General features: G+C 40.6%; 1 protein-coding gene across 9 annotated transcripts; it reads right to left on the minus strand.

Moving 5' to 3' along the window:
- Positions 1-19880: 19880 nt before the first annotated feature.
- Positions 19881-44142, minus strand: ampd2b (adenosine monophosphate deaminase 2b). 9 transcript variants are annotated; one of them, XM_039657837.2, is made up of 19 exons: positions 43800-44142; positions 30012-30133; positions 29786-29916; positions 29507-29575; positions 29312-29420; positions 28340-28529; positions 27574-27700; positions 27372-27461; positions 26893-27022; positions 26609-26803; positions 24373-24504; positions 24097-24260; positions 23252-23378; positions 22682-22845; positions 22379-22499; positions 21965-22138; positions 21743-21853; positions 20598-20860; positions 19881-20418 (listed from the first exon to the last, which is right to left on the minus strand). In XM_039657837.2, the coding sequence occupies exons 1-18, from the start codon at positions 43876-43878 to the stop codon at positions 20648-20650; spliced, it is 2448 nt and encodes an 815-aa protein (XP_039513771.2). In that variant the 5' UTR covers positions 43879-44142; the 3' UTR covers positions 19881-20418; positions 20598-20647. The 9 variants fall into 9 exon arrangements, with proteins under 9 accessions (XP_039513771.2, XP_039513770.2, XP_039513773.2 ...); XM_039657836.2 differs by having other exon boundaries at positions 30012-30136; positions 43800-44140; XM_039657839.2 differs by lacking the exon at positions 43800-44142 and adding an exon at positions 40387-40515 and having other exon boundaries at positions 30012-30136.
- Between the last annotated feature and the right edge of the window lie 7819 nt (positions 44143-51961).

The raw sequence follows: 51961 nt of genomic DNA on the forward strand, positions 1-51961 counted from the left end.
TGTGGGTTAAAAGCCTAGCAGCAGAATTTCAGCTCAGCTCAGCTCTGGAAGGGTCTAGAGCCTCCATTTTTGCACTCAGGTTTAAGTCTCATGGCCCTCTATCAGAATCCAGAGTTTTGAGAAGATTGGAGACACTTCATTTTTCACCCAAAAAAAAAACCGTAAGGGGGACCACTGTCGGTTTTTTTTCAGGTTGAAATTTTGAGATTCGATATCTCAGCTCTGGAAGGGTCTAGAGCCTCCATTTTTGCACTCAGGTTTAAGTCTCATGGCCCTCTATCAGAATCCAGAGTTTTGAGAAGATTGGAGACACTTCATTTTTCGCCCCCAAAAAAAAACATAAGGGGTACCACTGTCGTTTTTTTTTCGGGTCGAAATTTTGAGATTCGATATCTCTGCTCTGGAAGGGTCTAGAGCCTCCATTTTTGCACTCAGGTTTAAGTCTCATGGCCCTCTATCAAAATCCAGAGTTTTGAGAAGATTGGAGACACTTCATTTTTCGCCCCCAAAAAAAAAAAACGTAAGGGGTACCACTGTCGGTTTTTTCGGGTCGAAATTTTGAGATTCGATATCTCAGCTCTGGAAGGGTCTAGAGCCTCCATTTTTGCACTCAGGTTTAAGTCTCATGGCCCTCTATCAGAATCCAGAGTTTTGAGAAGATTGAGAAACTTCATTTTTCGCCCAAAAAAAAAAAACGAAAGGGGTACCACTGTCGTTTTTTTTTTTCGGGTCGAAATTTTGAGATTCGATATCTCAGCTCTGGAAGGGTCTAGAACCTCCATTTTTGCACTCAGGTTTAAGTCTCATGGCCCTCTATCAGAATCCAGAGTTTTGAGAAGATTGGAGACACTTCATTTTTCGCCCCCCCAAAAAAACATAAGGGGTACCACTGTCGTTTTTTTTTCGGGTCGAAATTTTGAGATTCGATATCTCAGCTCTGGAAGGGTCTAGAGCCTCCATTTTTGCACTCAGGTTTAAGTCTCATGGCCCTCTATCAGAATCCAGAGTTTTGAGAAGATTGGAGAACCTTCATTTTTCGCCCAAAAAAAAAACCGTAAGGGGTACCACTGTCGTTTTTTTTTTCGGGTCGAAATTTTGAGATTCCATATCTCAGCTCTGGAAGGGTCTAGAGCCTCCATTTTTGCACTCAGTTTTAAGTCTCATGGCCCTCTATCAGAATTCAGAGTTTTGAGAAGATTGGAGACACTTCATTTTTCGCCCAAAAAAAAACAAAAAAAAAAACGTAAGGGGTACCACTGTCATTTTTTTTTCGGGTCGAAATTTTGAGATTCCATATCTCAGCTCTGGAAGGGTCTAGAGCCTCCATTCTTGCACTCAGGTCTAAGTCTCATGGCCCTCTATAAGAATCCAGAGTTTTGAGAAGATTGGAGAAACTTTATTTTTCGCCCGAAAACGAAAAAAAACGAAAGGGGTAACACTGTCGTTTTTTTTTCGGGTCGAAATTTTGAATTTTGATATCTCAGCTCTGGAAGGGTCTAGAGTCTCCATTTTTGCACTCAGGTCAAAGTCTCACAGCCCTCTGTTAGAATTCAGAGTTTTGAGAAGATTGGAGACACTTCATTTTTCGCCCCCCCAAAAAAAACATAAGGGGTACCACTGTCGGGTTTTTTTTCGGCTCGAAATTTTGAGATTTGATATCTCAGCTCTGGAAGGGTCTAGAGCCTCAATTTTTGCACTCAGGTTTAAGTCTCATGGCCCTCTATCAGAATCCAGAGTTTTGAGAAGATTGGAGAAACTTCATTTTTCGCCCAAAAAAAAAAAAACGAAAGGGGTACCACTGTCGTTTTTTTTTTCGGGTCGAAATTTTGAGATTCGATATCTCAGCTCTGGAAGGGTCTAGAGCCTCCATTTTTGCACTCAGGTTTAAGTCTCATGGCCCTCTATCAGAATCCAGAGTTTTGAGAAGATTGGAGACACTTCATTTTTCGCCCCAAAAAAAAACATAAGGGGTACCACTGTCGTTTTTTTTTTCGGCTCGAAATTTTGAGATTCGATATCTCAGCTCTGGAAGGGTCTAGAGCCTCCATTTTTGCACTCAGGTTTAAGTCTCATGGCCCTCTATCAGAATCCAGAGTTTTGAGAAGATTGGAGAAACTTAATTTTTCGCCCAAAAAAAAAAAAACGAAAGGGGTACCACTGTCGGTTTTTTTTTCGGGTCGAAATTTTGAGATTCGATATCTAGTAAGTAAGTAAGTAAGTAAAATTTATTTGTATAGCACTTTTCTCAGATGAAGATCACAAAGTGCTTCACAACAAAAGAAAGCATACAACTCTCATAAATACATTGCATCACAAAAACAAAATAAAATACATAAAATAAATAAAATAAACAATACGTACACATTAGACCAGCCTAACCACCCTACAATCTAGTTAAAAGCCTCTTTAAAAAACAGAGTTTTCAGATGTTTTTTAAATTGTTCCACACAATTTAAGCCGCGTATGGAAGGAGGCAAAGCGTTCCACAACCTGGGTGCAACAACTTGGAATGAACGGTCCCCCCTAGTTTTAAAATGTGAAAGGGGGACAACTAATAGTCTCTGGCCTGTTGATCTCAGACTACGTGAGGATGTACGCAGCTGTATCAGGTCAGAGATGTATGGGGGTGCCTGTCCTTGTAGGGCTCTAAAAGTTAGGACCAAAATTTTGAAGTTTATTCTTAGTTTCACTGGTAACCAATGAAGTGAAGCTAAAACTGGAGTAATATGTGCCCTTTTACTCGTGTGGGTTAAAAGCCTAGCAGCAGAATTTCAGCTCAGCTCAGCTCTGGAAGGGTCTAGAGCCTCCATTTTTGCACTCAGGTTTAAGTCTCATGGCCCTCTATCAGAATCCAGAGTTTTGAGAAGATTGGAGACACTTCATTTTTCACCCAAAAAAAAAACCGTAAGGGGGACCACTGTCGGTTTTTTTTCAGGTTGAAATTTTGAGATTCGATATCTCAGCTCTGGAAGGGTCTAGAGCCTCCATTTTTGCACTCAGGTTTAAGTCTCATGGCCCTCTATCAGAATCCAGAGTTTTGAGAAGATTGGAGACACTTCATTTTTCGCCCAAAAAAAAAACGTAAGGGGTACCACTGTCGTTTTTTTTTTCGGGTCTAAATTTTGAGATTCGATATCTCAGCTCTGGAAGGGTCTAGAGCCTCCATTTTTGCACTCAGGTTTAAGTCTCATGGCCCTCTATCAGAATCCAGAGTTTTGAGAAGATTGAGAAACTTCATTTTTCGCCCAAAAAAAAAAAAAACGAAAGGGGTACCACTGTCGTTTTTTTTTTCGGGTCGAAATTTTGAGATTCGATATCTCAGCTCTGGAAGGGTCTAGAACCTCCATTTTTGCACTCAGGTTTAAGTCTCATGGCCCTCTATCAGAATCCAGAGTTTTGAGAAGATTGGAGACACTTCATTTTTCGCCCCCCCAAAAAAACATAAGGGGTACCACTGTCGTTTTTTTTTCGGGTCGAAATTTTGAGATTCGATATCTCAGCTCTGGAAGGGTCTAGAGCCTCCATTTTTGCACTCAGGTTTAAGTCTCATGGCCCTCTATCAGAATCCAGAGTTTTGAGAAGATTGGAGAACCTTCATTTTTCGCCCAAAAAAAAAAACGTAAGGGGTACCACTGTCGTTTTTTTTTCGGGTCGAAATTTTGAGATTCGATATCTCAGCTCTGGAAGGATCTAGAGCCTCCATTTTTGCACTCAGGTTTAAGTCGCATGGCCCTCTATCAGAATCCAGAGTTTTGAGAAGATTGGAGAAACTTCATTTTTCGCCCCCAAAAAAAAAAAAACGAAAGGGGTACCACTGTCGTTTTTTTTTTCGGGTCGAAATTTTGAGATTCGATATCTCAGCTCTGGAAGGGTCTAGAGCCTCCATTTTTGCACTCAGGTTTAAGTCTCATGGCCCTCTATCAGAATCCAGAGTTTTGAGAAGATTGGAGACACTTAATTTTTCGCCCCCCCCAAAAAAAAAAACGTAAGGGGTACAACCGTCGTTTTTTTTTTCGGGTCGAAATTTTGAGATTCCATATCTCAGCTCTGGAAGGGTCTAGAGCCTCCATTTTTGCACTCAGGTTTAAGTCTCATGGCCCTCTATCAGAATCCAGAGTTTTGAGAAGATTGGAGAAACTTTATTTTTCGCCCGAAAACGAAAAAAAACGAAAGGGGTAACACTGTCTTTTTTTTTTCGGGTTCGAAATTTTGAGTTTCGATATCTCAGCTCTGGAAGGGTCTAGAGCCTCCATTTTTGCACTCAGGTCTAAGTCTCATGGCCCTCTATCAGAATCCAGAGTTTTGAGAAGATTGGAGAAACTTTATTTTTCGCCCGAAAACGAAAAAAAACGAAAGGGGTAACACTGTCGTTTTTTTTTCGGGTCGAAATTTTGAATTTTGATATCAGCTCTGGAAGGGTCTAGAGCCTCCATTTTTGCACTCAGGTCAAAGTCTCACAGCCCTCTGTCAGAATCCAGAGTTTTGAGAAGATTGGAGAAACTTAATTTTTCGCCCGAAAACGAAAAAAAACGAAAGGGGTAACACTGTCGTTTTTTTTTTCAGGTCGAAATTTTTAATTTTGATATCTCAGCTCTGGAAGGGTCTAGATCCTCCACTTTTACACTCAGGTCTAAGTCTCGTGGCCCTCTATCAGAATCCAGAGTTTTGAGAAGATTGGAGACACTTCATTTTTCGCCCCCCAAAAAAAACATAAGGGGTACCACTGTCGTTTTTCTTTCGGGTCGAAATTTTGAGATTCGATATCTCTGCTCTGGAAGGGTCTAGAGCCTCCATTTTTGCACTCAGGTTTAAGTCTCATGGCCCTCTATCAAAATCCAGAGTTTTGAGAAGATTGGAGACACTTCATTTTTCGCCCCAAAAAAAAAAAACGTAAGGGGTACCACTGTCGTTTTTTTCGGGTCGAAATTTTGAGATTCGATATCTCAGCTCTGGAAGGGTCTAGAGCCTCCATTTTTGCACTCAGGTTTAAGTCTCATGGCCCTCTATCAGAATCCAGAGTTTTGAGAAGATTGGAGAAACTTCATTTTTCGCCCAAAAAAAAAAAAAAAAACGAAAGGGGTACCACTGTCGTTTTTTTTTTCGGGTCGAAATTTTGAGATTCGATATCTCAGCTCTGGAAGGGTCTAGAGCCTCCATTTTTGCACTCAGGTTTAAGTCTCATGGCCCTCTATCAGAATCCAGAGTTTTGAGAAGATTGGAGACACTTCATTTTTCGCCCCCAAAAAAAAACATAAGGGGTACCACTGTCGTTTTTTTTTCGGGTCGAAATTTTGAGATTCGATATCTCAGCTCTGGAAGGATCTAGAGCCTCCATTTTTGCACTCAGGTTTAAGTCTCATGGCCCTCTATCAGAATCCAGAGTTTTGAGAAGATTGGAGACACTTCATTTTTCGCCCCCAAAAAAAAACATAAGGGGTACCACTGTCGTTTTTTTTTTCGGGTCGAAATTTTGAGATTCGATATCTCAGCTCTGGAAGGGTCTAGAGCCTCCATTTTTGCACTCAGGTTTAAGTCTCATGGCCCTCTATCAGAATCCAGAGTTTTGAGAAGATTGGAGACACTTCATTTTTCGCCCCCAAAAAAAAACATAAGGGGTACCACTGTCGTTTTTTTTTCGGGTCGAAATTTTGAGATTCGATATCTCAGCTCTGGAAGGATCTAGAGCCTCCATTTTTGCACTCAGGTTTAAGTCTCATGGCCCTCTATCAGAATCCAGAGTTTTGAGAAGATTGGAGACACTTCATTTTTCGCCCCCAAAAAAAAACATAAGGGGTAACACTGTCTTTTTTTTTTCGGGTTCGAAATTTTGAGTTTCGATATCTCAGCTCTGGAAGGGTCTAGAGCCTCCATTTTTGCACTCAGGTTTAAGTCTCATGGCCCTCTATCAGAATCCAGAGTTTTGAGAAGATTGGAGACACTTCATTTTTCGCCCCCAAAAAAAAACATAAGGGGTACCACTGTCGTTTTTTTTTCGGGTCGAAATTTTGAGATTCGATATCTCAGCTCTGGAAGGATCTAGAGCCTCCATTTTTGCACTCAGGTTTAAGTCTCATGGCCCTCTATCAGAATCCAGAGTTTTGAGAAGATTGGAGAAACTTCATTTTTCGCCCCAAAAAAAAAACGTAAGGGGTACCACTGTCGTTTTTTTTTTCGGGTCGAAATTTTGAGATTCGATATCTCAGCTCTGGAAGGATCTAGAGCCTCCATTTTTGCACTCAGGTTTAAGTCGCATGGCCCTCTATCAGAATCCAGAGTTTTGAGAAGATTGGAGAAACTTCATTTTTCGCCCCCAAAAAAAAAAAAACGAAAGGGGTACCACTGTCGTTTTTTTTTTCGGGTCGAAATTTTGAGATTCGATATCTCAGCTCTGGAAGGGTCTAGAGCCTCCATTTTTGCACTCAGGTTTAAGTCTCATGGCCCTCTATCAGAATCCAGAGTTTTGAGAAGATTGGAGACACTTAATTTTTCGCCCCCCCAAAAAAAAAAAACGTAAGGGGTACCACCGTCGTTTTTTTTTTCGGGTCGAAATTTTGAGATTCCATATCTCAGCTCTGGAAGGGTCTAGAGCCTCCATTTTTGCACTCAGGTTTAAGTCTCATGGCCCTCTATCAGAATCCAGAGTTTTGAGAAGATTGGAGAAACTTTATTTTTCGCCCGAAAACGAAAAAAAACGAAAGCGGTAACACTGTCTTTTTTTTTTCGGGTTCGAAATTTTGAGTTTCGATATCTCAGCTCTGGAAGGGTCTAGAGCCTCCATTTTTGCACTCAGGTCTAAGTCTCATGGCCCTCTATCAGAATCCAGAGTTTTGAGAAGATTGGAGAAACTTTATTTTTCGCCCGAAAACGAAAAAAAACGAAAGGGGTAACACTGTCGTTTTTTTTTCGGGTCGAAATTTTGAATTTTGATATCAGCTCTGGAAGGGTCTAGAGCCTCCATTTTTGCACTCAGGTCAAAGTCTCACAGCCCTCTGTCAGAATCCAGAGTTTTGAGAAGATTGGAGAAACTTAATTTTTCGCCCGAAAACGAAAAAAAACGAAAGGGGTAACACTGTCGTTTTTTTTTTTCAGGTCGAAATTTTTAATTTTGATATCTCAGCTCTGGAAGGGTCTAGATCCTCCACTTTTGCACTCAGGTCTAAGTCTCGTGGCCCTCTATCAGAATCCAGAGTTTTGAGAAGATTGGAGACACTTCATTTTTCGCCCCCCAAAAAAAACATAAGGGGTACCACTGTCGTTTTTCTTTCGGGTCGAAATTTTGAGATTCGATATCTCTGCTCTGGAAGGGTCTAGAGCCTCCATTTTTGCACTCAGGTTTAAGTCTCATGGCCCTCTATCAAAATCCAGAGTTTTGAGAAGATTGGAGACACTTCATTTTTCGCCCCAAAAAAAAAAAACGTAAGGGGTACCACTGTCGTTTTTTTCGGGTCGAAATTTTGAGATTCGATATCTCAGCTCTGGAAGGGTCTAGAGCCTCCATTTTTGCACTCAGGTTTAAGTCTCATGGCCCTCTATCAGAATCCAGAGTTTTGAGAAGATTGGAGAAACTTCATTTTTCGCCCAAAAAAAAAAAACCGAAAGGGGTACCACTGTCGTTTTTTTTTTTCGGGTCGAAATTTTGAGATTCGATATCTCAGCTCTGGAAGGGTCTAGAGCCTCCATTTTTGCACTCAGGTTTAAGTCTCATGGCCCTCTATCAGAATCCAGAGTTTTGAGAAGATTGGAGACACTTCATTTTTCGCCCCCCAAAAAAAACATAAGGGGTACCACTGTCGTTTTTTTTTTCGGGTCGAAATTTTGAGATTCGATATCTCAGCTCTGGAAGGGTCTAGAGCCTCCATTTTTGCACTCAGGTTTAAGTCTCATGGCCCTCTATCAGAATCCAGAGTTTTGAGAAGATTGGAGAAACTTCATTTTTCGCCCCAAAAAAAAAAACGTAAGGGGTACCACTGTCGTTTTTTTTCGGGTCGAAATTTTGAGATTCCATATCTCAGCTCTGGAAGGGTCTAGAGCCTCCATTTTTGCACTCAGGTCTAAGTCTCATGGCCCTCTATCTGAATCCAGAGTTTTGAGAAGATTGGAGAAACTTTATTTTTCGCCCGAAAACGGAAAAAAACGAAAGGGGTAACACTGTCGTTTTTTTTTCGGGTTCGAAAATTTGAGTTTCGATATCTCAGCTCTGGAAGGGTCTAGAGCCTCCATTTTTGCACTCAGGTCTAAGTCTCATGGCCCTCTATCAGAATCCAGAGTTTTGAGAAGATTGGAGAAACTTTATTTTTCGCCCGAAAACGAAAAAAAACGAAAGGGGTAACACTGTCGTTTTTTTTCGGGTCGAAACTTTGAATTTTGATATCTCAGCTCTGGAAGGGTCTAGAGCCTCCATTTTTGCACTCAGGTCAAAGTCTCACAGCCCTCTGTCAGAATCCAGAGTTTTGAGAAGATTGGAGACACTTCATTTTTCGCCCCCCCAAAAAAAACATAAGGGGTACCACTGTCGTTTTTTTTTCGGCTTGAAATTTTGAGATTTGATATCTCAGCTCTGGAAGGGTCTAGAGCCTCCATTTTTGCACTCAGGTTTAAGTCTCATGGCCCTCTATCAGAATTCAGAGTTTTGAGAAGATTGGAGACACTTCATTTTTCGCCCCCAAAAAAAAAAAATGTAAGGGGTACCACTGTCGTTTTTTTTCGGGTCGAAATTTTGAGATTCGATATCTCAGCTCTGGAAGGGTCTAGAGCCTCCATTTTTGCACTCAGGTTTAAGTCTCATGGCCCTCTAGCAGAATCCAGAGTTTTGAGAAGATTGGAGAAACTTCATTTTTCGCCCAAAAAAAAAACGTAAGGGGTACCACTGTCGTTTTTTTTTCGGGTCGAAATTTTGAGATTCGATATCTCAGCTCTGGAAGGATCTATAGCCTCCATTTTTGCACTCAGGTCAAAGTCTCACAGCCCTCTGTCAGAATCCAGAGCTTTGAGAAGATTGGAGAAACTTAATTTTTCGCCCAAAAACGAAAAAAAACGAAAGGGGTAACACTGTCGTTTTTTTTTTCGGGTCGAAATTTTGAATTTCGATATCTCAGCTCTGGACGGGTCTAGAGCCTCCATTTTTGCACTCAAGTCTAAGTCTCATGGCCCTCTATCAGAATCCAGAGTTTTGAGAAGATTGGAGAAACTTTATTTTTCGCCCGAAAACGAAAAAAAAAAACGAAAGGGGTAACACTGTCGTTTTTTTTTCGGGTCGAAATTTTTAATTTTGATATCTCAGCTCTGGAAGGGTCTAGAGCCTCCATTTTTGCACTCAGGTCAAAGTCTCACAGCCCTCTGTCAGAATCCAGAGTTTTGAGAAGATTGGAGAAACTTCATTTTTCGCCCGAAAACGAAAAAAAACGAAAGGGGTAACACTGTCGTTTTTTTTTTGGGTCGAAATTTTTAATTTTGATATCTCAGCTCTGGAAGGGTCTAGAGCCTCCATTTTTGCACTCAGGTCAAAGTCTCATGTCCCTCAATCAGAATCCAGAGTTTTGAGAAGATTGGAGAAACTTAATTTTTCACCCGAAAAAAAAGAAAAGAAAGGGGTAACACTGTCGTTTTTTTTCTGGTCGAAATTTTGAATTTCGATATCTCAGCTCTGGAAGGATCTAGAGCCTCCATTTTTGCACTCAGTTTTAAGTCTCATGGCCCTCTATCAGAATCCGGAGTTTTGAGAAGATTGGAGACACTTCATTTTTCGCCCAAAAAAAAAAAACATAAGGGGTACCACTGTCGTTTTTTTTTTCGGGTCGAAATTTTGAGATTCCCTATCTCAGCTCTGGAAGGGTCTAGAGCCTCCATTTTTGCACTCAGGTCAAAGTCTAGTGGCCCTCTATCAGAATCCAGAGTTTTGAGAAGATTGGAGAAACTTAATTTTTCGCCCGAAAACGGAAAAAAACGGAAGGGGTAACACTGTCGTTTTTTTTTCGGGTCGAAATTTTGAATTTCGATATCTCAGCTCTGGAAGGGTCTAGAGACTCCATTTTTGCACTCAGGTCAAAGTCTCATGCCCCTCAATCAGAATCCAGAGTTTTGAGAAGATTGGAGAAACTTAATTTTTCACCCGAAAAAAAAAAAGAAAGGGGTAACACTGTCGTTTTTTTTTTTCGGGTCGAAATTTTGAATTTCGATATCTCAGCTCTGGAAGGGTCTAGAGCCTCCATTTTTTCACTCAGGTCAACGTCTCTTGCCCCTCTATCAGAATCCAGAGTTTTGAGAAGATTGGAGAAACTTCATTTTTCGCCTGAAAACGAAAAAAAACGAAAGGGGTAACACTGTCGTTTTTTTTTTCGGGTCGAAATTTTGAATTTTGATATCTCAGCTCTTGAAGGGTCTAGAGCCTCCATTTTTGCACTCAGGTCAACGTCTCACAGCCCTCTATCAGAATCCTGAGTTTTGAGAGGATTGGAGAAACTTAATTTTTCGCCGAAAAAAAAAAACGAAAGGGGTACCACTGTCGTTTTTTTTTCGGGTCGAAATTTTGAATTTCGATATCTCAGCTCTGGAAGGGTCTAGAGCCTCCATTTTTGCACTCAGGTCAACGTCTCTTGCCCCTCTATCAGAATCCAGAGTTTTGAGAAGATTGGAGAAACTTCATTTTTCGCCTGAAAACGAAAAAAAACGAAAGTGGTAACACTGTCGTTTTTTTTCGGGTCGAAATTTTTAATTTTGATATCTAAGCTCTGGAAGGGTCTAGAGCCTCCATTTTTGCACTCAGGTCAAAGTCTCACAGCCCTCTGTCAGAATCCAGAGTTTTGAGAAGATTGGAGAAACTTAATTTTTCGCCCGAAAACGAAAAAAAACGAAAGGGGTAACACTGTCGTTTTTTTTTTTCAGGTCGAAATTTTTAATTTTGATATCTCAGCTCTGGAAGGGTCTAGATCCTCCACTTTTGCACTCAGGTCTAAGTCTCGTGGCCCTCTATCAGAATCCAGAGTTTTGAGAAGATTGGAGACACTTCATTTTTCGCCCCCCAAAAAAAACATAAGGGGTACCACTGTCGTTTTTCTTTCGGGTCGAAATTTTGAGATTCGATATCTCTGCTCTGGAAGGGTCTAGAGCCTCCATTTTTGCACTCAGGTTTAAGTCTCATGGCCCTCTATCAAAATCCAGAGTTTTGAGAAGATTGGAGACACTTCATTTTTCGCCCCAAAAAAAAAAAACGTAAGGGGTACCACTGTCGTTTTTTTCGGGTCGAAATTTTGAGATTCGATATCTCAGCTCTGGAAGGGTCTAGAGCCTCCATTTTTGCACTCAGGTTTAAGTCTCATGGCCCTCTATCAGAATCCAGAGTTTTGAGAAGATTGGAGAAACTTCATTTTTCGCCCAAAAAAAAAAAAAACCGAAAGGGGTACCACTGTCGTTTTTTTTTTTCGGGTCGAAATTTTGAGATTCGATATCTCAGCTCTGGAAGGGTCTAGAGCCTCCATTTTTGCACTCAGGTTTAAGTCTCATGGCCCTCTATCAGAATCCAGAGTTTTGAGAAGATTGGAGACACTTCATTTTTCGCCCCCAAAAAAAAACATAAGGGGTACCACTGTCGTTTTTTTTTTCGGGTCGAAATTTTGAGATTCGATATCTCAGCTCTGGAAGGGTCTAGAGCCTCCATTTTTGCACTCAGGTTTAAGTCTCATGGCCCTCTATCAGAATCCAGAGTTTTGAGAAGATTGGAGAAACTTCATTTTTCGCCCCAAAAAAAAAAACGTAAGGGGTACCACTGTCGTTTTTTTTCGGGTCGAAATTTTGAGATTCCATATCTCAGCTCTGGAAGGGTCTAGAGCCTCCATTTTTGCACTCAGGTCTAAGTCTCATGGCCCTCTATCAGAATCCAGAGTTTTGAGAAGATTGGAGAAACTTTATTTTTCGCCCGAAAACGGAAAAAAACGAAAGGGGTAACACTGTCGTTTTTTTTTCGGGTTCGAAAATTTGAGTTTCGATATCTCAGCTCTGGAAGGGTCTAGAGCCTCCATTTTTGCACTCAGGTCTAAGTCTCATGGCCCTCTATCAGAATCCAGAGTTTTGAGAAGATTGGAGAAACTTTATTTTTCGCCCGAAAACGAAAAAAAACGAAAGGGGTAACACTGTCGTTTTTTTTCGGGTCGAAACTTTGAATTTTGATATCTCAGCTCTGGAAGGGTCTAGAGCCTCCATTTTTGCACTCAGGTCAAAGTCTCACAGCCCTCTGTCAGAATCCAGAGTTTTGAGAAGATTGGAGACACTTCATTTTTCGCCCCCCCAAAAAAAACATAAGGGGTACCACTGTCGTTTTTTTTTCGGCTTGAAATTTTGAGATTTGATATCTCAGCTCTGGAAGGGTCTAGAGCCTCCATTTTTGCACTCAGGTTTAAGTCTCATGGCCCTCTATCAGAATCCAGAGTTTTGAGAAGATTGGAGACACTTCATTTTTCGCCCCCCAAAAAAAAAAAAATGTAAGGGGTACCACTGTCGTTTTTTTTCGGGTCGAAATTTTGAGATTCGATATATCAGCTCTGGAAGGGTCTAGAGCCTCCATTTTTGCACTCAGTTTTAAGTCTCATGGCCCTCTAGCAGAATCCAGAGTTTTGAGAAGATTGGAGAAACTTCATTTTTCGCCCAAAAAAAAAACGTAAGGGGTACCACTGTCGTTTTTTTTTCGGGTCGAAATTTTGAGATTCGATATCTCAGCTCTGGAAGGATCTATAGCCTCCATTTTTGCACTCAGGTCAAAGTCTCACAGCCCTCTGTCAGAATCCAGAGTTTTGAGAAGATTGGAGAAACTTAATTTTTCGCCCAAAAACGAAAAAAAACGAAAGGGGTAACACTGTCGTTTTTTTTTTCGGGTCGAAATTTTGAATTTCGATATCTCAGCTCTGGACGGGTCTAGAGCCTCCATTTTTGCACTCAAGTCTAAGTCTCATGGCCCTCTATCAGAATCCAGAGTTTTGAGAAGATTGGAGAAACTTTATTTTTCGCCCGAAAACGAAAAAAAAAAACGAAAGGGGTAACACTGTCGTTTTTTTTTCGGGTCGAAATTTTTAATTTTGATATCTCAGCTCTGGAAGGGTCTAGAGCCTCCATTTTTGCACTCAGGTCAAAGTCTCACAGCCCTCTGTCAGAATCCAGAGTTTTGAGAAGATTGGAGAAACTTCATTTTTCGCCCGAAAACGAAAAAAAACGAAAGGGGTAACACTGTCGTTTTTTTTTTTGGGTCGAAATTTTTAATTTTGATATCTCAGCTCTGGAAGGGTCTAGAGCCTCCATTTTTGCACTCAGGTCAAAGTCTCATGTCCCTCAATCAGAATCCAGAGTTTTGAGAAGATTGGAGAAACTTAATTTTTCACCCGAAAAAAAAGAAAAGAAAGGGGTAACACTGTCGTTTTTTTTCTGGTCGAAATTTTGAATTTCGATATCTCAGCTCTGGAAGGATCTAGAGCCTCCATTTTTGCACTCAGTTTTAAGTCTCATGGCCCTCTATCAGAATCCGGAGTTTTGAGAAGATTGGAGACACTTCATTTTTCGCCCAAAAAAAAAAACATAAGGGGTACCACTGTCGTTTTTTTTTTCGGGTCGAAATTTTGAGATTCCCTATCTCAGCTCTGGAAGGGTCTAGAGCCTCCATTTTTGCACTCAGGTCAAAGTCTAGTGGCCCTCTATCAGAATCCAGAGTTTTGAGAAGATTGGAGAAACTTAATTTTTCGCCCGAAAACGGAAAAAAACGGAAGGGGTAACACTGTCGGTTTTTTTTCGGGTCGAAATTTTGAATTTCGATATCTCAGCTCTGGAAGGGTCTAGAGACTCCATTTTTGCACTCAGGTCAAAGTCTCATGCCCCTCAATCAGAATCCAGAGTTTTGAGAAGATTGGAGAAACTTAATTTTTCACCCGAAAAAAAAAAAGAAAGGGGTAACACTGTCGTTTTTTTTTTCGGGTCGAAATTTTGAATTTCGATATCTCAGCTCTGGAAGGGTCTAGAGCCTCCATTTTTTCACTCAGGTCAACGTCTCTTGCCCCTCTATCAGAATCCAGAGTTTTGAGAAGATTGGAGAAACTTCATTTTTCGCCTGAAAACGAAAAAAAACGAAAGGGGTAACACTGTCGTTTTTTTTTTTCGGGTCGAAATTTTGAATTTTGATATCTCAGCTCTTGAAGGGTCTAGAGCCTCCATTTTTGCACTCAGGTCAACGTCTCACAGCCCTCTATCAGAATCCTGAGTTTTGAGAGGATTGGAGAAACTTCATTTTTCGCCCCCAAAAAAAAACATAAGGGGTACCACTGTCGTTTTTTTTTTCGGGTCGAAATTTTGAGATTCGATATCTCAGCTCTGGAAGGGTCTAGAGCCTCCATTTTTGCACTCAGGTTTAAGTCTCATGGCCCTCTATCAGAATCCAGAGTTTTGAGAAGATTGGAGAAACTTCATTTTTCGCCCCAAAAAAAAAAACGTAAGGGGTACCACTGTCGTTTTTTTTCGGGTCGAAATTTTGAGATTCCATATCTCAGCTCTGGAAGGGTCTAGAGCCTCCATTTTTGCACTCAGGTCTAAGTCTCATGGCCCTCTATCAGAATCCAGAGTTTTGAGAAGATTGGAGAAACTTTATTTTTCGCCCGAAAACGGAAAAAAACGAAAGGGGTAACACTGTCGTTTTTTTTTCGGGTTCGAAAATTTGAGTTTCGATATCTCAGCTCTGGAAGGGTCTAGAGCCTCCATTTTTGCACTCAGGTCTAAGTCTCATGGCCCTCTATCAGAATCCAGAGTTTTGAGAAGATTGGAGAAACTTTATTTTTCGCCCGAAAACGAAAAAAAACGAAAGGGGTAACACTGTCGTTTTTTTTCGGGTCGAAACTTTGAATTTTGATATCTCAGCTCTGGAAGGGTCTAGAGCTTCCATTTCTGCACTCAGGTCAAAGTCTCACAGCCCTCTGTCAGAATCCAGAGTTTTGAGAAGATTGGAGAAACTTCATTTTTCGCCCAAAAAAAAAACGTAAGGGGTACCACTGTCGTTTTTTTTTCGGGTCGAAATTTTGAGATTCGATATCTCAGCTCTGGAAGGATCTATAGCCTCCATTTTTGCACTCAGGTCAAAGTCTCACAGCCCTCTGTCAGAATCCAGAGTTTTGAGAAGATTGGAGAAACTTAATTTTTCGCCCAAAAACGAAAAAAAACGAAAGGGGTAACACTGTCGTTTTTTTTTTCGGGTCGAAATTTTGAATTTCGATATCTCAGCTCTGGACGGGTCTAGAGCCTCCATTTTTGCACTCAAGTCTAAGTCTCATGGCCCTCTATCAGAATCCAGAGTTTTGAGAAGATTGGAGAAACTTTATTTTTCGCCCGAAAACGAAAAAAAAAAACGAAAGGGGTAACACTGTCGTTTTTTTTTCGGGTCGAAATTTTTAATTTTGATATCTCAGCTCTGGAAGGGTCTAGAGCCTCCATTTTTGCACTCAGGTCAAAGTCTCACAGCCCTCTGTCAGAATCCAGAGTTTTGAGAAGATTGGAGAAACTTCATTTTTCGCCCGAAAACGAAAAAAAACGAAAGGGGTAACACTGTCGTTTTTTTTTTGGGTCGAAATTTTTAATTTTGATATCTCAGCTCTGGAAGGGTCTAGAGCCTCCATTTTTGCACTCAGGTCAAAGTCTCATGTCCCTCAATCAGAATCCAGAGTTTTGAGAAGATTGGAGAAACTTAATTTTTCACCCGAAAAAAAAGAAAAGAAAGGGGTAACACTGTCGTTTTTTTTCTGGTCGAAATTTTGAATTTCGATATCTCAGCTCTGGAAGGATCTAGAGCCTCCATTTTTGCACTCAGTTTTAAGTCTCATGGCCCTCTATCAGAATCCGGAGTTTTGAGAAGATTGGAGACACTTCATTTTTCGCCCCAAAAAAAAAAACATAAGGGGTACCACTGTCGTTTTTTTTTTCGGGTCGAAATTTTGAGATTCCCTATCTCAGCTCTGGAAGGGTCTAGAGCCTCCATTTTTGCACTCAGGTCAAAGTCTAGTGGCCCTCTATCAGAATCCAGAGTTTTGAGAAGATTGGAGAAACTTAATTTTTCGCCCGAAAACGGAAAAAAACGGAAGGGGTAACACTGTCGTTTTTTTTTCGGGTCGAAATTTTGAATTTCGATATCTCAGCTCTGGAAGGGTCTAGAGACTCCATTTTTGCACTCAGGTCAAAGTCTCATGCCCCTCAATCAGAATCCAGAGTTTTGAGAAGATTGGAGAAACTTAATTTTTCACCCGAAAAAAAAAAACGGAAGGGGTAACACTGTCGTTTTTTTTTTCGGGTCGAAATTTTGAATTTCGATATCTCAGCTCTGGAAGGGTCTAGAGCCTCCATTTTTTCACTCAGGTCAACGTCTCTTGCCCCTCTATCAGAATCCAGAGTTTTGAGAAGATTGGAGAAACTTCATTTTTCGCCTGAAAACGAAAAAAAACGAAAGGGGTAACACTGTCGTTTTTTTTTTCGGGTCGAAATTTTGAATTTTGATATCTCAGCTCTTGAAGGGTCTAGAGCCTCCATTTTTGCACTCAGGTCAACGTCTCACAGCCCTCTATCAGAATCCTGAGTTTTGAGAGGATTGGAGAAACTTAATTTTTCGCCGAAAAAAAAAACGAAAGGGGTACCACTGTCGTTTTTTTTTCGGGTCGAAATTTTGAATTTCGATATCTCAGCTCTGGAAGGGTCTAGAGCCTCCATTTTTGCACTCAGGTCAACGTCTCTTGCCCCTCTATCAGAATCCAGAGTTTTGAGAAGATTGGAGAAACTTCATTTTTCGCCTGAAAACGAAAAAAAACGAAAGGGGTAACACTGTCGTTTTTTTTCGGGTCGAAATTTTTAATTTTGATATCTAAGCTCTTGAAGGGTCTAGAGCCTCCATTTTTGCACTCAGGTCAACGTCTCACAGCCCTCTATCAGAATCCTGAGTTTTGAGAAGATTGGAGAAACTTAATTTTTCGCCTGAAAAAAAAAACGAAAGGGGTACCACTGTCGTTTTTTTTTTCGGGTAGAATTTTTGAGTTTCGATATCTCAGCTTTGGAAGGGTCTAGAGCCTCCATTTTTGCACTCAGGTCTAAGTCTCATGGCCCTCTATCAGAATCCAGAGTTTTGAAAAGATTGGAGAAACTTAATTTTTCGCACCAAATCCCCCCCCCCCCCCCCCCCCCCCAAAAAAAAAACGAAAGGGGTACCACTTTTTTTTGGGTACCACTGTCGTTTTTTTGGGGGGGGGTCGAAATTTTTAGTTTCTCTGATCTTCTTGAAACTCTGGATTCAGATAGAGAGCCATGAGACTTAAAACTGAGTGCAAAAATCTCTAGATTCTCTAAGAGTCTCTAGATCCTTCCTGAGCTGAGATATTGAGATCCCACGTAGCATTTATCCCATTATAAAAATAGTGGGTTCGCGGACGGTGGATTTTCGGGACGGCCCTTGGTGCCACAGACTCAGGGGGCCTCCCTGAGTGCAGTAAAATAGTTTTCATCCCAAAATTTTGAAAGCTAAGCTTAAAAACCACGTGTCCATTTTTATAATGGCTTAAATGCTACGTGGGATCTCAATATCTCGGCTCAGGAAGGGTCTAGAGACTCCATTTTTGCACTCAGGTCTAAGTCCCATGGCCTTCTAACAGAATCCAGAGTTTCAAGAAGATTGGAGAAACTTATTTTTTCACACCAAAAAAAAAAAAACGACAGGGAATTTTGGGACAGCGCTTGTTGCTCTGGACCCCGGGGGGGCTGCTGATTGCAGTAAAATAGTTTTTATCACGACAGGAACTTCAGTTAAAATTTCTATCAAATATACTACCCGAAACCCCATTCAATAGATTGCAGGCAGGACGGTGTCCAACACAAAAATGGTATGAAACTCATACAGGTTTGGAACAACATGAGGGTGAGTAAGTGATGACAAATATAATTTGTGGTTGAACTATACCTTTAAAGGCATACAGTAGTTCACCCAAAAATTTAAATTAGCCCATGATTTAATCACCCTGGCCTCTAGCCATCCTTGGTGTATATGACATTCTTCTCTCAGGCGAAAACAATCAGAGTTATATTAAACAATGTCCTGGCCCTTCCAACCTTTATATTGGCTGTGGTTGTTTCTGTTATGAAAGTCCACAAAAGTGCATCTATCCATGATACAAGTGCATCTATCCATCATAAAAGTGCATCTATCCATGATAAAAGTGCATCTATCCATCATAAAAGTGCATCTATCCATAAAAAATATATATTAATATAAAATATTTAAAATATTCATATTTAAGTTGCGCTTTAGATAAGTCAAATCCATATGTTCTTTTCCATGAAGTTATTTTACTTTATAGTTTTAAATATGGATATTATTCTTACATCTCCATCTTCCTCATTACTCCACATAAAGTCAACATCTGAGATGTTTTCATCAGCTATATGTTCAAGCACTTCAGAACTGTATATTCTGCACATAAAAAATTTTCAAAAATGTGTCGGTACTGTGATATATATTTTTTTTTTATAAAAGAAATTTCAATCAGCATCACTGAAAATGTGTCTTCAGTAACAGGCTTTCAAACCTACTGTCCATTCTAATGGACAGACATATTTAAAAAAAATCCTGATTCAAAACATGCAATTCTACAGTCGATTTTTAACTTTAATTAATAAGTTCAATCTCTCTATTTTACATACAAACTATGAAATACTGGCAAAAATATATACAAAATGTATATACACCTTAGAAAATGTTGCTTGCTTCTCTGTTTGGAGTGAAGTGCTGCCATGCTTCTCTTCAATGTAGAGGTTTATATATATATATATATATACACACACACACACACACACACGCTCACCGGCCACTTTATTAGGTACACCTGTCCAACTGCTCGTTAACACTTAATTTCTAAGCAGCCAATCACATGGCGGCAACTCAGTGCATTTAGGCATGTAGACATGGTCAAGACAATCTCCTGCAGTTCAAACCGAGCATTAGTATGGGGAAGAAAGGTGATTTGAGTGACTTTGAACGTGGCATGATTGTTGGTGCCAGAAGGGCTGGTCTGAGTATTTCAGAAACTGCAACGCCACAGCCTACCTGAGTATTGTTGCTGACCATGTCCATCCCTTTATGACCACAATGTACCCAACTTCTGATGGCTACTTTCAGCAGGATAATGCGCCGTGTCATAAAGCTGGAATCATCTCAGACTGGTTTCTTGAACATGACAATGAGTTCGCTGTACTCAAATGGCCTCCACAGTCACCAGATCTCAATCCAATAGAGCATCTTTGGGATGTGGTGGAACGGGAGATTCGCATCATGGATGTGCAGCCGACAAATCTGCGGCAACTGTGTGATGCCATCATGTCAATATGGACCAAACTCCCTGAGGAATGCTTCCAGCACCTTGTTGAATCTATGCCACGAAGAATTGATGCAGTTCTGAAGGCAAAAGGGGGTCCAACCCGTTACTAGCATGGGGTACCTAATAAAGTGGCCGGTGAGTGTGTATATATATATATATATATATATATATATATATATATAATTGCTACATGCAGAGCTTTACTGGCATTTGATTGGATGACAAACATCCAATCTCATGGACTGCAGGCTTTAAACTAGGTGAAATGCTCCAGAAGTTAAAAAAGGGGGCTGACATGTGATGTCCATTGTAATGGACACAGGGGTCTGAATGGGTTAATCAGAGTTCAGCAGTTCGTTATATATTTGTTCAAATTAATTTGTCATTATTATAAACACTGTCAAATCGTTAATCAATTTACATGGTTATTCCAAAGTTGCACATTCACAAATAGCTTATTTTTGCATTGAAAAATAAAGTGAACAGTTTATATGCAATATTAAATCCACAGACTCCCATAATTATAATATTTTATTTTGAGATAGAGAAGCAGAAAAAATACATTTCACTTTGATATCATGTCTAATTTACAATAAATAGCACTAATAATCGTTCAATTACAGACACAACTAAAAATTGCCAAATGACTCAAAGGATAACCACTGAAAAATAAATAATATCACAATAAAAGACACATTAAAACATAACCTGTCAAAACCAAGAATATGAAGGAGGAAATAATCCATTTAAAAATGACATGATTATGATGGCTCATGACAGAGATGTGCGTAGGTACTTGAGCTCATACAGAATAGCCAAAGAGCCAATGCTTATGGCTGTTAGTGTTCAGAACAAGTGTACAAGCAACACCAAACGACGGTTCATTATCTATGACGATGTAAACCACTGATCTTCATGCTGGACTGCAGGTTATGTATGGACAGTGTAAGGTCCACAGTGACAAAGGGGGAGACTTCTGGGGTTTCTTGAAGGTTGACTGTCGGTTGCTGGAGCCTTCATCGGTTCTGTAAGTGTGTTTTCAGTTGGTATTCTGCAAAACATGTGCTTTTGTCAAACAAACAATACAATGGCATTTCCTGTGCAATTCTGTTTGTTGCAATCAGGACTTTAAACCTGTGTTCCACAACTAAAATAACTAAAGTACATTTCTAGCAACTACCCAAATAAATACAAGGTATTTAGTTAAACACCCATAGAATCAAACTTCACCTTTCACTCGCACTCTTCACTTGTTGAATAATTGAAAGTGTGCGATGCCTCTAACGTCTGGCCGGTCCTGCAGTCATGCACAGGGAGTCCTGCTCTTCAACCTCCAGCTCCTCTGACCGCACAGCCTGCGTGATCAGATTCAGCTCCTCGCACAGAGTCTCGAAGCGGTACGCCACACGGATGTCTGGAACATTGGTGCGTCTGATGTCGTTGCCCTCCTGCCCCTCTTTCAGATAATGTGGCCCCAGCCAGTAGCTTTTCACCTTGACACAGGATATTTGGGTGCATTAGTCAGATGCTTTTTACATCAAGTTAAGTCTCTTATACTCACACAGGCTGCATTTATTTGATCAGAAATACAGTATGGTAATATTCTGAAACATTACAATGTAAAATTACTGTTTTATCTTTTGATATATTTTATAATGTCATTTCTTACTGTGATGACAAAGCTGAATTTTCCCCAACATTACTTCAGTCTTCAGTATCACATGAGCCTTCAAACATCATTCTAATATGCTGATTTGGTGCTCAAGAAGAATTTCTTATTACCAATGTTGAAAACATTGTGTTGCTTAATATTTTTATGGAAACCATAATACATTTTTTAATGAATAGAACGAACAGCATTTGAAATATAAATCTTTTGTAACATTATAAATATCTTTGTCACTTTTGATCAATCTAATGCATTCTTGCTTATTAACTCCTGGTTTCACAGACAAGGCTTAAGACTATTCTCAGACTTAAGTGCATGTATGAGAAGTTTTAATTGAAAGTTACTTGCACTGAGATATCAGATATGTCAGTGCCATTGTTTCGTCTCAAGATGCACACTAGTAATGTTTTTTTCTAAGGCACTTAGCTAAGCTAATTAAATGTCGACTTAATACTTTTAGGCCTGTTTTCACAGATAGGGCTTAGATGAATTTAAAAAAAAATATATTATTAACCCCAAACTTTTGTGTATGCAGGTAATTATCTAGATTAATATACAATTTTACAGCATGTTTTGTTGTTAAGTCATGGTGCCTAATGCATTAACTCATGTTAACAAATTGAACCTTACTGTCTACTAACACCTAAATGTTACTGAAAATGACTTCTGCTGTTGCTGACAGAGGTGTAAGTGGAGATGTGATCACCTGGTGAGAAAATCCGCTCATAAGCACACTGTTTCGGGCCAGTTCACACATGTCACATGAGCTCAGCTTCCACACCTGAGCAGCGATGCTGTACTCCTCCATCAGCGGCTCCTGAACAACCACACACACTAGGTCAAGCATACTACAGACCTGACTCAAGAAAGAACAGGTATTGGTTATAAAAAAATATATCAGATTTGATTGGATGGTGTGGCTTGCAACCTTTGTAAAGTGGAACTGCAGAGGGTCATCAGTGGACAAAGACACCATGAGGCCTCTGGACAGGTACTCAGGGAGAGGATTTCGATGGTAACTGAGGAAGAGGCTGTTGTTGCTGAGCGGGGACATGGCAATGCCGATCTGAGCCAGGTAATACAGATACTGCAGTACAGGAGCCTGACAGAAATACACAAACACTGATAAATTCTTGACTGTTTGCAAGGGTTTTTAAGCTAAGAACATTAAACACAGGAATTTTTATAACGTGACCGATATTGTTCTGTTAAATCTTCTGTAACGGTATGATTTTAATACATGCAAAGAACACAATCAAGAATATTTAAAATAAGAACATTCTTCATATCCGACCAGAACAGATTTCCAAGTACAACTGTGATTCAGTAGAAGTGTCTTTACTTTTCGCAAAAGTAGGCCATGGGAAATATTCTCCGACAACATAAATCCAGACACGAGGTGGTGGATAGGCCCTGCCTCTCCACAGTGCGGGCGTAACACAAACGAATTCATGTTCCTTTGCCTGTTAGGAGAGATGAGTGACATTTAAACAGTCATGGAGCTAAAACAACTTATATATTAAGCAGCCTACACAATGGTTTTGACAATAGTGGTTTGCATGCCATCAATCTCTACAGTCAATTTTTACATTAATTAATGAAATGTATTGTGGTAAGCACAATAAGTACTTGGATTCATAGGTACCTGCGCAGGTGGTTGAGTACAGTCATATTTGCATACATGTAGTACAGGTAATATGAGTATGGAGGATTGTCTTCCTCCGTCCAGTTCACAGGTTTTGGGCTGTCCAGGTTAAAGATGTGATGCTCAGGTTTGGACTCATCATCCACACTATCAAACCCGACAACCTGAAGAACATTCAGTCTCACAATATAATAAAACTGTGACCATACTTGTTAATCATTTGGTTGTATTAATTTGAAGTTACACAGGGTGGTGTTACATTTGAGTTTACACGTTCTTATCTGAAGCATCTAGCAATAGTCTTATTATAGGGTCAATAATACATTTTTTAGCCAATGGTTTAAAACTTTGGATTACTAGGTCACATACAGTATTTCTCTACTCTGGAAAAGTTAGTGAGTGTAAAATCTAAAACAAATGTTTATTGTAAATAAATTGGGCAGTTAATCACACCTTGTATATTTACACACACAGAAGATGTGTGCGCTATGCAAACCTCCACTCCACAGTAGCACAGTTACCTATAATTTTACATTAAAACTAGCTTCATCACATCACAGGTTCACTCACATGTTGCAGGAAGAGATGCAGCTGTGGGTGACTGCTGGGATTGACAGTGGCTTCAAACAGAGGCATGAAAATGTTCTCTAGCATCTCCTGGAAGTTAGAGAGCTGCTTCTTGGTGTGGTACACATCACTGCCGATGAAATAAACCACATGTTATCTTAGTTATGTTTGTATTTTATTCTGAAATGTATATTTCAAATACAGTAAAAATATTGGTATTCATTTTGGAAATAAGTCCACTTAATTAGATAGTAAATAACTTTTAGTGCTTTTCAAATTAGTAATAATATACACTACCGTTCAAAATTTTGGGTTTATTACTATTATTCCTTTTATTTTTGTAAAGTCTTTTTTATTCAGCAAGGACACTTTAAATTGATCTAAAGTGGCATTATAGCCCTTTCCATTGTTATAAAGGATTTCTGTTTTAAATAAATACTGCTCTTTTAAACTTTTTATTCATCCAAAGATTTCAGAAATAATGTATCACGGTTCCCACAAAAAATATTAGTAAAAATAATAAGAAATGTTTCTTGAGCATCGAATCGGCATATTAGATTTATTTCTGAAGGATCATGTGACACTGAAGGCTAAAGTAATTAAAATTCAGCTTTACCATCATAGGAATAAATTACATTTTAAAATATATAAAACAGTTATGTTAAAAATATTAATATTACTGTTGTACTGTGTTTCTGAATAAATAAATGCAGCCTTGGTGAGCTTAAGTAATTTATTTTAAATCTTACTGATCCAAAACTTTTAATCAGTAGTATATATTTTTTTTAATTTGATAAAAAAAAAATATTAGGCCAACAGTAGATGTCCACTTTACGCTCAGTACTCACAATAGCCGTGGCACCTGCACCAGCCAGCGCACATTCTCAGAATAAACCTTGTGCTTGACGGCCCACTGAGCCAGCTTATCCCATTCATCTCGTGAGCGGCCGTAGATGGAGAGACGCAGCTCCACATTCTGGTATTTGCTCTCCTCCAGGTCTGCCATCACCTCCTGAAACGCACCAACATACAACTATCAGCAGAGGGCGCACTGAACCATATGAAACTCAATTCATCAACATGCTTGTTTTGCAAATGTCAAAGATTATAAGGAACAGTGATACCTTGATTATGTGGCCAAAGTATTTCCCCTCAATATGGTTGTCAGTCTTAATAAAGATTTCTCGGAGGATGGACTCTCCAATGGGGTTGTATTTGGAATTGAATTTATCAAAGCGATGGAATGTGTTGCGGTCCTGTGGGAAAGACAGAATTTTTTTAATATTTAAAGTAGCAAATTTTCTTTTTTATTATTTATATTTACATTCAATCATTTCCCAAGTGTAGCCTACTTATTCCCACATACAATTTAGACAAGAATCTCTTTTATTAAATTAGATTTTCATATACATGGAACATTCATTTAGTGCCACAGTTAGCATTCAGTAGAGAACAACAGTTCATTCATCAGCTTATTCAGTTCTTACCTAAGTGGAAGTCCACTTAGCTTGTGCAACTGCAACTATGTGCAACATATTTTTAGTGAGAGTGACCTAGATCCCACACAAACCCAAGAAGTTTAGAACACCCAATTGATATTTGCCTTGGCATATATACCGTGTGAAACACTTTTCTTTTTCTTTTGTGGTCCAATATTTTATTCCAGTTTTCTGTCCTTTTATGTTTATAATTTTGTTAATAGTCACTTTATCATTTATATATCATAAGATATAACACATCAAATATTTCCCTTGAAACGTTTGTGGTCAGTAATTTTTAAATAAATTAATACTTTTTTTCAATAAATTAATTGGATCAAAAGGACGGTAAAGACATTTATAATGCTATAAAAGATCTCTATTTTAAATAAATGCTGCTCTTTTGAAATTTCCTTTTCTTTTTGAATTGTTTTTTTTTTTACAATGATTTCCACAAAAATATTAAGCATCACAACTGTTTTCAATATTGATAATAATAAGAAATGTTTCTTGACCGTCAAATCAGCATATTCAAATTATTTCTAAAGGAATATTTGACACAGAAAATTCCGCTTTACCATAACAGGAATGAATAGAAACAGTTATTTAAAAAAAATATATTAAAAATTAAAATTAAAATTAAAAAAAATATTTCACAATATATATATATATATATATATATATATATATATTTTTTTTTTTACTGTAGTTTTGATAAATAAATGCAGCCTTGGTAAGCAGAAGATACTTCTTTCAAACACATTTAAAAAAATCTAACTGGCCCTAATGTTTTTTTATAACAGTAGTGTACAGTATATGTTGTTATTATTATTATTATTAGTAAGTATTCTTATGTGTAATTGCTAGTGATGGTAGAATTTTTCCAAACACAAAAACAAAACGCACATCACAGGCAAAGTTTTGCTTAACCAAAAAAAGCCTGTGTGTTTGAAACGCAGTGGTGGAGGAAGTACTGAATCTCAGTACTTAAGTAAAAGTACAAATACCCAGATAAATATTTACTTTAGTAAAAGTAGAAGTAACACAATGACAACCATACTTAAGTAAAAAGTAAAAAGTACTTTATTTTAAATGTACTTTAAGTATTAAAAGTAAAAGTACTTGCATAACAATTTATTATCTTAATGTCTATTTTCTAATGATTAATAAAACATTTAATTCTAACTCATTCAACCTAATAGCCTACTCCTATAATGATGTTCAATAATGATGGAAAAAAAATGTCACCATTTCTGAAACAAGCTTGCGATTAGGCAATATCATGCTTATCCTTACTATATGTTAATAACTATGTTTGGCAGTAAACGCAATTCATTTATGGTGTAATTCTGAACCTCTTGGCTTGCCATAATCCTAACCAAACCAAACATATATTACACACGGTGTGTTTCCTATGCACGTAAAAACAAATTTTCGCGTATGAGTTGCATGATAAACACACTGCGTGTTAGACGCATTTAGTGTGACCGGGTTGATATACTGTATGTATGGCAACCAAACGTCACTGGTGAGACAAACGTGCAACGAACGGACGGTCAGATTACGTTTTAGCAGGGGAAAAACTGATCAGAAAATGTAACGAAAATGTAACAGAAGTTGTAGAAATGTAGTGGAGTAGAAAGTATAATAATTGCTGCAAAATGTAACGAAGTAAAAGTAAAAAGTAGGCACTATTTATTGTACTTAAGTAAAGTAACGAAGTATTTGTACTTCGTTACATTCCACCACTGTTGAAACGTTACCTTTATAAGAATCTTTCAATAATTGTCTAGTTTTTGGAGCTGTGGTGTGCCGACTTTATCTGTATTATCTGAAGTATTTTCCCAACCACTTATGTCACATGTTTAACTACACTTCTTACCGCGTGCATATCCAGAGTGTCTACGCTGAGGTCAAAGGCCGTCAGGTTCATGCTCTCAAACACCTCTGTTAGGGTCTGTCCTCTGCCTTGTTCTACATGGACGATTTCACCTGGATATTTCTTTATGGCTCTTTTAATGAAGCGCAGCAGGTGCTTCTGATTCATACAGGATGAGGCATGGATGTGTGTGTCCACCTGAAGAAATCAAAGGTCAATAGATAAATATTTCCTGTGACACAACAGTTTAGTTTAAAATACTTTATTTAGTGTTTGTTCATACAAACCTTCCTGATGTTGTAGAAATCACGGTGAGGGACCTTCTTCTGTGCCGCCAACTCTTTCATCTCGTTTAAGAGAATGTGCATCTGGAACTTGGAGCTGAGGTACTGCAGTCGGCGATAGCAGAAAGATTTCCTGTTGGGAAAAAATATACAATTAAAAATCCATATGTTAAACCTACAACAGATCAGATCAGTTCTGGCAATTTTGGGGAACATATTTAACAAGTTTTTGCCACTTCTTCCCCTTAGTCGCATTATTCACATAACAAATTAATTACTGGACTTGTCTCTTTTATTTTTACATTTCATCCACAGGTTCAAACTGAGGTCAGTGCATAATGATTTTTAATCAAGCAAAACCGCTCACTCAGGGACCAGCTCACATTTACAGAATAAGCCATTTCAATCAGTGATTTGATCATCTTCTTCTGGATCTGCTGCATCAGACTGGACTAAACCTCATGGTGTGCAGTATAACTTACACTGGCCCATTAATGATGAGCGCCATCATCATGTTCATATCCGCTATGTATTCCTGCAGGTCTGGGTGTGGCAGATCCAGCTCTGAGGAACTGATAGACAAAAAAAAAAACATTTTAAAAAGAAAATTGATAATATAAATATATATCAAAACCAACAATTAGGCCAACTCAATTCTAGGGACTTGCAACTCTGTCGTCTTACTTATGGGTGTAAACATGAACAACACCATCAACCATCTTGCAGGTGTAGCCCAACCCAGGGGGCATGTTGGCAGGGTCAAACCCCTCATAGGGGTGGGTTTCTGACACAGGTGGGTGGACTGTTGCACCTGTGAGTTAAGAAAATGGACTAATTATTTTGTAACTGTATACTGATCATACATAACTCTTAAACTCTTTTAACTATGAAACATATATATTGGAACTAAAGTCAAGGAAACAGTTAAAAAAATTAATTTGCTCAAAAATCAAAATTGCCGTCATGTCTTTATAAACCAATGAACACAAAAGTGAATTTTTGAAGAATATAAAGCACTGGCCACTTCTCTCAATATAATGAAAGTGAATGAAGACTGAGGCTGTCAAAATGCATAATCTCAACATTTTGCATAAAAACATAATTTCACTATATAAAAATATAATTTCACTCTGTTCCATTTTTTGGCTTCAGAATATAACATTGGAGTTGTACGTATGAATGACTTTTATTTTGCTTTTTCATTGTTGTGGTAATGATGAATATTGTCATTTTTGTGTGAACTACTGCTTTAATGAGTAGAAATACATCTGTGCTGTGGTTTAACTGATCATGTGTGGTTCATAAACATGCTGCACCAGAACACCTGTTTTCAGTTCTTTCTGTAGTAACTGAAGACAATTTCAGGAAAACATTTTTTTTTTTTTCTGTACATTGGACATAAAAACCAATTTGGCTATAAAATTCTGATTTCTCCTGAACATGAACACACTTGCAGATACAGAAGACTCAGGCATCTCCTCAAAGGTGTTGAGATCCAGGTGTCGGTCACCCAGCTCCTCCTGCAAGTAACGTACTGTGGTCCTGCAGAAGCTCTGCATGGACAGAGAGATATACTTCTCTCTTATGAAGAGAGCTTTGACCACACATTTAGCAGCATCCAGCAGATCAGTAAAAGGAACCTGGGAGGTGAAAAAAGAAGACTCACTTAAACAGTCCATCCATCCACTCATTCATCAGAGATGCAGATTTTTCAGTGATCACTTCTTCATGTTACATTGTTAAGGCAGAAGATGGTGACAAACGATTCTTCAATTCATTGAAAAAGGATTCATTCAATTCATTCATCTTCAATTCATTCAATTAAAAAAAAAATAGTGAATCACTGAATTATTCAATCAATTTGTTCAAAAGTAATGATTTAACCGGAAACAAAACGACCTCATTCCTCAGAAACTCAACGATGCTTTAAAATGCTCAGCGATATGCTTTGACTTAATTTGAAACTATTTTCTTGTGCATGAATTTAATTATTGAACTCATTCAAAATCAATATCATTTTTGTAATCATGCCGTTGTTATGAATCGATAATAAATTATGTTTTTGATCACCAAAATCTACAGTTCTACAATATGTGATAGACACCATGTACCATTTAATTGTACTTCGATCCACAAAATAAAAAAAACAGTATTTTGGTGACAAAATATATAAAAGCTGTTCTCTCTCTCTCTCTCTCTCTCTCTTTCTCTCCCTATATATATATATACACATACAGTGTAAAAGCTCATGTTTCCCTCTGGGGGTTGTGTAATGTGCATTGTGTGTGAGCGTGTGTGTGGAACTTGGTTCTCCCTCAGGAATTTATATAATGTCTGCAGTGTCCACTTCAGTTATGTCAACAACATCTTGTTTTTGTAAAACAAACAAAACAGAAAAATGAAAAACAGGAGCTGTTCCTACCCCACATTTCTCCTCTCCAGAGATCGCGACTCTCTGATACTCTCTCTCAGGGACGAGCTCTCTCTCGGGATATAGTTCTTTGGGCGCCTGGCTCTGTTCTTTCATATACCTGAGGAAGAGAGGAGATGCCAGTATAAGTTAACAAACACTAGGTCTCATGTGAAATAATCACATAACATCTGAAAAGGCACTCACTCCAGATCAGCTGCACTGTCTGTTTTCATGAAGTCCTGTTTGGCTCGCAGTAGGATATCAGGCTCAAACCTCAAGAGAAAAGACTTTTAATTAACTGACTGTGGGTCAATGGTCACATCTGCATACAGAGGAGTGAATGTTGGACTAAAATTTGCCTTAGGAAATGGTGTCATTTTAAGTTACAAACACAGATAAGTTCAATGTTAAAAGTGTTTGATGAAAACTACAGATGCGATTTATTAATGGTTGAGTTTGAGGATGAATGATGGGATGTAGTACTTGATATCCTGGCTGATTTGCCGCTCGAGTCGGTGCCGCCTCTCCTCCAGCTGCTCAATGGGGCTCTCCTCAGGGAACTCATATGGAGCGCTCCGCATCTCACTCTCAGCCAGGCTGCGGGAGAACAGCTCCTAAAATCACACATTAAGCACACATTTACATAACAGCAGAAACAAAAAAAAATGCATTCAATCAGCATAATCGTTGGCATTTCTGCTCTGTTTACCTCTGCAATCTCTTTGTATTTGCCATCCATGGATGTGCGCAGATCAATGTGGCCGTGCTTGGCTACAGGGTTGCCAGGCAAGGAATGCTGGGATGTGAGGTGGTGTCGGCCAACACGGAGATCTACTAGGAAGATAATGAGAAAGAGATTTTTACATTTCAACAGATATGGCTTGATTCGACTTTCTTAAAACATTTCGATTTTGCAGATGTGATTATGGAGATAAATGTTTAACAATAAATACAATATAGTGTGATCAATACTATTTAGCCTTGTTTTTCTACTTTTTCTGAAAGCTGTCAAAATCTACAACTGTGTCTTACAAAATTATTGAGCATTCAGGTGGGATGACATGAGTTTGTATGCGAGTATGTGCTGGCCTTGGTATGCAAAGTTAACTTGTGGGCAAGTATAGATAGACCTAATGCTTCTAGTGCCCACACAAATTTTAGTACAGCCACATTGACAATCTGTAAACACAACACCAAAAACCTTTAAAACAAGATCAATTTACTTGAAGCAACATATAAGATATTAATTATTAGATATTAATACCCTATTATTTCATAAAAAATGTTTAGGGTTGAAGTACTTTTAAATGGTTTTGAAAGACTCAGCAAGTCCACATTTATTTGATAAACATAATCCAGCAAAAACAGCAAAAATGTGAAATATTATTACAACTTGATTACAGTTTTCAATTTTAATTTATTTTAAAATAATAATTTATGCCACAATAATTTAAGCTTTTTTTTTTCCTGTGATGTAAAGCTGAAGTTTCAGAATCATTACTTTAGTCTTCAGTGTCACATGATCATTTAGAATTCATTCTAATATGCTGATTTTTTGCTCCAGAAACATTTATTATTATCATCCTTGTTAAAAATCAGTTGTGCAGCTTAAATCTTTTGTGGAAACCATAATACATTTCCTTTTAGTATTATTTGATGTTTAGATGTTCAAATGAACAACATTTATTTAAAAAAAAAAAAAAATATATATATATATATATATATATATATATATATATACAGTGCCCTCCACAATTATTGGCACCCCTGTTTAAGATGTGGTCGAGGACTTTTAAAAATTCTCCCTTTTTTTTAAACAACATAGAATCCAAATGCAAAAAAAAAGAGAAAAATCCAACCTTTTATTTAAGTACATTACTTTGGTGGTAAAAAAAAAATATTCAAATTTAAAAAAATAAAAACTTCAAATCATGTGTCCCACAATTATTGGCACCCCTGATGTTAATACTTTGTACAACCCCCTTTTGCCAACAAGACAGCACTTAATCTCCTCCTATAACATTTCACAAGATTGAAGAACACAGAGAGAGGGATCTTTGACCATTCTTCTTTGCAAAATCTTTCTAGATCATCCAGTATCCTGGGCCCTCTCTTGTGCACTCTCCTCTTTAGCTCACCCCACAGGTTTTCGATTGGATTGAGGTCTGGGGACTGAGATGGCCATGGGAGGACCTTGAGTTTGTGACTGAACCATTTTTGTGTAGATTTTGCCACACGTTTTGGATCATTATCCTGCTGAAAGACCCAATGACGACCCATCTTCAGCATTCTGGCAGAGGCCATCAGGTTTTTATTTAAAATGTCCTGGTAGTTCAAAGCGTTCATAATGCCATGCACCCTAACAAGGTTCCCAGGGCCTTTGGAAGAGAAACAGGCCCACAGCATCACAGATCCTCCACCATACTTCACGGTGGGCATGAGGTACTTTTCGGCATACACATCTTTTGTTTTACACCAGATCCACTTAGAGTGTTTGTTGCCAAAAAGCTCAATCTTAGTCTCATCCGACCAAAGCACACGATCCCAGATGAAGTCCCAGTGCCGCTTGGCAAACTCCAGACGTTTACGTTTGTCAGTGTTAGTGAGAAAAGGCTTTTTCCTAGCATGCCTCCCAAACATCTTGTTGGCATGTAGAGAGCGTCTGATGGTTGTTTTGGAGATTTTGTGACCCCAAGATGCCACTATTTGATGCAATTCTGTGACAGTGAGCTTAGGACTTTTTTTTACTTTTCTTAGCATCCTCCTCACAGTGCGTTGTGGCAAGATAAACTTGGGACCTCTTTCAGCCTTGTTTGTCACTGTTCCTGTTGTTTTAAACTTCTTAATGATTCCTCTAACTTTAGATATGGGCAATATAAGGTGAGTGGCTATTTTCTTGTAGCCATTGCCTGACTTATAAAGGTCATCACACATCTGCCTTACTTGAATGGTGTGTTCTCTTGTCTTTGCCATGTTGACAAATGGGTAAGAGAATTAGGCCTCTGTGTCATGTCATATTTATACCCCAGGGAAATAGGAAGTCATGAATTACTAATTAAAAGTGCCTAGATATCCTGACCAACATTAGCAACTACAGAAAATATATATTTTTTAAAAAAAATCAATTACATGTTTCAGCGGAATTGTTAGGGGTGCCAATAATTGTGGGACACAGGATTTGAAGTTTTTATTTTTCTAAATTTTTACATTTTTTTTACCACCAAAGTAATGTACTTGAATAAAAGGTTGGATTTTTCTCTTTTTTTGCATTTGGGTTCTATGTTGTTTAAAAAAAAGGGAGAATTTTTAAAAGTCCTCAACCACATCTTAAACAGGGGTGCCAATAATTGTGGAGGGCACTGTATATATATATATGAAGAGTTCAGATGCAAAAGCCTCTAAGTGCCATTTGAAATTTTCTTCTAAAATGATCATTTTTATCAAGCTTGTATATTTAAGTTCAGTAATTTCACTTAAATGGCAATGAAGATTACCTATTAATTGTTATTTAAGTGAAATTACTGAACTTAAATATACAAGCTTGATAAAAAATGACCATTCTAGAAGAAAATTTCAAATGTCATTTAGAGGCTTTTGCATCTGAACTCTTCATATATATATATATATATATATATATATTGTAACAATGTAAAAGTCATTTATGATCAATTTAATACATCCTTGCAATCTTACTGACTCCTGTGAAATGCAAGCCAGAAGCCAGAAGTATAACAAAGTAAGATTTTCCATTCCTATTTCAAGTGATTAATTATCAGAAACATTTTAATATCACAATAATCTTTTCCTCACAAACACTTTCACTTTCAAAGTGAGTGAAGCTCGACCTTTCTGCTCGAGTTCCATAGTTCCATCCCGTGAGTGATATCAATCTTCCTAAACTCAAATGCTTGATCAAATATTCATAAGCCTGATGAATAATTAAGCAGCACTTTCTATAGCCACTGCACTGCTGAGATCTGGACATCTCATCTCACTATTAAAGTACAGAGGAAACAGACTAAATAAAAACAGATTCCTCTGTTACAGCTATCAACAGAATTCATAAACGTCCTGCAGATTTGAAAATGTAGCAAATCTCAAAAATAGTTTGCAAAGCCATCAGTTACAGTTGAGCCAACTAGCCTGAGGGCTACAGTATATCTGCAGTAGTTACAATACACATAACAGCTGTTTCCTGAGATCATGTGATGAATTCAGCATTAGTCTATTGACACATTCGTCACCGTTTTAGTAAGTGCTGAATCTTCCCACTTTAAATTTGAGATAAACCAACACTATCTCACGACCTGACGCATGATTAAAAAGTGTCTAATTCGTACTAATTCGTACGACCTCACTCGTACTAATTCCTACGATTTGTCTAAAGCCACGTGATGGTTAGGTTTAGGGGCGGGGTCAGGGGTAGGTCATTCGTACGAATTCATACGAATTGGCCAATTCGTAAAATATGTACAATTTAGCAAAATCGTATTAATTCGTACGTGTGAGGTCGTATGAATTGTTACGAATTAGCCACTTTTTAATCATTCGTCGAATTCGTACGACTTGGTCATGAGATCGGGTTGGATAAACCCATTACTATGGGAAGCTACACTTAACTTGAGACTTTTTGCACTTTCATCATAGCAGCACCATTTACTCTGGTAGTTTAAAACCCTTGCTGTATATTCTTAATCTGCATACAGTACAGTATGTGCTTGTTAATCACTGTTATTTTAATCTTCATTTTAATCATATAGTTTTACAGTTCCACTCCTGAACTGAATTGACCATATACAGTTATTAAACCGGGGGGAGCCCAGTGTACCCACGGGCAGCTGCCCCATCGAGGAGAGCAGACACGGGAAGACATGGGAGTCTTCCTGGACTTCGAGATCTTATCATGTACATCCGGGAAGAAAGATATTGGGGTTGGATGCAAGTCAGCAGCCGCACCCTAAAAAACAATCATCCAGTAACTCAATCATCCATAAACTTGGCTCCGAAGCAAAAACATATCTGCATTCTGGCGGCGTCCTCCTTTGGAGCTGCATACAAATTCCGCAGACAGGCTCGTTTTGAAATACTCGAAGTGGATAGGCTTTCCAAGCGAAACCCCATTCGTAAATAATTTAAAGTTTGGTATCACCGGGTGTGCCCATAGCTGCCGAAATTGAGTCATGTTATACTAACCCACATTCTATTAGTTTACATAACGCTTTAAGGCTCTGCTGCTTATTGTTTTACTGTTCTGGCAAAGTTAATGTGCAACGTATTTATCAGGGAGTTTATTGGAGGTAATTAACAACAGGATTGTCAATGAGAGGAACTCATTGCTGAAATCTTAGTGGCCTTTGCACAGGCCCAGATGGGTGGACTAATTATGACCATGACAGTTCATTATCGCCCAACACAGACACAGCGGGAGATCAACGCAGTGCACTACCTCATGCACTCACACTTATGATCACGTTCTCCTTTTTTCACACATAGCATTTACCTTCACATAAATCACAGCCAACACATTTCTCACTTAGCTGCAAGCTAACAAAGCACGTTGTAAAAGAGATTTTGTATGATTTTTGACGTGCGTGTCTGTACAGAACAGCGCAAAGCCAGAAGAGAGACTGATGTATCCACTGGCTTGTATATAATCTCATGGGTGTATTTTGGGAGTTTCATGCTTGTTACATAATCATCATCCCCTTTATACACAGGATCCCCACATACAGTAAATGCAACGGCAAAGCAGAAGAACACTCAAAACTGGGTTGAGTGGCTAACTTTTGCTGAGCTTCAACCGCGATGAACTACAAAATACGTGTAATGGAGTTATTGATTCTGATGGTAAACATTCTAGAATGAGGCTCTACAAACGTCACATATTTATGAATGGGAGAAGTGAATAATCAGTGTGGTGAGATATGGAGCTGAGAGATAAGAACAGCACAAGATAATTGCCTCAATGACACATGAGATGAGGTCAAAGATCAGGCCCGTTATACACCTTATTAATATGGGTGTAATTTGGTGCATTTATCTGTTTGTTGTGTGTATTTTGTATTTGATTAGCTGTTAAATTTTAAAGGAAATACATTTTAATTCGGCTATACATTTTTTAATTACACTATTATTTACATGTATTCTGCTTTCTATAAAATATATCTGTAACAATTTACAATAAGGTTTCATCAGTTAACATTAGTTTAACTACATTAATTTACATGAACAATGAACTGCACTTCTACAGCATTTATTAATCTTTGTTCATGTTAACTTCAACATTTACTAATACATTATTAAAATCAAAAGTTGTATTTATTAACATTAATTTATGCATTTATTTATAACAATGAACCGCTCTATTTTCATTAACTAACGTTAACAAGAAGTTAACAAAGTTTCAGTTAACAAATACAGCATTAAATGTATTGCTCATGGTTCATTCATGTTAGTTAATACATTAACTAATATTAACTAATGAACCTTTAATGTAGAGTGTTACCAATATATCTATGTGCGTGATTTGGGGTCAGTAAGATAAAAGTCATATAAAACTTCAGCACGAATGCATTTAAACTGATCAAAAGTGATATAAAGTTTTCCATTTCAAATAAAGTCTGTACTTATGAACTTTCAATTCACCTAAGAATCCTGTTAAAATGTTGTATAACAGTTTCCACAAAATTGCACAACTGTTTTCAGCATTGATGATAAAAAAAGTTTCTTGAGCAGTAAATCAGCATATTAGAATTATTTCTAAAGGATCATGTGACACTGAAGACTGAAATAAATTACATTTTAAAATATATTCAAATAAAAATAGTTATTTTAAATAAATGCAGTCTTAGTGAGCCTTTGTAAAATTCTTACCGACCTCATACTTTTGAACAGGCTAGGCCATATCACAAAGGTCTTCTGATTATGAAATCTCTCAATACAAAAGCTTATCTTAGATCAGTTTCTGCAGTTAATGTTCTATACATACAGTACGCAAAAGCTGAAAGAAGTCTGACATGAAAGAAATCTGATGTGTGATCTAAAATGATAGCAGCTGCTGCTAATGCTGACTGACATACTTAATGAAATCCTGAGCAAAACTGAGCCACGCTTGAGGATTAGTTACCTTGCTAACTCCAATCAGGGCCAGTCACTGTTGCCACGGCAACCTGATGTTGCATCCCTTTGTTTGCTAAGTTAACTCCTGACATGACAAGAGACTCAGAGTAGAGTGTCAGAATAAAGACTCAATCACCATTTAGTAGGCATTTATAAATCTATAAAACACATTCAAGGTTAATGTGAAACACGACTACTACAACGATAACTTTTTATTATAAAAAAACTCCTGTTCTTGTTTTCCCTTTTGGAAAATTGTTGAACATGGTTTTCTAGCTGGTTGACCAAAACCAAGCTTAAAACCTGGTTTGTTGCTGTTCTAAGACAATTTCCAAGTGTAGACCCATTAGAAACCAGAAATTTAGAAATCAAAAACACATTTACCAGCTTAAACTGGATTTCCCAGAAGGGTTTGGAAGCCTCATAACCTCTTTTCCCTTCAACACACACAATCTCATACACAAACCTTATCTAAGCAGCATCCTTCTCTATTACTCTTTCAGCTGTCCACTTAATCTGTGAAACACACAGCGCTGACCACAACACCTTCAAAACAGGACAGTATACCGAGGAGGACAATCAATATAAACCACACACCATCTTTCAGCCACACACACACCTCCCTAAGGAAAAAAATGAGCTGACAGCAACACAGCTGAGGGCTTAGAGAAACAAAACGAAAAGACATAAGCAAATAAGTGTCCTACATGGAAGGATATGGAGAAACTATTGCTGTTATTCCACCAAAACAGGTCAGAGAGAGAAAAGACAGAATAAAAAGAGAGACGCATGGCAAACACAAAGCTACACTTTCTAAACCGACACACATCTCCAGCAAAACGTCTCTCATTCACTCCCTCACTCACAAACATAATCTTGTGATTAAATCCGTCCCACATACATACAGTAAACACAGCTGATGGAGCCGAGGCATCCACTCTCTCCCCTCCCTCCTCTTCCTGGTTCCTGCCAGCTGTCTGGGCTGGCCACTGTCATCCCCCTCTCATTTAAATATCCCTGACACATGGCTGGACTGTACCACCTGGACTTCAGGGGCAGGGGGAGCTCAACAGCATCACTGCTGTCTCTGGGACAGAATGGACTCGACAGGATCCCTCTACACCCCCATGTCCTTCAGCTCTGTGAGGACAGGGGGGTGCATGACTATCCTGCAGTGCATGCGAAAATGCTGTAGGATGTTTTGAGAAAGCGATAGAGAAAGAGACTCCCTTTGGAAGACAAAATAGAGATCACTGCAGAAACTGGTATTGGACATGGCTGATCAGAGATCTGGCCCATTTAAACAAGCATCGAGATGATGTGTTTATCATTACTGGCGCTGTCATCAAACCATCACTGTCTGAACCCTTCTGGGGTTCTATTGTAGAGCACTAGAAACCCATATAGAGTGGTAATGATTCTGTCGTGTATCCAGAAGGTTTGAGAGCCGTTTGTGTTTAATCAGAGGGAACAATAGCATCCCTGAATTCTACTCCTCTTTTAGGAGAAATGGGCTTTGATGAAGACATCAGAGAAAGATTGCACTGATGAGGTTTTTGTGAGCCTCTGGAGACCGACTGCTTTTATTTGTTCCTGTGATGAAGTCCTTTGTTTTGGGGGGTGGGTGATCACCCACCAATATAAATTATATATTTCTTAGCATTTATATTTGGTAGCATATCATGAACTAACAATAAACAATCCTACAATACAAGAAAATATTTTACTCTTTCTAGTTGAAACTTTCATGTTTAACTCAATGTGTTTCTGTGTTGCAGCCATTTCTTCGGAAAATGATTTCTGAGGGAAAATTGTATCAAAGCCATTTCCTCAGTGCCTTGTAAACATGATATTATCCGTAGGCTAAGTCATGGCAACATATGTTTTTACTTTACTTTAACTCATCAAAATAATTTAAGCAATTTCAACATTCCATTTTATGGGTAACACTTTACATTACGGCTACCTTAGTTAATATGAACTAAAAATGATAGAAAACTTCTTTAGCATTTATTAATATTAATTAGTGCACCGTGAACTAACATGAATAAACAATGAACATCTGCATTTTTATTAACTAACATTCACAAAGATTAATAAATACTGTAACAAATATATTGCTGATTGTTAGGTCATGTTAGGTGTTAGGTCATGTTAACATAACTTAAAGTTGACATGAAATCAAATTTTACCATTCGTATTTTTATATGTAAGATTGTAGTGTTTATTATAAATGATTTATCTGTGCAGTGTGCACTTCATTATTTCTTTAAAATTCACGTACCAAATACTTAACCCTTCCCTCCCCCCTCGAAACGACTTCTCTTCTGGTCAAAAACTTTTACCTAGAGGGCTATTGAGGTCTGTCTCGTTTTCTGGCGTCCTCTGTGAGTCACTAACGGCCAGCAAATATGCATTTTTGGTTACGGTCCTATTTCCTATCCCTAAACAACCTCGTCTATGTGGCCGCTGGCTTGAATTCCTGCATTTCGAAGGAGAAGGAATAACAGCAAGTTCGCAACTGTGTGCAAGGAATCAGCCGCCTCATCTTGGTTCGCAGGAGGCTCGTTTAAATATGGGCTGATTCTTCTGGAAAATTTGGCTGCTCGTCCTTGCTCTCGTTGTCGGCTTACTCAATTAAAAATTATTCTTGGGAGGGTAACGGAAGTGAGCTGTCTATGGTAGTGAGCTGTCTATAGTAATGAGCTGTCTATGGTAGTGAGTCCGGTGGAGAGAATTCATCCACAACTCTGCAAACTGGCATTCAAATCTGCCTTCATTTTGTTAGCAACGCCCAACCTTCAACGATCCAATCAATTCCCGAAGTATGAAATCAAGCCCCGCCCTTAATTTTTTTTTCTTCAAATTTCAGAAGTCTCACTAGGAAGTTATGACGTCACGGCGGCGCATGGGTTCCCTCGATCGAAAAGCTATGGATTTTCCCCATAGACTTTTGGAAAATCGCAAAAAATAAGATCTGTGTTCAACAAAGAGTGAACCTTGTGACGTTTTGTCTATCAAAATGATCTTTACAAGTTAATACAAAATTTATACATTTTGAAGCCTAGCTATATAAAGTTTAAAAAAAACACAAGCAGACACAATAAAGTTAAAAAACCACAAGCAGGTTAAAATTGGTGTGTTTTATGTCATAGATCAAAACGTGAAAATATTTAGAAGCTTTGTTAACCACAGACCTTTTTTCAGGCGATTTAGCAAAAACCCATTTAAAAAAACCATAGACTTTAGGGCAAGGGAACCAGAAGTGCTAAAATGCTAACTGACTTCCGCGTTTTGGCCTACAAAGTGATGTCGTAACTTCGGCACTCTATAAGGAAAAATTTCCACTTCCGTTTAATGACGACTTTAATGTTAACTTAACTGAATCTTAACCTTTTTGCTATACGAGATACAGCCAATTTGATTATAGCCTACTTAAAATAGGTGGATTTTTTTAGTGTACATATTTACACATATTTATTGTAAACTTGACTTAAAAATGCATATTTGTGAAATTAATAAATGCTATAAATACATGCTACAAAATTCAGTATTCAGCAAGTATTAGTCCATGTGATCTAATGCATTAACACACTATTGTAAAGAGTTACCAAAGTATATAATGAAGCAAATTTTAAACATGAGTTTCAACAGTCGTAATTTAATTATTTGCTACATTTTACAATAAATTGTAGATAAGCACTCTCCAAGAAAGCAAGCAGAAAATAAAAGTTTATCATTTTAAATGCTGAGATTTGTTTTAGGGTTTTATTTTTGCTAGGGAAACTGATTTCCTAGTTCCACCTAGTGGGCAAAAGCAAAACCATTAATTCTTTGGATTTATGGAAACAAACTCAACTTTCACTAAATATCAATCCACAAACACTCAGGTATCTAATACATATACATTGTAACTAACCTGTTGTAAAAGCACAAGGGTCTTTTAGAAATCAATATGTTCCTACCTCATGGATGAAGTCCCTGGGATACTAGGGAAGTAAAGGGTTGAGTGGATTTAGAGAAAACAACTCTAAATAGCAGCAAAATGGTGGCTGAGTGGGAGGCAGTAAAAGTCCTCCTCTCTCATAGCACACTGAAGGCAAGGGAGGCACTATGGGGCTCAAAGTTCAAAGCACAACAGCAATTAAAGCCTCTATATGGGCTATAGAGAAGGCTATAAACTATGACCAAGATCTTTATATGAGTCAAAAAGCTTATATCTTAATATGTTACAACATTCAGAAAGAAAACAAACAATATCTATAAAATATTATAACAAATACTCATCTTACTGCTAAAAAGAGGAGCACAAATGTCAGCAGAGTGATAAAAAAAAGTTTTGGCAAACTATTTGCACACTGACATTGCCTTCTTTAAGAATTGTTTAAGAAGAGTCAATCACGTCAGCCTTATCTTGTCCATCCATTATGCTCAGATAAGCAAGATATGCCAAAAAGGTGAGTTTGAAGAATTTAAGTGACTGTAATGTAACACAGAGAGGGTCCAAAGTGACAACAGGAAAAGCTCTGTGTTAGGTAGCAGCTATAAATAAGACTAAAACAAACAGCACTATAATTGTACATTGACTGCACGGTGGATTAAACTAAATGTTATTCAAGCTATGTTATTACAGGGCTCTAAAATGTGAGGTAAATGTTTGCTTTATTTTTTCATGAGGCGGTTCTCTGAATCCAAGAAAAAGAAAAAAAACTATGAATTCACAGATATGATAATTTTTGCCAATACAATAATCAACAGCTATTTATACTACATATCAATCCACATTTTGACTGATTATTTAAAAGTCCAAATAGATGTGCTTCAGGTGACACTAAACATAATATACAGTAGGTTCAACCGCAGAAAAGTCTTTATTATCCAACAATAATTTAATATGCAGAGGAAAAATAACCTTCACAAATAGAAATAATAAATATAGCTGCAAGCACAATTAAAGGGCCAAGCACAAAAAAGTCACAATGAGTTATGCATGGCCGAGAGCTTCAGAGCAAATGCAACAATGGGTAAAGACATTTTTAGATTATATTAGTCAAAATGGCTGAAAAATCACAAATACATTGAAATACATTGACTTGCAATATGATTTGACCAATAGGTGGTGCTGCTACCAAATTGAATTCACACTGAAATTCACACTAAAAACTTGTGTTTTCAGTGTGAGGAAACAGTGACACTAAATGTGGATCTGTACACTGTTATTTCTCCAAAGCAAGATGGATTATTAACCCTCCACATGTTTTCACTAAGGCCTCTTTTCCAAATCATGTCAAGAATGAGCCACAGCACTCTCAGAAATCAGACACTTGATTGAGGAATTTTAAAAATTGCATGTGTTAGTGTCTCTAAAAAGACACTAAGACACTTTTCATTTAAAGGAGCATTTCACCCATTTCAACATTAATCTTTTTTGAAAATGGGTCATAGATGTAGTCAAAATGTAAAAGAAATGTTGAATTTGGTGCCCTCTTGACCGAGAAAAGACTTTATAAAATAACTTTATCCCACAATGCATCACATTGCACAGCTCTGCAAGCCACTCCCACTAATCCAGAACAGCGCAAACATCAGAGAAATCACTCCTCCATCTACAAGACTAGCTGCCACCAGACATTGAAATTCATTTCACACAAAACTTCTAGTTAGTTGGGTGTGGCGACGAGCAGGACGAGGCCCGAGGGGCGTGAGAGGACGGCGGCGTAAGTGATACTGAACGACACTTGTGAGACGCACCGTTCTCGCATCTCTCACATAGACAGTAAAAGAAATGGACACAGCGACCCCATAGACTTGACTGATGTACAAGCTATATCCTCACCGACCTTGTCTTAAAACTGATCATACAATACAATGCCTCCTCGATGCTTTGTCGACTACATTGCTTCTTCTTGTCTTGATGACGCATGCGCCATTAACTATCGTTCAATGAACGCGTTCAGGCACAACACTCCCACCCACTGACCTGTAGGTCTGTAGAATGAATGGGTCCCATACCCTGGATAAATGCTGAGCTAGTGTTTGTACTCTCAACCCATATACAAAAAAAAAGGGACTTCCTGCTTTTTATGACGCAAAATGACAATTTTTACATCATAAAAAGCAGGAAGTGGAACACTTAAATCCTTATTTCTCCCATCTCAGGGGAAAATAAGGGAATAAACCATGACCATTCAAAAATATGACTGGGTTTCTAAAGATATAAAGCTTAATGCAAATGGGTGAAGTGTCCCTTTGAAGCAAAGTACTGACTATAATTTATTGCTACATACAAGTGAGAGAGAAAGAGAGCTGTTTTGTGTATATGAGAATAATTGTGGTTATCTGAAACTGCAAGGATTCACTTATAATTTTGTATTCTCCTCAGCACAGTAGAGTAAAGATAGCAGCCATATGCAACCTGCCAAGTCTACTTGCTCAGATAATTACTCAATCTCTGTGGCGAAGATGCTTTCTGTTTATATTTCCTGCCTCGGAAATGATGCTGGCACAGCAAGGCAAATGAGTCTCACCATTTTTCAATGTCTGGTTTTGCAGTCAACCAGAGATAAATACACTTTCTAGAAAACTGTTTCAGGTCTTAACCACAACATCAGAGGCAAAAGGAACTAACAAATACATGCAACACCTAACTAAATGTGTTCTAGCGCATGATAAAATCATTTTTTTCTGTGAGAAAGAGAGAGAGAGAGGTGTGAAGTGTTTTTTGGATCAGATCTTATGCAAGCCTTACGCAATGCTGGCCTGACCACAGACATTGTGTTGCATGCATTTATGTTTTTGATCTAGACCAGCCACTAATTACTGCATGTTTGATTTTCCCCATCTGGCTTTCTTGCAATTGAATCCTTGAACATTATCTGGATGAATATATTCAGGAATTGAGCAATTGAGGTCTGAAAAAAGTACTTCCAATGTAATTATGGCCAGAAATAATATGTAATGCATAACTTTCTCTTTCTGCTCCTCACAGAATTAACAAATACTGGTCCATTAGCTATTATTGGTTTCAGGGAGAGAATATTTGTGTGAAGTCTACAGGAAGCCATAAGAAAGAGAGACAGAAAAAAAGAATATGGTCATGTAATAGTTGCAAGTTTCCTTCAAATCAACAGGTATAAAAGTTTCTACACTATGCAAATGCTGGATTACTGAAACTCATCTGAACGTTTGCCACATCAAATGTAAGAAGGAAACTACATAGAAATATGTAAAAAATATAATAATAATAATTAAAAACTGAATATATAATGAAAAAATGAACATGTAATGACACATTCTGTTCTCCAATTCCATCAAATTTCCACTTCACACACACTTTTATATTGTGTAACCCATATTGTTTTTGAGCAAACACACTTACCTCCAGTGGCTGTATACTGCAGGCTGCCTCTCTTCCTGAAAGGGGACGTGGGTTTGCCTGAAGGCAGCTTAGAAGACATTTTGGCTGGAAATTCTCCAGAGACGGACAAAACGCTGGTTGGTTAAGGCACAGAGGAGTCCTTAGCAGGGGAAGAAAGAGGGGGCACGCTAGCTCCAGTGGGGCTTTGAATGCAGTAAAGAAGGATGTTCAGATATGTTTGTGTAAGAGAGATCCCCCGCTCTTCAGATGCTGCAGTGTGAGAACTGGCTCCTCCCCACACCTCCCAGTGCCCAGTCACACACCAGCACATGCTGCCTGCGTCCTGTCACTCCGCACGGTATCCATGGAAACCTCAGAGCCAGGTGGAACGTGACATGAGAGTCCAAATAATGCGTTGTGAGGCTCGTAAAGGAATGCTCCTCATGTCACTTTTTCATAGCAATGACACGAGAGGCCAGACGCTGGCTCGGGGCTCAAAGCGTAGTCAGCCAGAAGAGATGCACCATGTGCTGGGTGGGGGAGGTTGCCCACTGTGTGATGGGTAACCGCTGGAGTCATGTCTGCAACATGTAGTAAACCACAAATGAGAGATGCACTAAAACTCTAAAAACAAAAACAAAAACAAAAAAAATGTAGGGATGAGCGGCTAAAATATAGACACACAGGAAAAAAAATGAAAAGCCATAAATCATATGGATCATAACAGCCAAAATCTTTCTAATTATAACTGATAGATGTCACATGACAATTAGTTTTAACTCTCTCTCTCTCTCTAAAATAGATTCAAAAATTATTATTTTTTTATATTTAATTCGATTTTAATTCCATTTCAATACATTCAAATTTGATGAATAAATCTGCATTCCATTCACAAATTCAGGAAAGGCCATACTCAATTAAATTTCGAAAGCCACACATGCTGTCACATGCTCGTTTTAGTAGGCCTTTACGAAGAATGCCTGAAAAATGCTAGTGACAGCATGTACATCGAACCTCATCAGCAATGTACAGCGTGAGGGGTCTTTACACAACAAAGGAATGTTTCTGTCTCTGTGCTGACTGACGTGTCTGCAGTATAGGTTTGCAGCCAGCGCAGTCAAAAATGCAGCTCCAATGAGCTCTGGAAACATTAGCATTAATTAGCTTCCAAGCAGAGCCAAAAGTAAAATATGCATTACTGATTATCCTTTCTCAAAAACATGTTTTATGTCATTAAAGCTGCAGAACATAGGCTCTTCGAAAGAAATCATTTAACGGGTAAGTGAATTTTGAGAGATGCTTGCTGAGATTGGCTTCCTGATAAGCCAATGTGTAACAGGCAGAGAACACTAAAGCAATGGGTTTATACCCCCCTCTTGTGGAAACTGACAGTGATGCATTAATTGCTAAGAATGTAACCAAAAAAAGATTTAATTTGCACATAAAATCTATATTTTTTGTATGTATGAGCAAATATCCAATGCAATCAATGGGGCAGAGCATATTACTGATGTTAACAAGCACAATGCGTGTGTCATGGCCAAATATCTCACACGTATTGGTTACATGTCTAGGCTAAATGTAATTCATTACACGCATCGATTACATTAAAACATGTTATTCTCACAATAGCAGTAAATTATCCATAATTAATCGATTCTTCCTACTATTTTTCAAATCTTTTTAATTTTCCTTTCTAAAACCTACTGTTTGTATACATTCAGAAAGTCTTGCAGGTTTGTGGAATCACACACACGTCAGACCAGCCTCTAGTCATGTGACTATCACAGAGATCCATTGAGCATTTGATCAATGGATTGACAGAAATCAGTTCCCTATCGTAGTCACTTCGAGTTACGTCAGAAGTGACGGAGATTGGGGGTTTCGCATAGAAAGCCAATCCTCTTCGAGTATTAAAACACGAGCCAATGGCATGCAATGCCTTGGGGCTGCGGAAATTTGCATAGCGTACTCCGCCCTACTCCGTGAGTATAAAAGGAGGAAGTGAACGCAACCGCAGTATGTTTTCGCTTCGGAGCCAAGAGAACCTCTTCACTCCTCAAAGCTGAATCAAGACTCTTCGAGACGAGCGTCCTCTTCAGTGTTGGTGTGACGGCGGTACCCAGCGAGATTCTGCATTGCCTGCGATCTGTGCAGTGGTTTGCCAGACTTTGCGCTTCTCCCTGGTAGCCTCAGCGCTGAAAGAGTGAATTTCTCTCCTCTCTGTAAAAGAGCTGCACGCGGCACGTCTTTTTAAAGATGGCTCGCCCGTGCCCTTCTGGATGTGGTAGATTTCTGTCGTCATCTGATGGTCACGAACGCTGCTTTGTTTGCTTGGGCATTCAGCATGCAGCAGCAGCGTTCGTGGATGACTCATGTTCCTTCTGTGGGACCATGACCATCTCCACACTGAGGTCGCGGCTCAATGATCTCACTAGAGTGAGAGCCCCGGTCCCCCCTACTCGATCGGCTTCCTTCACGAGAGGGGGCCCGTCGACCCGGGGACCGGGCGATCTAACGGTGACGGTGTGGGATAAAGCCCCGACAATTCCTCGGGCCACACCTCCCGCCTCAGTGCGTGAGCCAGCGGGCGCTAGTTCGACTCGGTCGGTTGTCTCTTCGGCGGCACCGGCTGCTTCGAGCAGCGCCCCAGATGATGATGCGATGTCTATCACAGCATCACTAGGCGGGCTTGATTCCTCGGGAGAGGAAGATCCGGCTGCGTTGCCTCCTTCGGGAGTCCCAGCGTTGTCCGCGTCAGATCCCGAGATGACGGCCATGCTGTCTCGAGCCGCTGGGAGTATCGGGCTAGAATGGAAACCTCCATCCTGCCCCGACCTCTCACGGATGGATAATTGGTTTTTGGACAAGGCTGCCGCTGCAAAGCCACGGCCGACTCCAATACCTTTTTTCCCCGAGCTGCATGCGGAGTTATCGCGCTCTTGGGGGGCTCCTTTGTCCACTCGAGAGCGCGATCTCTCCCCCGCCTTTCCCCCCCTCGACGGCGGGGCCGCCCGTGGGTACACTGGGATGCCCCCGGTGGAGCGCTCTGTTGCGATGCAGCTGTGTCCACAGAGCGCCTCCACCCGTGGTCCTCCTAAGCACCCATCCAAAGCCTGTGGGTTCTCGTCTGCTATGGCGGCGCGATCCTACAGAGCGGCGGGACAGGCGGCCTCCGCTCTGCATGCTATGACCACTTTGCAGGTCTTCCAAGCGAAGTTGCTCAGAGACATGCACGAGGGCGGGACTGACACGACGGCATTCAAAGAACTGCGGTCCGCCACTGACCTTGCTCTCCGGGCAACGAAAGTGGCTGCTCGCGCCGTTGGTCAGGTGATGGCCACTAGCGTGGTTCAGGAGCGTCATCTGTGGCTCAACCTGTCGGATACGCGGAGCGCTGAGCGGACTCGTCTGCTCGACGCTCCGCTGTCCCAGGTTGGCCTTTTCGGCGGTGCGGTCGAGGACTTCGCCCATCAGTTCTCCACCGCCCAGAAGCAGACGGAGGCCATCAAACACATCCTGCCCCGACGACCAGCTGCTGCCTCCACCCAGTCGTCGGCACAGGCGCCTCCCCCTGCTCGCCGCCGAGGACGCCCCCCTGCGGCTCCCCTCCCTCCCGCCCGGCCCCAGCAGCAGCCTTCACCCGGGCCCCGGCGTCGAGGAGGCCGCAGGCCGGCGTCACAGCCCCCTCAGGCCGCTCGCCCCGCTAAACGCCAGGCCAAGCGAAGATCCTGACACGGGCCGCTCGGTGACGATCTCGAGTCTTTCACAGGAGGCGGTAGCAGGCCCCCTCCTTCCCCCGGTGGAGGGCCGGGGGAGAATCTTTTGTTCTCAGCTCCCCGCTGCTCACCCACGGGTGGGCAGCACCCTGAACTGGTTAAAGAAAGACTTGACATCCTCACTGAGCTCACAGACTGGAGTGAGTGCCCCCGATGCCCCAGGGTGTCGGCCCACTCACTCCTCTCTGTCTCGGAGGGCGCGGAAGGGTGCGTGTGTCGTCCCCGGGCTACACCAATCCCTTCCCCCTCTCTCGCCAGACCCCCGGCAGAACGGACCCCCGTGGAACGCTCCGCTTTCCCTGGTCCCTTCTGTCGGGGAGCGGGCTTCGACGCATCCGAGCGGGGTAACCCCTGCACGCGTGCCAGTCGACCCGCCACGCTGCCCCTCCGGGGGGACGTCTGTGGTTCACATGACCCCGTTGGCTCACTTCCTGGAAGCCTGGCTAGCGCTTCCCGGGGTATCCCGCTGGGTCATCAGAACGATCAGATTCGGCTACGCGATTCAGTTCGCACGGTCTCCTCCCCGCTTCAGCGGAGTTCGCTCCACGATAGTCGGTGGCAATGCCCCAGTCCTGAGAGCGGAGATTGCGACCCTGCTGGCGAAGGGTGCAATCGAGACGGTCCCTCCAGCCGAGGTGAGGTCCGGGTTTTACAGCCCCTACTTCATTGTCCCCAAGAAGACCGGTGGGTTACGACCGATCCTGGACCTGCGCATTTTGAACCGTTCTCTCCATCGACTACCGTTCAAAATGCTCACGGCCAAACGCATTTTCGAATGTGTTCGGTATCAGGATTGGTTTGCAGCGATCGACCTGAAGGACGCGTACTTCCATGTGTCCATCTTACCTCGACACAGACCGTTTCTTCGGTTTGCCTTCGAGGGCCAGGCATATCAGTACGCCGTTCTCCCATTCGGGTTAGCTCTGTCCCCTCGCGTCTTCACGAAGATCGTCGAGGCAGCCCTTGTTCCCCTTCGCGAACACGGGGTTCGCATCCTGAATTATCTCGACGACTGGCTGATACTAGCACACTCTCGAGCTCAGCTTTGCGAACACAGAGACTTGGTGCTCCGGCACCTAGCCCGTCTGGGCCTTCGGGTCAACCGAGAAAAGAGCAAACTTTGCCCCGTGCAGAGGATCTCTTTTCTCGGCGTGGAGATAGACTCGGTCGCCATGTCCGCGCAGCTCACGATCGAGCGCGCGCACTCACTGCTGGCTTGTCTTCGTCAGTTCGAGGGCAAGAGTGCGGTTCCACTGAAACTTTTTCAGAGGCTCCTGGGGCATATGGCATCCGCGGCCGCGGCAACGCCGCTCGGTTTGCTTCATATGAGACCGCTTCAGCTGTGGCTTCGCGATCGAGTCCCGAGGTGGGCATGGCATCGCGGCTCGCTCCGAGTCCCAGTGACTCCGACATGCCGGCGAACCTTCTTCCCGTGGTCGAACCTCAGCTTTTTACGGACGGGCGTCCCTATTCAGCGAGTTTCCAGGCATCTCATCGTCTCCACGGATGCATCTACCACGGGTTGGGGTGCCATGTGCAATGGGCATGCAGCCGCCGGCTCCTGGACGGGGGCCCAGCGCCTCATGCACATCAATTGCCTCGAGCTGCTGGCAGTACGGCTCGCCCTGCACCGCTTCAGAGCGTTGCTCAAGGGCCAGCATGTGCTTGTCCGCTCAGACAACACTACGGCTGTAGCGTACATCAACCACCAGGGGGGTCTACGCTCGCGCCGGTTGTCGCAGCTCGCCCGCCACCTCTTGATATGGAGTCAGAAGCACCTGAGGTCCCTTCGTGCAGTTCACATTCCTGGAGACCGGAACTGGGCAGCCGACGAGCTGTCTCGGGTCCGCCCTATCTCCGGCGAGTGGCGACTCCATCCCCAGTCGGTCCAGCTGATCTGGAAAGAGTTCGGGGAGGCACAGATAGATCTGTTCGCCTCCCGGGACTCAGCCCACTGCGCCCAGTTTTATTCTCTGACCTGGGGCACTCTCGGTTCGGATGCGCTGGCGCACAGCTGGCCACGGGGCCCACGCAAGTATGCGTTTCCCCCAGTGAGCCTCCTTGCACGGGTGTTGTGCAAGATCAAGGAGGACGAGGAGCAGGTCTTGCTGGTAGCCCCCTACTGGCCCACCAAGACGTGGTTCTCCGATCTCATGCTCCTCGCGGCAGCACCTCCTTGGCCTATTCCTCTGAGACAAGACCTACTCTCTCAGAGACGGGGCACTCTGTGGCACCCTCGTCCCGATCTATGGAGGTTGCACGTGTGGCTCCTGGACGGGACGAGGCAGGTTTGAGTTCGCTGCCACCTGCGGTGGCGGCAACCATCACTTCCGCAAGAGCGTTGTCCACGAGACACCTTTATGCGTTGAAGTGGAACCTCTTCGTCAATTGGTGCTCTTCTCGCGGAGAAGACCCCCGGAGATGTTCGATCAGTGTCGTGCTTTCCTTCCTGCAAGAGGGGTTGGAGCGCAGGCTGTCGCCCTCCACCCTTAAGGTTTACGTCGCGGCCATTGCCGCTTCTCATGAAGCAGTGGAAGGTAAGTCCTTAGGGAAGCACGACCTGGTCATCAGGTTCCTGAGGGGAGCGAGGAGGCTGCATCCGCCTCGTCCTCCCCTCGTACCCTCTTGGGACCTCTCGGTAGTTTTAAGTGCTCTGCAGAGGCATCCCTTTGAGCCTTTGCAATCAGTAGAGTTAAAGTTTCTGTCCATGAAGACAGCACTCCTGGTTGCATTGGCCTCCATCAAGAGGGTGGGGGACCTGCACGCATTCTCCGTTGACGAAGCGTGCCTGGAGTTCGGGCCGGCTTACTCTCACGTGATCCTGAGACCCCGGCCTGGATATGTGCCCAAGGTTCCCACCACTCCCTTCCGGGACCAGGTGGTGAACCTGCAAGCGCTGCCCCCGGAGGAGGCAGACCCAGCCTTGGCACTGCTCTGTCCGGTACGTGCTCTCCGCACCTATGTCGACAGAACGCAGTGTTTCAGGACCTCAGACCAGCTCTTTGTCTGTCATGGAGGGAGCCAGAAGGGAAGGGCTCTCTCAAAGCAACGGCTGTCCCACTGGATAGTGGATGCCATTGCTTTGTCTTACCAGCAGCAAGGCCTTCCGTGCCCCCTTGGTGTGACGGCCCATTCCACTCGGAGTGTAGCCTCCTCTTGGGCTTTAGCGCACGGCGCCTCGCTAACAGACATCTGCAGAGCTGCAGGCTGGGCGACACCCAACACCTTCGCCAGATTCTATAATCTGCGAATTGAGCCGGTATCCTCTCACGTACTCGTTTCGGCCAGTTCTGGATCCGCTCAGGTGTCTTCGCTTGCTCGCCACTCCACTCCCCGGACTGGATAAGTGCGATATTTCCTCAGTTCTTCCATTGAAGTCTTGAGTCCTCCAGCACCGACGATGCGGGCACCACTGCGTGGCTCTGGATGCTAGCTAGGTGCCTCCATGCGCACGGTTCCCCATGGTAACCGTCTCATGTGTATTATCCACTGTAAGCCTCTCTGAGCATGTGTCTTCCCTTGGCAAGCCATCTGCCACCCCTGGAGTTTAAATCAGTAGCCACCTGCGGTTGGTACTCCAGTGTTCCATATGTGTCCCTAGGTGGCCATATGTGTATTCTTAAGTCCTCCCTTCGGTAGGCAGCTGGTAGCATATCCCCTTCGGGATATGTTTCCCAGTGTACCTTGGTAATCCTGTGTCAAAGTCGGATCCCCAAAAAAAAAAAAAAAAAAAAAAAAAAGAGGTAAGGCTCGGGGGTTCAGTCTTTCGCAGGGCACTGGAAGACAGCTTGAAGATGGCGTGATGGCACAGACCCCCAATCTCCGTCACTTCTGACGTAACTCGAAGTGACTACGATAGGGAACGTCTCGGTTACGTATGTAACCCTCGTTCCCTGAGTAAGGGAACGGAGACGTTACGTCTCCCTGCCACTTCTGCTGTATCGCTGGGTAGAGGCCGAGTTCAGTCTTGGCTCCTCAGCGAAGACATACTGCGGTTGCGTTCACTTCCTCCTTTTATACTCACGGAGTAGGGCGGAGTACGCTATGCAAATTTCCGCAGCCCCAAGGCATTGCATGCCATTGGCTCGTGTTTTAATACTCGAAGAGGATTGGCTTTCTATGCGAAACCCCCAATCTCCGTCACTTCTGACGTAACGTCTCCGTTCCCTTACTCAGGGAACGAGGGTTACATACGTAACCGAGACGTTCTCTTTCCATATCTAATCAGATATGGAATTATATCTGGAATATGGAATTATATCTAATGGAATTATATGATATGGAATTATATCTAATGATATATGATATAATATATGATATAATATATAATATATATATATAATATAATATATAATATGATATGGAATTATATCTAATCAGATATGGAATATGGTGCATATCTAA

This window comes from Pimephales promelas, chromosome 14, assembly GCF_988280905.1.
Source record: "Pimephales promelas chromosome 14, fPimPro1.hap1.1, whole genome shotgun sequence".
NCBI lineage: Eukaryota > Metazoa > Chordata > Actinopteri > Cypriniformes > Leuciscidae > Pimephales > Pimephales promelas.

Bases quoted from the DNA above. Each gene is read 5' to 3' on its own strand.
- ampd2b (XM_039657843.2), bottom strand. From the start codon at position 37,447: ATGTGTCAGGGATATTTAAATGAGAGGGGGATGACAGTGGCCAGCCCA. The intron at 22,846-23,251 runs GTGAGTGAACCT...AATGTTCTTCAG, and splicing joins TGCATCTCTTCCTGCAACAT to GTTGTCGGGTTTGATAGTGT. The intron at 21,854-21,964 runs GTTGCAAGCCAC...GTGGTTGTTCAG, and splicing joins TGCAGTTCCACTTTACAAAG to GAGCCGCTGATGGAGGAGTA.